This window comes from Labrus bergylta, chromosome 1 (genome assembly GCF_963930695.1).
Source record: "Labrus bergylta chromosome 1, fLabBer1.1, whole genome shotgun sequence".
NCBI lineage: Eukaryota > Metazoa > Chordata > Actinopteri > Labriformes > Labridae > Labrus > Labrus bergylta.
This window is the reverse complement of record NC_089195.1, coordinates 6,231,675-6,303,763: the sequence shown is the minus strand read 5'-3', so window position 1 is coordinate 6,303,763 and position 72,089 is coordinate 6,231,675. Positions and strand designations below refer to the sequence as shown.

At 39.3% G+C, this 72,089-nt stretch overlaps 3 protein-coding genes and 1 long non-coding RNA gene across 10 annotated transcripts in view; all 4 read left to right on the top strand.

Moving 5' to 3' along the window:
• The window catches only part of LOC114920515 (uncharacterized), a 10,155-nt gene extending 239 nt beyond the window's left edge, over positions 1 to 9,916 (top strand). The window contains exons 2-5 of one of the 6 annotated variants that reach the window (XR_010665128.1): positions 304 to 398; positions 3,432 to 3,547; positions 4,272 to 4,768; positions 5,417 to 9,916. This is a non-coding gene — a long non-coding RNA (uncharacterized lncRNA). Of the gene's footprint in view, positions 1 to 303; positions 399 to 3,431; positions 3,548 to 4,271 lie in introns of all 6 variants that reach the window. The other 5 variants (XR_010665133.1, XR_010665134.1, XR_010665142.1 and 2 more) reach the window with 5 other exon arrangements.
• Positions 9,917 to 18,935: 9,019 nt separating this feature from the next.
• On the top strand, positions 18,936 to 26,467 carry commd1 (copper metabolism (Murr1) domain containing 1). The gene is made up of 3 exons (XM_020639581.3): positions 18,936 to 19,126; positions 20,917 to 21,207; positions 24,889 to 26,467. Exons 1-3 carry the CDS (start codon positions 18,953 to 18,955, stop codon positions 24,994 to 24,996), a joined length of 573 nt encoding a protein of 190 aa, XP_020495237.2. The 5' UTR covers positions 18,936 to 18,952; the 3' UTR covers positions 24,997 to 26,467.
• Positions 26,468 to 27,715: 1,248 nt separating this feature from the next.
• b3gnt2a (UDP-GlcNAc:betaGal beta-1,3-N-acetylglucosaminyltransferase 2a) lies at positions 27,716 to 38,161 on the top strand. Its single transcript, XM_020639592.3, has 3 exons — positions 27,716 to 27,957; positions 34,807 to 34,937; positions 36,699 to 38,161. Exon 3 carries the CDS (start codon positions 36,719 to 36,721, stop codon positions 37,919 to 37,921), a length of 1,203 nt encoding a protein of 400 aa, XP_020495248.1. The 5' UTR covers positions 27,716 to 27,957; positions 34,807 to 34,937; positions 36,699 to 36,718; the 3' UTR covers positions 37,922 to 38,161.
• A 1,269-nt stretch (positions 38,162 to 39,430) lies between these two features.
• zgc:66455 (uncharacterized protein LOC393502 homolog) lies at positions 39,431 to 48,467 on the top strand. 2 transcript variants are annotated; one of them, XM_020639649.3, is made up of 10 exons: positions 39,431 to 43,465; positions 43,573 to 43,603; positions 44,404 to 45,014; positions 45,238 to 45,640; positions 45,831 to 45,872; positions 46,122 to 46,222; positions 46,302 to 46,363; positions 46,566 to 46,729; positions 47,028 to 47,183; positions 47,951 to 48,467. In XM_020639649.3, exons 1-10 carry the CDS (start codon positions 43,385 to 43,387, stop codon positions 48,319 to 48,321), a joined length of 2,022 nt encoding a protein of 673 aa, XP_020495305.2. In that variant the 5' UTR covers positions 39,431 to 43,384; the 3' UTR covers positions 48,322 to 48,467. The 2 variants fall into 2 exon arrangements, with proteins under 2 accessions (XP_020495305.2, XP_020495306.2); XM_020639650.3 differs by having other exon boundaries at positions 48,012 to 48,303.
• The last annotated feature ends 23,622 nt before the right edge of the window (positions 48,468 to 72,089 follow it).

The window sequence follows — 72,089 nt, the reverse complement described above, 5'->3', positions numbered from 1 at the left end:
TTGTTCAATTTTGAACATTTCCATATAAAAATTATATATTAAAATGCCATATTATCCCCTATAAGGGATGAGATGCTGTGTTTGTTAATTAATTAAAAATGTATAGAGTTCTCATTGGGTAGTTGCTTGACATGGGTCAAGTTCATTGGATCAAATCCATCCAAAGACTTGTTCTTCAAGATTTATAAAGTAAACATTACATTCAATTGGTTTTAGAGGGGAGTAACTAACTCAACAATGGTGAAGAAATGGATGATGTTATCGAGTGTCTTGACTTTTTTTAACGTGTTTTTTCTGTGTCAGTTGCTGTTGGAATCAATTGAAACTGCTGACTGAAGCAAGCTGACCACAGCTGCTGACCACAGCTGCCGTCCCCAATGCGGTCGAAAGCTACAAAGGTAAACCTACTTTGGAATGTAACATTTTAACATGTGAAATATATATTTTTCCGAAAGGTTTGATGTTATTGTATATTCCATTATAAGGGTTTAAATGACCAGCGACCAAGTTATAGATCTGTACTGGGTCTAGTCAGAGGGATCATGTCAGTCCTATTTAAGCCATCCTTCACTGTATTCCAAATGGCTTTAGGATTGATTTTAAGATGGTTTTGTTGTGGGTGCCACATTTGAAACCCATTCGCCTGAATAGGCGTATTATGTATTATTCTGTCTTTTCTGTGTTGTTTGTTTTTGTTTCATTAATGGCTTTTATGTGTTGTTACTTTACTTTGGTCAGCTGCTCCTGTTTAAATGTGGTTTAAAATTAACTTGACTCGAATTAATAACTGAAAATGTTTATCTAATTCATCCACAGCAAAGGTAGCATTACGTTTATTACAAGACTACGCCAAAACAATCACTGTCGAAAGATTTAATTGTTCGACAATGACATTTGTTTTTATGAGCTTTTACTGTAACTAATAGAATTTGACTGTATGCCACAGCTGAGTTGAGGATGCTTGCTGTCACCAGTATCACAATCAGAATCAGATTCAGATTTATTGGCCAAGAATGCTTACACACACAAGGAATTTAACTTTGGTGAACTGTGTTCTCTTATGTACAGGTACAACATTAAATATAAACAATAAACATAATAAGATGGGGCGCTGGTGGCGCAATGGTTAGTGCGCACGCCCCATGTATGGAGGCATCCCACCTGTGGCTTCTTTCCCGCATGTCGTTCCCCACTCACTCTCCCTGATTTCCGACTCTATCCCCTGTCCTGTCGCTCTATTAAAGGTACAAAAAGCCCCAAAATAAATCTTTAAAAAAAAACAAAAAAAACAAACAATAAACATAATAAGAAAAGACTAATATTTACATTACTAAATATAAAACAGTGCAGTGGTGAATAGTGCAAAAGATGCTAAAGTAACATGATAATAAGAAAAATGCAGTTATGTGACAGATGGGTCAATTAAGATGTCAATTACAGTATTTACATAAATAAGTGTGAGTATATTGATCATTTAAATTAAATAATATATATATATATATACATATATGTATATATACATACATATATGTATATTCACAGTGACGGTTGGATTAGAGTCATTTCACCGCGACAGGTCTGACACTCTGTGACTGATCAGCGTTTATCAGAGTGACAGCCTGGGGGAAGAAACTGTTCATATGATGGGTTGTTTCTGCATCGATGTTCTGTAACGCCTGCCAGAAGGGAGGAGTTTGAAAAGTTTGTGTCTGGGGTGTGAGGAGTCTGCAGTGATACTACCTGCCTGTTTCCTGTCCTGGGACTGGTATAAGTCCTGGATGGGGGGCAGGTTGACACCGATGATTTTTTCTCCTGAAGTCCACTGTCATCTCCACAGTCTTGAGCAGGTTCAGCTCCAGATGGTTCTGACTGCACCAGAGAGCCAGCTGTTCCACCGCCCGTCTGTAAGCAGACTCATCTCCATCCTCGAGGAGACCGATGACGGTGGTGTTGTCTGCAAATTTCAGGAGTTTCACAGAAGGTCCCCTGAGGTGCAGTCATTGGTGTAGAGGGAGAAGAGCAGTGTGGAGAGAACACACCCTTGGGGGGCACCAGTGCTGATTGTCCAGGTGCTGGATGTGATGCTCCCCAGCCTGACCTGCTGTCTCCTGTCACTCCGGAAGTTGGTAATCCACTGACAGGTGGAGGCCGGCACTGTGAGCTGGGTGAGTTTCTGGTGCAGGATGTCTGGGATGATGGTGTTGAAAGCTGAGCTGAAGTCCACAAACAGGATCTTAGCATAGGTCCTTGGGGAGTTGAGGTGATGCAGGATGTAGTTCAGACGCATGTTGACTGCATCATCCACCGACCTGTTGGCCTGGTAGGCAAACTGCAGGGGATCCAGCAGGGGGCCTGTGATGTCCTTCAGGTGGCTCAAAACCAGTCTCTCAAAGGACTTCATGACCACAGACGTCAGTGCGACGGGTATGTAGTCATTGAGTCCTGTGATGGCGGGTCTCTTTGGGACTGGGATGATGGTGGAGCTTCTGAAGCATGAGGGCACTTCACACAGCTCCAGTGATGTGTTGAAGATCTGCGTGAAGATGGGGGCCAGCTGCTCAGCACAGACTCTCAGGCAGGATAGGGACACACCATCTGGTCCTGGAGCCTTCCTGATCCTTTTTATTCACCGCGGGAGTTCTCCTCCTTTGTTCTGGTGGGCTGGATTAAAAAAAAACTAGGTTAGGAGGGAAACACATTTTTGCCAACATAATAATAAAATGCACTAGCAACTCACCACTGACTCATTATAATTCATTTTTTAAATATAGTTACTAAGTATTGTAATCGTATGATGTCATTCATTGTTTGTACAAATTACTTTCTTTCCCTTTTTTAAAGTTTTATATCTTTTATTTCATATGTCCGAAATAAACTTCAAACTAAACTAACTAACTAAACTAACTAATTGAATTAGTGATAATGATTTTTAAAGCATAGCGGGTTTTGCACAAAAAACTAAAACAAGTTACAGGACTTTTTAAAATCACATTTGCAAAAAAATGGCTTCCATAGTTTACTAATCGTTGGAAGCTCTAACATGAACTGCCAAAAGTTACATTCAAAACAGACAGAAGAGCCAATTTTGTGGGGTGACTTTCAGGAAATGTTTGTCAATGTTGACAATACATTTTTTACTAAATTTGTAGGGGTATAAAACAAAAGTCTAAATAATCAGTACTAACTTAACATCAAAGCATAAACCATCACCATCTGATTTGGACAATTTATATAACATGTAAAAGTAAAAATAAAGCCAAACCCAAAATTATTTAAATATCACATGTTCATTGATGATAATCCCTGCTGCAGAATATATTTGCATTTACATTTTAAGACTGTCTAATGCTTGCATATTTCCCCGTTTGAATCTCTGTTTAATAATTTTCATCAAAGAAACTATTTTAATCTCTGCTAAACTCTGTGTGCAGATGGCTGGCCTATACTGGATGGCAGGGATGCTGGCCTTTTTCCTGTCCACTCAAAACAGCATGGCTGCTTTGAGCCCTGACAGGCTGGCAACACTTGTAAAGGGAATCGGAAGAGAGTGAGTCAAAAATATTTTCCTATGGATATGTTCAGACCACCACTTAGTCAAGGGCAAAAACATGATTAGGGGCAGCAACGTAGGGAGCTATTGCTATGGGGTAAAGAAAGCAGATTTAATACTAACAGTGCACTCCTTTGTGAATCAGTTGGAATCCCTGAGATAGAGACAAGTGAATTATAGCTGACGTTGTAACTGCTATATCAATCAACCAACCAATCAATCATTATTTGTATAGCACCAATCTGTAAGTGTTATCGGAAGATGATTTATATGGGGTATTATTTAGTCAGGATTTCTCCTTTGTATTCCTTGCGTTCCTGTTGTCCACACTTCCATGCCGCCGTTGTCAATGGCAATCCTAATTCTCCCTTTTTCCCAACCCCTACTTTTTCAGTATTCTTGACTGGGAAGTGAGCCTTTTTAAGGGATAGCCAAACATCTTCAATCTTCAAAAGAAATGGGATAACTTACCATACTACTAAAACGGAGGGGTGGGAGGTATTTCCCCTACACAATTATTTGTTTTCTGTTATATTAAGGGTACCTAAATTGTTATTTTTCCCATGTAAGAAAGTTTAGAACTACTGAGGCCTATGCAAGGCAAACACAGAAAAATGCTCCTGGTGGTTCACAAAGTTTACTGCCCAAAACATATAAAACAGCATAAAGAATAGTACATTATGTGGCAAAATATGCTTAAACGTATGCTTTTTTTTTAAAGGTACAGAACAGACAGCAGCTCTTCTCTGGCTGTGAGGATCCCTCTCGTCAACAAACAGAACACAACAAACATCCTTCAGGAAGTGTTGGACGGTGATCCTCCTCATAATGTGAAAAATACAGTCGATAAGGATAAGGTCTACATAGGCAAGAGGGCTGTTGCAGCCAGAGTTCTGAAACACAGAGGATATGACAGGGTCAAAAGAACATGGAGACATAGAACGGGTTGTGGAAGATGCAGAGGATATGGCAGAGTCACAGGAACATGGAGACATAGAAAGGGTAGCAGGGTCAAGGTAGGCAGGAGATACAGAGGATATGGCAGCGTCAGAGGAAAATGGAGACATAGAAAGGGTAGCAGGGTCAAGGTAGGCAGGAGATACAGAGGATATGTTAGAGTCAGAGGAACATGGAGACATAGAAAGAGTTGTGGGGTCAAGGTAGGTTGGAGATACAGAGGACATGGCCGGGTCAAAGGAACATGGAGACATAGAACGGGTAGCAGGGTCAAGGTAGGCAGGAGATACAGAGGATATGTTAGAGTCAGAGGAACATGGAGACATAGAAAGGGTTGTGGGCTCAGGGGAGGTTGGAGATACAGAGGATATGGCAGGGTCAGAGGAAATTGGAAACATAGAACGGGTTGTGGGGTCAAGGTAGGCAGGAGATACAGAGGATATGTTAGAGTCAGAGGAACATGGAGACATAGAAAGGGTTGTGGGGTCAAGGTAGGTTGGAGATACAGAGGATATGGCACGGTCAGAGGAAAATGGAGACATAGAACAGGTAGCGGAGTCAGGGGAGGTTGGAGATACAGAGGATATGGCAGAGTCAGAGGAACATGGAGACATAGAAAGGGTAGCGGAGTCAGGGGAGGTTGGAGATACAGAGGATATGGCAGAGTCAGAGGAACATGGAGACATAGAAAGGGTTGTGGGCTCAGGGGAGGTTGGAGATACAGAGGACATGGCAGAATCAGAGGAACATGGAGACATAGAAAGGGTAGCGGAGTCAGGGGAGGTTGGAGATACAGAGGATATGGCAGAGTCAGAGGAACATGGAGACATAGAAAGGGTTGTGGGCTCAGGGGAGGTTGGAGATACAGAGGATATGGCACGGTCAGAGGAAAATGGAGACATAGAACAGGTAGCGGGGTCAAGGTAGGTTGGAGATACAGAGGACATGGCAGCGTCAGAGGAACTTGGAGACATAGAAAGGGTAGCAGGGTCAAGGTAGGCAGGAGATACAGAGGATATGTTAGAGTCAGAGGAACATGGAGACATAGAAAGAGTTGTGGGGTCAAGGTAGGCAGGAGATACAGAGGATATGTTAGAGTCAGAGGAACATGGAGACATAGAAAGAGTTGTGGGGCCAAGGTAGGTTGGAGATACAGAGGACATGGCCGGGTCAAAGGAACATGGAGACATAGAACGGGTAGCGGGGTCAAGGTAGGTTGGAGATACAGAGGACATGGCAGCGTCAGAGGAACTTGGAGACATAGAAAGGGTTGTGGGCTCAGGGGAGGTTGGAGATACAGAGGATATGGCACGGTCAGAGGAAAATGGAGACATAGAACGGGTAGTGGGGTCAAGGTAGGCAGGAGATACAGAGGATATGTTAGAGTCAGAGGAACATGGAGACATAGAAAGAGTTGTGGGGCCAAGGTAGGTTGGAGATACAGAGGACATGGCCGGGTCAAAGGAACATGGAGACATAGAACGGGTAGCGGGGTCAAGGTAGGTTGGAGATACAGAGGACATGGCAGCGTCAGAGGAACTTGGAGACATAGAAAGGGTAGCAGGGTCAAGGTAGGCAGGAGATACAGAGGATATGTTAGAGTCAGAGGAACATGGAGACATAGAAAGGGTTGTGGGCTCAGGGGAGGTTGGAGATACAGAGGATATGGCACGGTCAGAGGAAAATGGAGACATAGAACGGGTAGTGGGGTCAAGGTAGGCAGGAGATACAGAGGATATGTTAGAGTCAGAGGAACATGGAGACATAGAAAGAGTTGTGGGGCCAAGGTAGGTTGGAGATACAGAGGACATGGCCGGGTCAAAGGAACATGGAGACATAGAACGGGTAGCGGGGTCAAGGTAGGTTGGAGATACAGAGGACATGGCAGCGTCAGAGGAACTTGGAGACATAGAAAGGGTAGCAGGGTCAAGGTAGGCAGGAGATACAGAGGATATGTTAGAGTCAGAGGAACATGGAGACATAGAAAGAGTTGTGGGGTCAAGGTAGGCAGGAGATACGGAGGATATGTTAGAGTCAGAGGAACATGGAGACATAGAAAGAGTTGTGGGGCCAAGGTAGGTTGGAGATACAGAGGACATGGCCGGGTCAAAGGAACATGGAGACATAGAACGGGTAGCGGGGTCAAGGTAGGTTGGAGATGCAGAGGACATGGCAGCGTCAGAGGAACTTGGAGACATAGAAAGGGTAGCAGGGTCAAGGTAGGCAGGAGATACAGAGGATATGTTAGAGTCAGAGGAACATGGAGACATAGAAAGAGTTGTGGGGTCAAGGTAGGCAGGAGATACGGAGGATATGGCACGGTCAGAGGAAAATGGAGACATAGAACGGGTAGTGGGCTCAGGGGAGGTTGGAGATACAGAGGATATGGCACGGTCAGAGGAAAATGGAGACATAGAACGGGTAGTGGGGTCAAGGTAGGCAGGAGATACAGAGGATATGTTAGAGTCAGAGGAACATGGAGACATAGAAAGAGTTGTGGGGCCAAGGTAGGTTGGAGATACAGAGGACATGGCCGGGTCAAAGGAACATGGAGACATAGAACGGGTAGCGGGGTCAAGGTAGGTTGGAGATACAGAGGACATGGCAGCGTCAGAGGAACTTGGAGACATAGAAAGGGTAGCAGGGTCAAGGTAGGCAGGAGATACAGAGGATATGTTAGAGTCAGAGGAACATGGAGACATAGAAAGAGTTGTGGGGTCAAGGTAGGCAGGAGATACGGAGGATATGTTAGAGTCAGAGGAACATGGAGACATAGAAAGAGTTGTGGGGCCAAGGTAGGTTGGAGATACAGAGGACATGGCCGGGTCAAAGGAACATGGAGACATAGAACGGGTAGCGGGGTCAAGGTAGGTTGGAGATGCAGAGGACATGGCAGCGTCAGAGGAACTTGGAGACATAGAAAGGGTAGCAGGGTCAAGGTAGGCAGGAGATACAGAGGATATGTTAGAGTCAGAGGAACATGGAGACATAGAAAGAGTTGTGGGGTCAAGGTAGGCAGGAGATACGGAGGATATGTTAGAGTCAGAGGAACATGGAGACATAGAACGGGTAGTGGGGTCAAGGTAGGCAGGAGATACAGAGGATATGTTAGAGTCAGAGGAACATGGAGACATAGAAAGGGTAGTGGGGTCAAGGTAGGCAGGAGATACAGAGGATATGTTAGAGTCAGAGGAACATGGAGACATAGAAAGGGTTGTGGGCTCAGGGGAGGTTGGAGATACAGAGGATATGGCACGGTCAGAGGAAAATGGAGACAAAGAACGGGTAGTGGGGTCAAGGTAGGCAGGAGATACAGAGGACATGGCAGCGTCAGAGGAAAATGGAGACATAGAAAGGGTAGCAGGGTCAAGGTAGGCAGGAGATACAGAGGATATGTTAGAGTCAGAGGAACATGGAGACATAGAAAGAGTTGTGGGCTCAGGGGAGGTTGGAGATGCAGAGGACATGGCAGCGTCAGAGGAACTTGGAGACATAGAACGGGTAGCGGGGTCAAGGTAGGCAGGAGATACAGAGGATATGTTAGAGTCAGAGGAACATGGAGACATAGAAAGGGTTGTGGGGCCAAGGTAGGTTGGAGATACAGAGGACATGGCCGGGTCAAAGGAACATGGAGACATAGAACGGGTAGCGGGGTCAAGGTAGGTTGGAGATACAGAGGACATGGCAGCGTCAGAGGAAAATGGAGACATAGAAAGGGTAGCAGGGTCAAGGTAGGCAGGAGATACAGAGGATATGTTAGAGTCAGAGGAACATGGAGACATAGAAAGAGTTGTGGGCTCAGGGGAGGTTGGAGATACAGAGGATATGGCACGGTCAGAGGAAAATGGAGACATAGAACGGGTAGTGGGGTCAAGGTAGGCAGGAGATACAGAGGATATGTTAGAGTCAGAGGAACATGGAGACATAAAACGGGTAGTGGGGTCAAGGTAGGTTGGAGATACAGAGGACATGGCAGCGTCAGAGGAACTTGGAGACATAGAACGGGTAGCGGGGTCAAGGTAGGCAGGAGATGCAGAGGATATGTTAGAGTCAGAGGAACATGGAGACATAGAAAGGGTTGTGGGGTCAGGGGAGGTTGGAGATACAGAGGACATGGCAGAGTCAGAGGAACATGGAGACATAGAAAGGGTTGTGGGGTCAGGGGAGGTTGGAGATACAGAGGACATGGCAGAGTCAGAGGAACATGGAGCCATAGAAAGGGTTGTGGGGTCAGGGGAGGTTGGAGATACAGAGGATATGGCACGGTCAGAGGAAAATGGAGACATAGAACGGGTTGTGGGGTCAAGGTAGGCAGGAGATACAGAGGATATGTTAGAGTCAGAGGAACATGGAGACATCGAAAGGGTTGTGGGCTCAAGGTAGGTTGGAGATACAGAGGACATGGCACGGTCAGAGGAAAATGGAGACATAGAACAGGTAGCGGAGTCAGGGTAGGTTGGAGATACAGAGGATATGGCAGAGTCAGAGGAACATGGAGACATAGAAATGGTTGTGGGCTCAGGGGAGGTTGGAGATACAGAGGATATGGCACGGTCAGAGGAAAATGGAGACATAGAACAGGTAGCGGGGTCAAGGTAGGTTGGAGATGCAGAGGACATGGCAGCGTCAGAGGAACTTGGAGACACAGAATGGGTAGCAGGGTCAAGGTAGGCAGGAGATACAGAGGATATGTTAGAGTCAGAGGAACATGGAGACATAGAAAGGGTTGTGGGTTTAGGGGAGGTTGGAGATACAGAGGACATGGTAGAGTTAGAGGAACAGGGAGACAATGAATGACATAGACAGACAGAAAGAGACAGACTGCATTTGCTTGTTAATAAGTCATAGTCCCTTTTTTGCAGTTTACGTAAGTGCCGTAAGTAGTTAACTCCCCTGCCGGCTCTTTAGAACTGCCTTGCCTCTGTAACCCCTCTGTTTCTTCCTCCGAAGAAGGTACAGAGGAGGGATGACTTTGTCCCCCCATTAAGCCCCCTTGACATTCAGATTGAAGGTGATACGTCCAGGGGCATAAATATGGCAGCTTGAGATGGCAGTCTGAATATGACTTAAGAATGTTTATCCATGCTTTGGATCATCAGGGTTTTTTGTTTAAACTTAATTACCTTTAATTTAGTAGTTGTAAATATATTTCATTTAAGATGGCTTAAAGGCAACACCTATATGACAGGAATATTTCTTAAGCACTTACATGCTCTAGTGGGATTGTAAAAACTGATTTTATGTCAAAACAAATTTCAAGAAACAGCATTTTGCTATATTTCTTCAGAAGAAAAAAATTTGCTCAGCTCATCTTCAGTATTTTTGTTATCTTACTATATGCTTTTGTTAAACATTACCCATTCGAAAACTGCTCTGTTATTTTCTGATTAAAGCTTGGCTTGGCATTGATTCTGGTGTGTCAGTAAATCATTTGTTCACCTCTCACTTAAAGCTCTGCCTTATTCTTTATTCACAAGATAGAAAGTGGCAGAAAGATGGTGCCACTCTTCATGCATGTGCATTTCATAAAACAATGGAAAATAAAAATACACTATGCAACATCACAGTCAATTATCAATACTATGACACAGTGCACTGAATACCAAAATACTGCAGATATACTGCAATGTAGGATGGCCAACATAGGCAAATAATTGGCAACAGCTGAAATGTAAAAAACAACTATGAGAAAACACATGCAAAAGTTAATATCAAATGCATCTTTGGGAAATGAAAAACATGCCTGAAAAATGGTTATACACGCAGACTATGCAAATAGACAAACTAGGAGATATAAAGTAAGACTGACCTGGACAATAGAATGTATAAAACATGGATGTGTCAGTGATGTCACCAATTGGTTGTTGGACTGACATTTTTTGTAGCCAATGAAATTCTCAAACCATATGGCTGCTTCAATCATTACTTCGGGGTGATTTCTTCATGCAGACATGTAGGAGATTGTTTTAAAGTACGAGTGGTTTTCAGAACTGCATATAAGTAATAATAAGGTGTTATTTACACCAAGATAGGCTATGAGAGCCATGAATTATTTGGAGAAAACGGGCAAATCTATGTAAAATTAGACATTAAGTACTCCCATATAGTTGGAATGGAAAGATCCTTGTGCTGGAGACTTGCAGTTGACTGAGGCTCTGACGAACAAAAATTCACTATATGGGGTCACCCCTATCATAATGAGGCATCAGTATTAATTTCAGTAAGTTTCATAACCAGCTTAAAATTCCCCTCAGGAACATTAATAATATTGTAAAAAAAGTTGATGTGATTTTTAACGCTTACTAAGTTGACTCGAAAGGTTTCCTGCTGACAATAACTGTTTACTTGAATGTGAACCTTACAGGTTAAACTGAGACTAATGGATAGTGATAAAGATGTGTTGTGTGGTGATCAGATAAAACAAATTGAACCAATGATTCAAGTTAAGTTTCAAACAGCCAAATGTGATTCTTGATTAGGGTTGGAAAATGTCCATCCAAAATACCCTTCCAAGGCAGGCCAGCAGTTACATGATAGCACAATTGGTCCAGTCAATGTTTAACTACCTAAATCCAACTGCACAATGTTTTTATTCAGTGCTTCCTTCTAGATATAATCTCTAAGACAAGTCCAAATAAGGGCATGGAGCCTCTGGGGGTTTGCCCATGGCTCTGCTCTTAAAAATACCACTTCCTTCGAAATGCATTTGTAGCACTTTTCACTCGGAACAAAACACAGACCACAGCATCTGTAAGACGTCTTTCTCCATCAAAGCAGGTAGGATTTCTACTTGATTTAGTACATACCATAATAAAAAAAACAAGGTGGGGTTTTTCATTCATTTTAATTTAACACATCAAGCAAAATATCATCATGGGCAGAAAGATTGAGTAAATAAGTTGCATTGCATTTATATATATGGCTTAATTTATCAGTTTAAAGTTATGGCATGTGGATTTTGAAATAGCACTTAGCACATAAAATACTCCAATTTCTAGATGACATAAAGTTTTTTGTTGGACACAAGTATTGTATGAATAGCAGATAGAAATTACCTCTTGTCTTTGCCCCAAAAGTGTTTTTGTTTTTTTGCTATACAGAAGTCAAATTTTTTCCCGACTTCTTCAAGTTTTTTAAAAATCTTTTCAACTGAAACAAATGTGAATAAGCCACATTGGAGTAAAACTCTATGCAACAGAAGCCACTGTGGCTGCAGGCATCAAGCAGGATAATGACACTGGGAATGTCCCTAAATTTCCCAAAATTGACATCACACTGCTTTGAAGATGTCCTCTTTCGGCAATAACTATGCCTCCAGGTTAGATACGGTGTGTTTGCTTCTTGAGCTCATTTGCTAAAGTTTACCAAGTCCAGATGTGTCCTTCTTTTCATGTGGCTAAATTGTTGAAATGCTCTGTTTGATAGAACTTATTTACCATTACAAAAGAAAAAAAGTACATAGTTTTATTATTAAAAAAATGTAAAATTTAAGGTAATAAGAGACTCTGCAATACGGTGAAGACAATTAGGGCAATCAAAATGGAGAGAAACCAGACAAAAGGAGGAAGACAAGAAACACTGGGGACAAGACCTACAGGAAAAGCAGGAAACACAAAAGACACACAGAGAACTCAAGAATGTAACATTATTTATTGTGTGTCCGGTGCAAATGAATCTTCTCTACCAATGATCTGTCTATCTGTGATCTTTATTCTTGCAAGAAGGAGCAAACAAAACAGAGTACTACAGCAGTCTGGGAAAAGATCGAAGACGGCAAAGGGAAAACACACTTTTATACATTGTATCAAAAGGGAGGGGTGGAGATAGACAAACTCTGTTGTAGGGCAGATTAAGAGTTTGGCGCTAAACAAAGTCTAGGCAGTTTATGTTATTTTTTTTCAAAGAAAAGCAGAAGGTCACGTATAGGCCTCTGGTAAACAGGATATGTGTGGGCCAGGTGCGATTTGAACAGCGTTCTTTTAGCAAATGTCAAGCAATTATATCAGCATCACATCAGCAAAATTCATTTTCCATTACACAACACATACAGGACATAAAGAAACACGAGGAGAAGAAATAAAACAGGAAACTCTAAAGACGTAACAAGGTAAATGCACAGTAGCAATACACACAGGGAGAAACATGGATACAAATGACAAAATGAAATAGGAAGCACTAGAAATGTGTATGTGAGATTTACACAGGGATTAAATCAAGAGAAGGGATTAATGCAAAATAAAACAGGAAATTAATTCTAAACACTGAAATTAACAAAATATAAAACTAAACAAGAAAAAATCGTGACAATTTTATATATAACTGCAACCTTCAGTCCTTAGTGATGTTTTTCCAATGTTTTTAATGTTTCCTCAATATTTGTGTAAACCTAATATTAAATGTAGAAAAACTATAGGTGGCTGTACATGTAGCACATGGTATGTGGTGGAGAACCCTTAACAATGACATGCAGCAGTGAATAAACCTGTTTATTATCCTTTATGTTTGTTAAAAACAGATGGCTTTTCTCTCCTGGATGGCTGTAACGCTGGCTTTGTTGCTGCCTGTCGAAACCAGTTTGGCTGCAGTGGATCAAAACGAACTTGCAGACATTGTAGGGGAGATCATAAACAGGTGAATACTGTCTATGGATACATATTGGATGTCAGAATTTTATCACCATTCTCATGATAAAGACATTACAGGTTGACCAACTTAGTTCTCTCTCTCTCTCTCTCTCTCTCTCTCTCTCTCTCTCTCTCTCTCTCTCTCTAATATTTATATTAACTGAAGCATCTCACATTTTAAGCTTTATCACAAAGTACATTTTTGCAGTGACACTGATTCTTTGAGTTAAACAAGGCTGATATAGTTACATTTTAATAAAAATAAATATATAAGAATCAAACAAATTACCATAAGTTAAGAAGCCCACTTTACAGTTAAGATGTGTTACTACAACATCTGTGCATTATATTGTTATATTGGCTAACAAACATGTGACAGATGGTCAAGTTTTTTCTCAATTTCTCCATTAAGGAATCCGGGTGTTATTGCAACTGATGTAAAATATATAAAATCCAAGAAAGTAAAGATTGCCTGATTGAGGTACCTTCAGCTGTCTAATGGCTTTAATACATCTATGCTTCTGTCATAGTAGGCACGCAGAAGAGGACTGATCCATAGTAAAGTTGCCTTTGTATTCAGATTTCAATCTTTTCACAATATATCGTATAATGAAGAGACTAAACTGGAATTCAAATAAATACATTTGAATATATATAAAGTTGTTTTGTGTTAATTATCTCTATATGGTATAGTTTGTCCTTCCATCTATGAATCCCTCTAAACTGGATCAAATGATCAAACATAGCAATAACACATTGTGTTTTTTTTTTATTCAGGTTCAAACCAAGCTACAATGGTCGAAATGGTAACATGTAAGTAAAAGAAAAAAAAGTAAGTTAATCATAAAGCATTTCAGAATAAAAGCTTTGCTGTTTATTATAGCCAAGAAATGAAGCAAAAAGACAAGACAACAAAAAAATAAAGCACCACAGACCTACAAAGCACATTTTAATTTCCACATCACTCATTTCAGTGAAGCTATTCGATGCTTCCTGTGCCACGGTCCTTGTCCTTTGTCCTTGACAAACTCCCTGATTAGGGTGACTATACATCCTGATTTGACCTGGATCGTCGGGTTTTCATCTCAGTGTATCGAGTCAACACAAATATGCATAATAGAATATGACCCAGTTTTGAACAGTCACTCTCCTGGTTTTATCCAACCAAAATAACACACCATGCTTGCAACACTGATTTGTCTGTATATGTCAGTCAATCTTGCGGCCAAGGCTGTTGCTTATTTAACCAATATAAAAACGCACACACCAGACGCCGGTCAGCGCTGTGTCTGGACTGACATTGGCCATTAATGCCCTGGCAAGAAGGATTTAAGATGGGGTGCAAGCGGTGGTGAGGTCTCCCAATCCAAGCGTCCTACAGCATAGTAGCAGGGGAATGTAGAAGGAGGAGACTATGCAGAGGAGAACACTTGAGGAGATGAGCTGGGGGAGAGACACGCAACCCGCACAAGAGGAAAATCCCCACAAAAAATGTAATGTTCACTGTTAGGTGGGGGTTATTTCTGTATGAGATGGACAATTATGAAATCATGAAACAGACTGTGGATCATCTTAGATTTATTCAGCCATGGTCAGATAACACAGAAACACAACACACATGGCTGACAAAGTGCAGACCATCGCTGACCCATGCTGACCAAGATCTCACAATCATTGACAATCATTGGCAAAGTGGCCATCATGGGCAAAATGGCAAAATGGCAAAATGGCAAAGTCTTCATCACACAGTGTGGCTTATATTCTGCTAGAAGGTACAGCCCACAAATTCCTTTCCATTTGGGTACATCACTATAAAACAATAAAGATGACATGACACTGATTTGTATACGTATCAGATGTAGACTCTCTGTCTAGCAAACAGTTGCTAACAACATACAGTTGGCTCCTATCCATTTATAGATCTGCTACTACTTAGGTGCTTCAACCATATAAGGTTACAGCTTCACAGACCCAAAAGTAGAATTACTGTGAGGTGGTTGACACAATTTAAAGATATGTCCACAAAATTATCAAGATGAATGAATCCATGAAAATACGTACTAACATTCACGAAAAGAGGGAAATAGGAAGACAAATATCAATGTTGATTTTCTTTAGGCTTCAACTAGCATAATAAATGACTCTGTCCAATGTTGCAATGTGGACACAGCCCATAGACATCATGACAACAGTTGAATACACATCCACATCCTCACATGCAAACATCGCTGAAGATGCTTGCAGAGTCACATTTGCACAAAATCTGCTCACATAATTGTAATGTTGTCTAAGATGTTGTCTGTATGTCTTAAAGGCAGAATGTGCAACATTTTACACATAAATACAGCAGAAATCAAGTATATCCTCTGTAAATGTCTCTCTGAGTCATGACTATACAATGAGTATACAATGTGCTATTGTAACGTCGTTTATATCATGTCTACATGGACGGAAGGGCCTAGAGAAAAGAAGAATACCCCGTTGTGTAGAAATAAAAAGTCTGAAGTGAGATGAATAAACTGAGAATGTTTTGTTTTGTGACAAAACAAGTTTTCATTTAGTTGAATTTTGTGGACATAATATGCAGTTGAAAAGAATAGAATCGAAATATGTTTTGCAATATAATGTATTGCAATTCTCAGCATAGCAAAATGTTTAAAATCGCAATAATATCGCATCGTGACTCAAATATTTGATAATATCGTATCATGGGGCCTATGGTGATTCCCACCCTTAACAGTTGCACTCAGACACCTTCAGTGGGCGCCAAAGCACACTGAACCAAATTCCTTCATATTGCTGCTTTAATGAAATTAGATACAAGAGGGTGTCAGGCTTCATTCTGTTTAAAGTCTCAGTATTTTCTGGGCTTAAGAGTCCAACTTTTGTTTACGACAGAGCTTATTTTCCTCCATAATCCAACTTTATATACAAAAAAACAACCTTTTGCTTTTTATCATCTGAAACAGGGTGATGCTAACATCTGGGGTGGCTTACAAAAATGCATCATCCGTGCAACACACCGCTTTATGGATTTACTGTTTATAATAACACCTGGTTTTGTGTGTGTATCTGCTTTCTTTGACAGGAGATATCCCATGTTCAGTGTGGCTGTAAGCATCCCATACAACCAAGAAATAAAAAAGTACGATATCCGTAAAGTGACGGACACTGGTAATGATGTGCGGGAAACAATTCTCAATTGTAAAGTCTACAACAGCTTGAGGGTGGTCGCAGCCACAGTTCTGAGATGGCCCAACGTTCTGGATCAGTGTCCTAATGAAACTGTGCAGTGGCCTGATGTTCTGAATAAATGTGGCAATCTGACTTGGTTTCAAGTAAATGAAACGTGCAATGGTACAGTTCGATTTGGTAGAGCTGATCATGCGGAGTACCGAATTCTTCAGCACTTCATCGACTTCCAAAGTCTGAACAAAGATGATTTGTTAGTTTTCTATGTTCTTGCTTCACCATGTGATAAACAATGCACAAACAAATTGAGTCCTAGGAGCATTCTTCGAAGTATTAAGGTGATTCAGAAATGGAAAAACTATGCTTTTGTGTTTTCAGATGTGTTCAAACCTCGTAGTGGGGACGAAATACCTGAGGAGGACCGTAGACAAGCCCTTGAGCGGCTTGGTAGGTCAATTGGTCTGGAAAACATATTTCGCTGTACACGACAAGGTACAATGCAATGTACGAGCTGCTCTCGTGATAATACAGTGGCACCCTATTGTTTTTCATATGAATTCAGACGAGTTCAGGGAAGCAGAGGAGGTGGCAAGGTCAGTAGAAGGCATGAATGGGGGAAAATGTAAAATAGTGACAAAGATGACCGTGTAACCTTCTCACAAAGTGGCAATGAGGTCAGTAATACAGATGATGAGGATAATAAAGGAGAAGGCCAGGGGGGCAGTTACAGCCGAGCAGACTTGGTTTATCCTTGCACATCCCAAGAACATTTTAATTTCATCTTTTTGAATTCATTTTGACCTTATTTTGATCTGGCAGTGTGCTTCAGCTTTGAATGCAGGTTCATGTTTCACAGGCATAACCAAGACCTAAACAATGATTTGCTATGCTTCATTTATTTTTGACAATACGCAGATAAATATGATGTTAACAGCCAAGGCAAAGAACTGAATAAAGTTTTTTCAGAGTTTTCGATTTTGACTGTATGCATTCACATGTAATGGCTTTTTAAACAGTGTACTATATGGGAGGGTTTAATTATTATCAAATCATTTTATCCAATTATTTTATGACTTTAATCATTACTTTTTTTATATGATCTGCCTTTTTTTATTTAATTGTTTCTTTTTACATGTGTTATAGAGGAGTATGAATGTATTTACATAATAAGTTTTGTGTAATCCTTATTTTAGGAGTTATGTGCTAGTGCGAACAAGGCTGTAGATTAAGATTTCTGGACTCAAATTGATCAAAATAAAGATTAACATGGATGTTTGAGGCACTTTAAACTCTGAATTTGCTGTACAAGGGTAATTGTAACAGAACTCCTTTAGAGCATCACCGGATGCTTCTACTAGTGTTTAAAACTTGGCTTTGCATTTGATTCTGATCCGTCAGTGTGTTGGTCTTCTGGGAGCTCCTTCATATAGCCAAAGACTCCACAGTCTTCACATGGACAAGCAATCTACTTTTAATTTCACCTTTTTCATTGTAATCACTTTGCTGCTTCGGCACATAACCTTAACCCAAAATAAAAACATTGAAGACTATTGTGTTAAATTTTTTTTGTTAAAAACAGTTTTAAAGGGTCAGGTGTACCGGGGCAGGAGGGTGATAGCTGCAGCACAGCCAGGGGTATTGTCACATCTTCTAGACAACATAGAACCCTTCATTAAAAGCAGTCAGGGTAACTTCCTCAGCATTAACTCTGAAAAATCCCAGAGTGGACCAACAATTCTGAATCCTTCCAACAACTTGACGTTTCTAATAATACACCATCAAATCAGGAAGCAGATGAGGAAATCAGTCCAGTCCCAGCAGCAGGTACAGACACGGGTGAACAAATCGATTTTTTTCCTCAACTGTTTATAGGTTCTTGTTTTAAATTACACATATATTTTTATCCCTGCATGGGTTATGTACATTTCTTGTATAAGTCTATTTTTAATTGCACAGTTTAAGTTTGATTCATCTAGGGGGATTCATTAAATCTTTTTTTCAGGTTGATATATATGTATGGGAGGGGGGCGTCAGTTTTGTGGTTTAATTTGTAACAAATGTTTCATGTCATGTACGTCTGTGTAACCTGCTACTGGATGCTTTGAATTTCCCTCGGGATCAATAAAGTATCTATCTATCTATCTATCTATCCATCTATCTATCTATCTATCTATCTATCTATCTATCTATCTATCTATCTATCTATCTATCTATCTATCTATCCATCTATCTATCTATCTATTGAATAGGAAAAATGTTTTCCCTTTGAATTTCTCTTTGGAAACTATCATCAAGTTTTTGTGTGAAAATGCTAGTATTACTAACCATAATAAAACCTAATAAAATTCAAGTTGCTTTTCTAGGCTAGGCTACATGTAAAATAGGGTTTTTATATGTCCTGCTTTATTCTGAAGCCATGATTTCAATCATACCTCCTAAGAAGTCATTGCAGTTTTAGTGACACAGCAATTTAGTATGGAGAAATATTTACAGTCATTGAGAAAAACAGGAAAAATCAGCAATAAAACGATTCCACCAGGATAAAACTACAATTCCCAGGGTACCGTTTCAGACCGAACTTCACGTGATATGCTCCATGCGCTTCACGTGACCCTAGTCAGAAGAAACAATGGCGGATGTTGAAGCTTCAAAATCTCTGAGCGGACTGTTGAATGGAATAGCTCAAAACGTTTATTACAACAACAGTGAGATCACAGAGGAGCTGCTGAAGAATGAACTATTCCCCGAGATGGTGCAGGAGGAGTTCAAGGCGTTACACGAGAAAATGAAAGCCCTCCTTAAGGTAACAGAACAACTTCAGAGCACAAGTGTTAGCCTTAGGTTTTTTAAATGAAACACTTGCGTTAACAGTGAAACGATATTATTGAAGGTGCAGACACAAATATATGATTATAACATTTCAACATTTCACATTGACTCTGGGGTTTAACATTTAGCAGAAGCTAAAGCCAGTGTCTTATTGTGAGAGAGCAACAACAACAACAACAACAACAACAACTGTAAAATCCAGTCTATTAGAAACAATCAGTAAGCAAATAACATTTTATCAAATACAGCAAGTTTGGATTCATTAATGAAAGGACAACTACATTAGCTGACAGTTAAATGCATCTAAAACTGAGCAAAGAAAGGTGTAACAAGGAAGTTACAGGGCAAGGGAAATGTTTTTTTTTTCAGTAAAGATTAGGGTTGTGCAAAGGTAAAGCTGTGGTAATGACCACAAAAAAGACCTGCCTAACAGAATAGATGTTGTAAAACTAACAATGAGTCTCACAACAAGTCAGCTTAAATAAACAGTTTGTCCGGATGTTTTAAAAGTAGGAGTTTATTCTGCATTGTTAAAGTTCTCAGGTGATGGTTGATCACTAACTTTTGTGTTTTGGGTATACATCCATAAGACTGTCCCTAATTTAAACAATTGTTCAGACTGATATTTTTTGAGTTGGACTGTTGCTGTGTGTCTCACCTCTTGTCAGCAGGGGGCAGCAGAGACGCACACCTGTTATCACTGTAGTTCCACTATTTATATCGTTGCTGCGCTCTGTGGCCTGCACAGAGATCAAGATTCAATCAGGCATTTACATTTATTTACAATGCAACTTCTAAACACATAGGCATTTCAGTCCTTTAAATCTTAATAAAGTTGAAGACGTAACAAGTTGGATAATCCTTTATTTATCCCACAATGGGGAAATGTACATTGTTACAGCAGCAAAGATTGCAAACAAAAAGTGAACACAGTACAATTTAAATAAAAAAATAAAAATTAAGAATGTACTAAAAAATAGATCAGCTATTTGACAAAAGTGTAGTCCGAACATCAGCAGATCAACAATAGAACTGCCTTAAGTGCATACAAACACAATATCCATTTGAAATCTACATAAAAAGCCAAAATTATGTGCAAATTATTATGAATATTTAAAAAAAAGGTAATAACTGAGAAAAACTTTACTCCATTGAAGATTGTCATTTCGGTTTCAGGCAAAAGTCACAAGGGTAGCTAGTTTTTGATTTTCACCTAGAACACAACTCAAAAGTAAAAGGATGTCTGATGTTTATAATTTGTATACAAATACTTTTTCCCTAACTTGTTGATAACTAACAGTTCACTCGTATAGACATGTTGCAGACTGAAATTATATAAAACATTATTTGTGATTTTTTTCTAATATAGAACAATTTCTTTGAGGTCTCAGTTTTCACTCCAACTCATTATGTTTGACACATACAGTATAGCCCCACTAGAACTACCATCAGTAATTATATTGTCTTCCAAAATGAAAAAAAAACACAATGCACACTATTTTGTTTAAAGTAAAAGTATGTTTAAAGATGGCTATTGAATTGCTAAAGGCTTGAACAATGCATGGTAAAAAAAACAAGCTGAGTAACAACTAAGATATAGCAGAAAAACTTTTTCTGGTGCAACTTTTTTAAGGTGCAGCCCTCAGCACACATTATCCTAAAATAAATACCACATAATGTGGCAACCATGGGTTTGCAAGACTTGCAGATATCCTACTTTGTGGTGCGCATTCTTAGCTGATCCTCCTCTCTTTCATCACTTAGTCAATTGCAACCGCCGACATGGACCACGCCCAGCTAGAGGCCTTTCTCACAGCGCAGACTAAGAGGCAGGGTGGTGGCGGGGTGACTGCTGAACAGGCTGCAGCCCTCTCTCGCTTCTGGAAATGTCAGCGTGTCCGGGTGAGGGAGAGTTTGGTGGCTCAGAGCCGCTGGGAGCCCGGCCTCAGGGGCCTCTCTTGGAGGGTGGACCTCCAGACTGCAGCCAGTCGGGGGGACGCACTGCACAGCGGGCCGGTTGCTCTGATGGAGCTGGAGCTGGGCAGACCCGGAGAGGTGAGACCAACAGCCAGTGTTTTGTCTGACAATCATTCAGATTCATAGGCTCACACATCAAATGATGTCATCAGTACAACCCAGTCATCAAATGCAGCATTTAGAGTGACCATCATCCTTTAAAACACACATGGGCATTAAGACATTTTACAATAAATCCCCATTTTTGTAAACTTTGGCAGAGAATTTCACCTCTTGGTTTGCGTCCATCTATAGTGTTTTAATAGTGGTTCACTCAGACTGACAATGCTATGGTTCGTCTCGTTACTAGTGATAATCTGGACCTGCAAAAACTTGATAATGAACCACATTCAGACAGATTCTTAAGGGGAATTCAAGTGATTGTAAACCTAAATACTTTATATATTCTTGTTCCTATAATGCAAGATGCAGGTCACCAAATATAAACACAAACAAAAAGTCATTGACTGAAATTCATTTAAAATCTCTCTGATTGGGACACATTTTCCTCATTTGCCAGGTGTCAGAATAGTTTCAAATATGTTTGAAGTCATTTGACCCTACTTTTTAACTTTATTGATTATTTTCTTCTTTAAATACTCTGGAGTTTCCCAGGCATTGTTTAAGGCAACAATCTAAGCCAGTGTCCAATTCTGGGTTTAAAATGAGCTCCTGTCATCCACCAAGTAAATGAATTATTTATTATATATAATATAAAACTGTCAGTAGATAATATGTAATGGGATTACAACATTTTAAAGTAAATAAATGATATTATTCTCATTATAAATAATATTTACACTAACTTGAAAACTCCATATTTTGAATTATAAATCAAGGATGTGAGCTACTAGCCAACTAAACGATTAAACGTCATCACCCATGTAAGCGAGCACTTAAAATAAGAGTCAGTAAAATCATCGATGATTGCAACCCTGCTGTATACTAATGTAAATGAAATAAAGGGAATCTTCCTGATGGAAGACGTGTATACTGTTTTAACTCTGTTGATAGCACTGACATTATTTTGGTGGTTGGTAAAGATTTCAGTGTGTTAGAAGGTCTGGGACCGGATTACTGGCCTGTTTTGGTAAGCTCCTGTCCCACGAGAAGGCTAAATTTAGTCAATCTGGGTCCTGGACTCAATAAAGTTTCAGAGCCAGTGGATACCAGTGCTGAGAGGGTGACCTTGATTTCACAATCAAATCTATTTGTGCAGAAAAGGAAACCCAACTGAGGTCACGGTTTTAAATTTGTAACCACCATGAAATAATTTGTTCAGGTACTGTAACAAAGTCTTCATGGACATGTTGGGGATGGAATATACTGTATTTAGTCCATGTTGTTTTCATTTCATCTTGCACATGAAAATAATAGCAATCATTAGATGACACTAGGCATTGTATAGAGTCACTATACCTCAACTAGATGTCACATCATGCACCTAGTTGGGATTCTGAAGAATAACAAACAGTGGAGCAGATCTGATTGATGAGGTAATGTTAGCTGGGTTAGCATTACAACTAGCCCGCCGACAGGAAGGCATGTCCTTCTTCACCATTACTTTAAACTTTCACAAGTTAACCAGAGCTAACCATCACCAAGAACCACTATTCATCACCAGTGAGTGTCCAACAATACATTCACAACCAGTGAGGACAGTATGACAACAGCCTTCCTAGGAGTTCACTCCATGTTTATTATCTACCTGGTTGACTCTTTGATGCTCAAGGGATCGCTCGTACCAGTTGATGGCAGTGTTTAAGTCATCAAATGCATTCTTTGCACCAGCAAGGACAAAAATGAAACAATGATTTTTTTTATCATGTTTGGTTTCATTTGAATTTGGGAGTTAAGAAAAAAAAGACTTATTTAAAAATGTGTTACTTGAAAAGACAGAGTTTTATCAAAACCTTCAACCAATCCATCAAAATGAAGGAAGCCACACGAAGCGCTTGAACTCCTCTTGCCCCCTCAATCCATGTTTCACCCTCCTCCCCTCTGGCTGCAGAAACAGAAAAACATGTTGGATTGTTGGGCAGCAACAACAGAGTGGGCGACTCTCTTTACAGGCCCACAACACCTTGGAAGAGCCACCCAACATAGACCCCATCTACATGTATGAGTGGTCTAAGAAAACCTTATAATGTCCCAAAGGACTGGTTCAAAAAACAGATTTGGTATCAATAGCTCAGTTCTTTATTTCAACACACTGAACGAGTGCCAGTTTGTTTTAAATTGAAATCGTCCATTTTGATTTTATTGAGCCTCAGAGTTTTTCACTGACAGTTGGACGTTTTGTATCTGTCCGTCAGGAGGTTTAAGGTCTGCCTCAGCTCTGTTCTTAGCTTGGTCAAAAGTTACATAGAGATAGTGTTTCCAACATAGCTTTCGCACATTGGGCTTCATATCACCTCCTCAGAACCCAGTGGGTGACATCACTGAGACTACTGTCCATGTTTTATACAGACTATGGATTGAGTGAGAACACTGTTATTTTGAACTGAGCAGTTCTTGATCATTTGTTGTTGCATTAATCCTGTCAATGTGGAAAGTACACCAATATACTTAATATTGTGCAGTCTGGACACTGCTTTCACAGACAATAGTTTAAGAACTGGATGATGGGAGGTGGATACGTGGATTATATTTTCTGACTATGCTGGGGAAGATTGATTGGTCTAGAACTGGTTAAACTCTAATCTGAATGTTTATGTAGAGCTAAATGTTATCATTTCATTTTCTAGGGTAAATGATTGAAAGATTGCATTTCATTGATTGGTTTGTAAAATGCTATGGACCCAGATGGACCAAGTATTATTTTTTCGTTGTTATCCGATACAACATTATGGATTTTGTGTGCAGATAGATATTTTGAGTATGCTGACCACAAGCAGAACCTCCGTATGAAGCTTAGAGGTGAGCTTAATGATTGTTATATAACTTGCTTGATAGCTTTCAGAGAAAAATGGTGGCAGTTTGAATATAGTCAATGGAAACTCTGCAAGCAATCATCACTCTGTGTCAGGGGGCGTCAGGGGTGTCATGCAAGTCAAAATGGGAAGAATGATACCTTTTTCTGCATTCTGAAACATATATTATCAAATGCATATAGGTTCTTATTTAGCTATCAGAGGAAAACTTCAAACAAATCATGCAAAATCCCCCATACCCTAATTACATCATAATTTTACTATCGCTACTACTTTTCCCAAATTTCTTCCTTGTCCCTGCTAAACCAACAGAATTATTGTTGTAGTTTATCTTTATCAGGTGCAAAATGATTTCTAACTTTCTACATTTCATGTTTACATGATAGCCATTCAGCCACTCTATGAGTACCTGCTGTTGTGAACCAATCTCATGCAGGTGGAATCCAACTACAAGGAAATGTACAGGGATATTATACAAAAAATAAAGTTTTCAAATAATATTAAGATAAGAAAGAAAATCCTGTCGGACTTTGAATAGGCATGACATGCCTGCTGTGTGTTGTCCATTTTTTTAAATAGACATAAATAAGTTTTATGTGATTTGTAATAAACACAATGCAGGTAAGTTACGGGAGTTCATGCCGCTGATTCAAACTAGAGCGAGGCTTATCAAAAACACAAAACCTGAAAAAACTACTTAACAGTACAATGTAATTTAGTTCAAAGTAATTCTTACTAACATACTTAAGTATCTCCTTATCCCCCCCCCCCCCCCCCCCTCTGTCAGGACTCAGAGTTTGTGTGTCTGGAGTTCGACGAGGCCAAAGTGAACCAGGTACTGAAGAAGATGGCCAACATCCAGAAGAGCATAGACAGCGTGGTTCAGCGCTCATAAAAAACGGAGTGACATTTTATCCCAGTCAGCAGAGAGACAGTGAGGTGTGATTCTGACTGAGAGACAACTCAGGTATTACCTGCAACATGAGGGGTGTTTCCTCTCTGATTCCTGTTTGTCCTGTTTAACAGCCTTGTTCAGAAGTGGGACATGTTCAGATCTGTATCACTCCAGAACTGATCCAACAGACTCAGACTGAAGATATAGTTTATATTTCAACATGTTCCAGATGTTCTAGAAGGTCTGGGCTGCTCCTCAGATGTTATATCTGGGGATCCTTTACAGTCTCTCTCTGATAGGATTAATGTTCCTCTCTGTCCACAGCAGCAAAAATACATTACTGGTGTTGTAGGAGAGCATGGGTGCGGCAAAGTCACAACGATTGGAAATGAAGTTGGAGATGGGATTTTTGAATCAAAACAAAACACAAACAGTCTTATGTTTCAGTGTAAACCAGCGAGGATGGTACAACTCTTAACTTTTTACCATCAGACTAAAAATAAATTCAATTATTGGGGGGTGTATATAATGCAAAGGATTCAGGGAATTTAAGAATTACAATTAATTGAACTGTGTTATTTTTCTGTATAAATCGAAAAGTTGTTTTGATCTATAAAACGTCAAAAAGGTCATATCTTCTTTTGTCAGTAGGAACTCCAAAAATATTGAGTTTAATTAGATATAAAATCAAGAAAAGATTATACGTCTTTCATTGTTCACTTTTGAATAAAAATGACTTCCATTTTTAACCAATGAAGAAATAGTTGGTATTTTTTGCATGAGTAAGCTAACTGCAGCTAATGTAATTGTACCCCACAATATATCTGTAACATACGAAAACAAAAAGGTGAACTGATTAAGGCAGAGCTAGACAAATAACTCCCATCTACTTTAAAGTAAAATCAGCTCTGTAGAGACCCTCTCTTTAATGCCGTCAGAGCCTCTCAGTGAAAAATCATTCATTTGAACAATACTGCCAGCGTTGTGGCCTTTAGATTAAAACTTGACTAGCGCACAATTCAGTGAATGAATATTAATTTAAGAAAACGTTGTTGGTTTGGGTCTGTGTTCAGAGAGGAGGCTACATTCATTCAGAGCTGGACAAGATGATGAGCTTCCTGGTTCAGGTGACAAATCTTCCTCTGGTGATGCAGGATTACAACCCATCACAAGCGTATGCCTGCACATGATTGTGATCTCATGTATTGTATACAGCATTCCTTTACAAACAAATCTGTGCCAATTAAGATCTAAAGCAATGGTGAGATTGAGGCAAACTGCAAAATTTAGAGGTTTGCCTTGATTTTTTTTTATCCCAAATTGTATTTTTCATGATTCTCTGTTTTTATTAAATACTGTAAAAAAGTTAATACAACCATAAATGCAACAATAACTAAATGTCTGGAAACCCCCTCATGTATAAACAGGATTATTCAGACCTTTGAGAGAATAAATGAAGGGTTTGGGCATCTTTCTGTCTGTTCTGAAGTTTAACTGAGTTTAAACAACTGTGAGGTGGACAAAATCACTGCACAATGTACGTAAATATCTCTTTGTCTTTGTCATGAATCAACCTTATGACATCAATAGACTTTGATCGCATGTCACAACATCATTTCTGATCACGGTTTAAGTCCGCCTGAGACATCAGTTAACAATTATCAGGCGTGTTGAGGCCCAGCCAGGGTGGGGACGTTATCATACACCTGGGATAAAACCGTCTCCACATAGGAACAAGTAGCACTGAGTTAATCTTTGTCTTGATTGTAAACTAAGCCCACAATTTGTTTGGCTGCTAGAATAACTATTATTATTAAGATAACTGAAGCATGACAATGAGCTTTAGTGTTGAATTCTGATTTATTCTCAAAGTCCATGTGTCTGACAAAATCATCAATAAAACACTGAAAACTCAAAAGCCAAACAATAACACCAACAAGCTAAAAGAATGAAGGTCAAGTAGAACAGCAATCCCCATGTTTTGTTTTTTTTTAAGTTTGAACTACTTTCACAGTAATAAATGAACTTGCAAAAGACAGGAGTTGTTGCTCTGCCACTGTGTCAATTTGTTAGTTTTTAGTGTTATTGTGAGTGAAAAATATTGTGTTCCATCAAAAATACAAAAAAGATAGAAGTGTTTGTCCATTTGATTAAAAAAAATATATGCTATTATGGGTGCTATTGCTATTAAACTCAAACAAAGAGCAAACATATGCAAAGTCCCTAAAGTTAATTTGAATAATTGTATTCTAAAGAAAATACATTAAATGTTTATTTTCCTTAGAGAAGCTGTTGACATCACATCTCGTCTGGTCTGGTCATACAGTTTGGCACTGACATCATTTGAATTTCATCTGTGACATACATCATTTGTTTAACCTCTCCTGGACAAGAAAGGATGCAAATTTTATAGGTGTCTTCTTTGGCTTCCCTTGTGAAACCATGAGGCTAAGTCTAGCTTTCTTAAACAAGATCTATGGCTATAAATGACTTAAAGTTTTTCACTATATTTTTTATAATTTCTCATTTCAACCATAAAAACACATTAGGAAGATGTAGTGTTTATGCAAAACTGTATGCATATGGGTTGCTGTATAGATCAGAGCAGAGATATATTACATTTTGATGGTGGAGAGAAGAGAGATGGTGTTCATGGGACTAAAATAACACAGTTGAGACTTTTAGAAGCCCCCATTCAACCTGAGGGCGGAGTCACTGCGCGCGCATCACAGGAGAGACGCACACTTGAACAGTTGGGACCTTTCTCCACAACGTGAATACAGGATGTCACTTAGGTGATTTTCGGATTGATGAGGACTGGGGTTTATACAGTTTATACCTAAATGAAATCGCGCGCAGATGTACAGAAAATAGGTCACTCGGAGCAGACGGAAGGTGTTGTTGTAGTTCAGGTGAAGCAACTTGATTTCACAAGGACGGCTGGAGGGGCTGAACTGAGAGGTGAGTGTGCAGCAAAATGACCTGACTCGGCTTTAACGACACACCATGTATTTTTATTGGCATTTAATTTGGACTCATCAGACTCTTCAGCAAAACAAAAGTAAACTAAACCAAAAGTAGATTAACACAGTTTGACTCTGACGCCTGTTGGTAGGAGACAGAAAAAAAACTTGACATGTCGGAAGAATAGAACCTTTATTCATAAGTTTATTAAAAACATTGATAAAAGTTCTTCAACTTTAGGTATTGAGTATAAGATTCAGATTCAGAGTTTTTATTGTCCCACAAGGGGAAATTTACGTTGCAACAGGAGCACACAAGAGACAAGAAAAGACAAGAAACATAAGGACAACATCACCATAAAACATAAACCAAAACAAATTTGAAGAATCAGACAACACAACAAGATATAAAAACAACGCAATATAATCAGAATGGAAATTCAAGTTATTAAAGTGCAAAGTGGAGGTGTGCAAATGTGCAATTCAAGTGCAAAAAGAGCAACAAATACCTAATTGTTGTTTAACATATTAATTGCACTTGGTAAAAATGAGACCTGGAGTCTTTTAGTCTTCCTCACTGGAGCTCTAAAACGACGTCATGCGGGTAAAAGGTCAAACTCACTGTGAAGTGGGTGATCTGGGATCACAAGCATGGCCCTAGCTTTCCGCGTTGAAATTAATGATGTGTAGTTCGTGAACGATTCGTTCAAAACGAAGAAATCATCTGGGTGAACGAACTGAACTGAATCACTTACTGAAAAGAGTTGTTCATTTCTCAACTTAAGTTGCGCTCCCCTCTCTCCCATCTCATGTCTCTCTCTCTCTCTCGAGACCGAAAGAGTCGCTCAAAGCCCGCCCTCCCTCCTCAGTCAGTACTGTGTGTGTGTGTGTGTGTGTGTGTGTGTGTGTGTGTGTGTGTGTGTGTGTGTGTGTGTGTGTGTGTGTGTGTGTGTGTGTGTGTGTGTGTGTGTGTGTGTGTGTGGGGGGGGGGCTGGCGTCGGCGTCTCGCTTGTTCTCGTTCAGTCAGTGTTTCGTTCACTGAAGGAACTGAGAGGAAGAGAGTGACTCGGAGGCGGAGCTCACTATTCTCAGTACGATCGCGAGCAGAACTAAATGTTCGGCCGTGTTTCAGCTTATTAAATTCTGATTCACAGACAGAGCTGCGGAGAAGTACTGAACGATTCGGTGAATGAATCACTTTACTGAACTGATTCTACTGATTCAGTACACTGAAAAGAACTGCTTTTCCCATCACTAATTCAAATTGTCCCTCCTATCTCCTTTCACTATCCACTTTACCTTAGCCCCAGAAGCATTTAAGTGGAGGCCATGATAAGAGCCGTTCGAATTCTCTAAAAGTTAAGGGAAGGTGGGTCAATGCTTCCTTTATAACCTCCTTTAGCATAGGATACACTGGACCATCCTTTATGAAAGGAGATGAGATATGACGCCCCACAATTCCTTGCGGCCGCAACATTTAAAGCGAGTCGTGCATCCGACCGTTCACGGAAATGAACGATGATCGTAAAGTGACACAGGTCATGTAAAGGATAAAAAGATAAGAGACATTTTTATCAGATCATGTTTTAGTCAACGTATTTCATTCACTTAAGAATGCTTTGTGCAGTTGTACATTTGTATTCTTAAAACATTATGTGTAGGTTATATCTTGCATTAATGTGACAATTGATTTCATACAGTCATATTTATTTTGATTTCTGATTGGACAGGAAGGTGATGGTTTCACTTTTGTTACTTGTAGCCTGGTGGTCTATATTTCTTTTATTTCAAGCCCAACCTTGTGGTAATTAGGATTATTTCACCGGTAAGAAGCCACAGAAAAAGTTTTTCAGATTTTTTAGATTGTCAGAGCAACGAGATCGCCTTTCCCTAAGTCCTTTATGAATTCTCCTAACATCCTTCCTTAACCTCATGACGTTTTCCCCGGGGTTAAGGTAAAGTGGATAGTGAAAGGAGATAGGAGGGACAATTCGAACGCACCCAATGTCAAAAGCCCAACCTGACACCTCCCTGAGATTCTACTGCTTGTTTTTACAAGTCTCCCAAGTCTATTGTTGTTTGACAAGTTCAGGCTTCCATACCATGCAGCAATGCAAAAATGTAAAACAGATTCAATAAAAACTTTTATAAAACAGAGTCATCATCTCCGTAGAAACATTAAAAAGAGTTCATCTTTCTTAAGAAAAACAGTCTTTGTTGAACCTTCATGGAGGTAGCGTCAACATGATTTTCAAAACATAACCTATTGTCCAGAACAACACCCAGATATTTGTAGCTTTCCACAATGTCAGCTGATTTGATACCAGTTGGTATTTGGCTTGGTGGGGACTTTCTAAAATCAATGATCATGTCTTTAGTTTTTGTCACGTTTAAGTGGAGAAAAGATTCGTCACACCAAGCCACAAAGTCATCCACAACTGGCCCATGACCCTGCTCTACCACGTAACTATCGAAGGAACAACTAAGAATAATATCCACGTCTTGCATCACAAGTGACATCTACAGTAATTCTAATTCATTAGATCCAGGATTTGAAGAAGTTTGCATATTTTTGATGAATGTCAAAATACCACACTTTAAAAATATTTCATGTCAAATTCTTCAAAAACTTAAGTCAAGTACTAATTATTATTAAAATGTAACTGTATTTCCAGTTCCAATTGCAGATTGGCCCTTTAAATTGATTTTAAATGTGTGTAAATTAGTTTATAGACCTGCAGCTTGTTAGGGTGGAGCACACATTGTTTTATTTATAGTAATTCTGTAGATAAAAATGTAAGTTAAGTTAAAGTAATTGCACCGGAGAAAACATTGAGAGATTAAATAGTTGCTTAAATAATAATCTTCTCAATCAGGATATTTGTGTAAATACAAGTTGGTCAATAGTTGGCATAAGAAAAAATAACTCTGCTTATAAATCAAAAAGAAAAATGCAGCAATGTTAAGCTTTTATAGCATTTATACAGAAAGAAATTCCGTTTTTGTCTTGTCAATCAAGTTTAACCCACATGCTCAAACATAAATCAGAAGATCACACATTGTAAATAAAAAATATTTTGTAATGACAGAAATAATTGATCTTTTACTTAATTGAAGTACACAATAGTTTCTTTTATATTTGCTAATTTTGTCCTGTACATGGGTGGGCCTTTTTTATGTATTTTTTCTAAAGTCAAATGTATCACTCACCAGTGATGTGTCTGAACGTGCTAGATGAGTGATGAGTTTTTATTTTTGGTGAAGGGTGAACTGAACAAGTCAATTTGAAGTACGTATAACAAGAAGGTGAGAGTATAGCTCATTCTGGAGACAGTGAAGGACAGTTCACTTACTTACTTATCGAGAGTAGTCGAGCACTGTGTCCCGGAGTCTGACATGCGGCATCTGTCACGCAGCCAACTTGGCCCCGGTATGCCTTTCAAAGTAAAAGATGTGTCAGTTTATTTTATGATTACACTTCCTGCGTTTTCAGGACAGCTCCTGAGTGAATGAACACTTTCAAATCTCTTTAGCTCTTTCTTGAGGTCCCTGATAAATTTCCTTTAAAACAAAAATAGGCCATATGCTTTGTTAATATTAAATAAAAAAGAACTGGGTTGCGACAGTATTTACTTTCTCATTCTCTCCCGCCCTTTCTGCCTCTGCCTCTGCCTCTAACTCCCTCTCTCTTTCTTCTTCTCCCTCAGCATTCAGGTTTTTGTTTTTTTCTGCACCTGTATGTTAAGTCCTTGTTTGTATTGTAAATCAGATGTGTTTACAAAAGCCCAACCCCCAAAACAGGTAGAATAACTGAAACCACCTCTGTGTAGGTAAGGCAAACAGCCTCTTGAGTGAGATGATTATTATGTATATTTTCTTTTATAGAACTGATCACTATGATATTTATTTAACCATTACATTTTCAGAGTTTTTAGTTTATGGCTTTCATTTGGGGTGAAAGCATTGAACAATGTCTGCAAGAAGGGATGATAATAAAGAAAGCTATACTAGCTGAGTGCAGAAAAAACAAATAGACGAGTAAACTAGTTCTTTTCTTGGACTGTGAACTTCGTTCAAACATTCAAATTGTGAACTGAAATGAGAACTAGTTCATCTTTATCTATAAATAAATTGAACTTTGAGCTAGCTGACTCACTGTGAATATTTTCTGTGCAAAATGAAAACATTACTGTTTTTTCAGCGTGCTGTTAATCACCTTGTCTGACTCACTGAGACAGAGATTACAAGCATTAAAAGGTCACTTTGCTCATTTCAAGGTTGTCATGAAATGTCACATTTTGTGCAAATCAAACATTGAACATGGCTGTTCACAATAGGAGGCGCTATGACCAACACCAAGTGATACATGCGTTGATGCATTTTAAGTTTGAGAGAAACTTCTTCTTTCCACTAGGTGGAACTATGAATTAGAAAAAAATGCAGTGAGTATGACAGAATATGCTGAACTGTTCATGCTGGCACTGTCATTATCTTTCAAATTTGGAGCAAAAAACTTACTGTATACAAGAGTAAGCATCGCCTCTGCCAGGACTGTCATCAAAATCTGGAGAAGAAATTACATTTTATGAGAGTTAATACTGTCTACTCCAAGAGAATGCATTATGCCTAATGTAGTTAAATATTGGCGTGTAAATGTGTTCGAGGGCAGACCGTCATCATACATATGACATTTTGAGCAGATCAAACCTTTTTTAATGGGGGTTAACAACTACTTCCTGTTTCTAGTTGAGACATCAAATCTTTCCGCATCAGCACAGAGACATCCTTCAATGAAACCTCTCGGTCTTACGGCGAACATGTTGAAGTTCTTAGGTTTCTAAACACATCTGAGTACAGTATGTTCAACAGAGTAAGAGGAGTACATGAAATTGTCATTTCTAGGGGGCGCTATGACTATTGCAAAATATTTGCATGTTGTGGACAAGCCAGGACTGTTGTAGTACATGTAAAGTTTGAAGAAGATAGAATGTTATATTTGAGGGTTACAGTTAGTTTGGGTCACACAACAAATTGGCAAAAATATATCTAACACAGCGAATTGGAAAAACAAAATCAAACCTTGACCCCCAGCCGGGGCCACGCCTTTTATAAATGACTCAAACCTTTAATAAGATGTCAACAATACAAAATTGGGAACACTCAGATGAAACCCCAAGGAGGAGTTTGTTCAAATACAGAGCCTGTAAATCTATAGGCATTATTTTGAAAACCAAATCAAAATTGCAGACTTCCTGTTGGGTTTACAGTTTGGGTCAAAAATATTTTTTTTTTAGGTGTAGTCATGATGAATATGCTTTCTTCAATTCTCAAGTCTAGGATGAATGTGCTGTGGGGCTGAATGTTTTCAGTCTTGTAGGGGGCGCCACTGAGCCATTAATAATAGAGACGCAGCAGCTAGCACAAATGTAATTAAAAAGGAATCAGTGAGCACAATACTTTTCCTTGAATGTGATAATCTCTGCAGGCTGTAAAAGAAAGCAGGTTTAAAGATGGAATTAGAGAAAAACATTCTGCTCAAACTCTTTTCTGAACTTTTGAAAGAAGCTTTCAGACTTATTCAACAGCATGTTGAGTTTAAATGAGTGATCTTCTCTCAGCATAATCTGAAATACTTGATGTGGTTTAAGTACTTCTGAGTATAATGACGCAGGTGTGGGGAAAAAAACAAATTGACCTTAATACTGTAGCAACGTACACCTGGAACTGGATATTCAACACTTTGGCAAACACAGACACTAATGTTTGCTCAGGTTGTTTGTCTTTTATTCAAGAACAAGACATCCAATAACTAATAGCCTATTTTGGATTAAAGGATTATTTGAAGTTTTATTTTTTTTATTTTACAGAGAACAAACACTTTTTCTATTGAAGCTCAAATGTGTTGTAGTTGAAAAATGTTTACCCTTTAATGTGCATTGTGTGAAATTCTCTAAGCTGTTGGGCTCTCTAGCCTCTTCATGAAAAAGCCTGCTTAAAACTGCAGAGCAACTGTTGTCACGTTTATTTACTGTGTGTCCAAAGTTTATCCCCCTTATCTATAAACAGAATCACTTACTGTCTGACAACATCAGATAGCCCCGCTCTGCCTCCTATATGTCCTGCTGACGAATACATGACCTAACAGGACCTGTTCTAAAAGCCATAAACCCTCTGTTTTTCTGAATATAGGGTCAGGCTCAATGACAGACAGACAGACAGTAGGCCTGCTCAATATGCAATGTTAGGTAAAATTGTTCAATTATGATAGGAAGCATAGTAAATAAAAAAGGATTTAAGTTATAGCTCACTTTTATTTCTATCTGCTGTTCTTCAATTTGCTACCATATGTCCCTCCTGAATCCAGAGCAAATCAAGAATGTATTTATTGTTGCCACTAAATTGACAAAACTAAATCTGAGGCTAGCTGATAGCTTTCTTAAGCTTTATCTGACTGCACCAAAATGGTGTGAAAGCATAGCTTTTATGCCCGCAGGCCTCCATGAAATGAGTCAGTGAACCAGTTTGGCCACCCCAGTCAAAAAAAAAGTCTGGCTCCCCCCACTGCTTTTATGATGTGTTTATTGCAAATGCTTATATTGCAATAACAATGAAATGATAATTGTGCAGCCCTAACAGACAGCAAATGCCTTTAAATGACATTTTGCATTATGCATCAGTCTCTCATAAACAGGATGCATGAATTCATCATTTACATCTGCTAACCCTGTTGAAGTCTCAATCAACAAATACACAAAATGTTTAGCTCACTAAAAACCTGACTAATTGCAGCTCTTGTTTAATTGATTTGGTTCTTTTTTGGTGAAATTGTCTATTTGTTAAACTCCAGATGGCTGAGGCAGAATCAACATCCTGGTTCTTCTTGGAGACGTCCTTCTCCTGCTCTCGGCTCCTCTATGAGGCCTAGTGAGGTCTGGGAGTCTACCAGACCAAACTGACCAATCATCGCACCTGTCACAGGTAACACATGAGTGAAAACACATGAAAAGGAGGCCGAATAAGAAATAAAACACTTATCACGCATTCATTGACTAAGGGAAGACATATTAGAAAGACTGAAACAAACTACACCCTTTAAAATTAGAATGTCTTTCTAAACAGTTTCAGTTAAGTTATGGGTAAAACACTTTTGAAAGTTTATCCAGAAATAATTCTGACATCACACATTTGTTTCATGGATTACTTTTATCAAGCTTCCAGTTAGGCTTTGTGGCTGTAGTGACCATACTTTAAAAAGAGGGTTCAAGAGAGGAGGGAGGGGTTAACAAAGGCAAAGATATTAAAGCTATACAGTCAGTAGCCAAGGCTATGTCATTAACTAGCTAAATAAATGGCTAAAAATGGTTTCAACAGAATGTGATTACAATTCAGTTCATTGGGGGGGAGCTAACACCAATCCTGACTCAATGCATTGGCTGCCACAAATACATCAATGACAAGCCAGGTATTGTGAACACAGAAACAGATACCTGCTAATTAGTTACACATACATACAATAATACTAGAATTTGACTGATTGTAAAAACTGTATCTCAGACTTCTTGGACAGTCTGTTGGTACAATAAACCGCACAACAAGACAAATAATGTCTTTGATATTTACATGAAAAAATGTCTGAGCGGCTGCAACAACAACAAACACAGCCCAGAGGTTCAGTTCAGTGACTGATTAGCTTGTATGATGCCTGCCAGACTAACTTTGAGCCTTATTAATAATTAATGTAATTTTAACAGATGAGTTATACAAAAATGTATCTTGTATATTTATCATGAATAGATAAATGAGCTATAGTTAGCAAAATTGTTTTTTTTGTGCCAGGCTGTAAACATGTTTATTTCTGCTGTAAAGTTGGACATTTTACAATGAGGCTCTATTGGGATTGACGCACTTTGGGAAACAGCCTCTAGTGGACACTCAAGGAACTTCACTTTCTGGCACTTCTAGTTTTGTTAAACTAATTTTCAAAACTAAAAGTTGCCACTTGGTCTTTGATTGGAAAAAGACCCCCCTAAATGTTTTACAATTATACGATTCTACAATTCACTTAGCAGACGCATTTATCCAAAGCGACATACATCAGAGTTTTGGTTTTAATAGTTGCTACTAGCACCAAAGGTACAATCATCACCATGAGGTACAACTGAGACAGCCGTTTGGTTAACAAATTACCTGCCAAACAACCCCTCAGTACACATTTTCATTCATCTGTTTATGGCAACATTCTCTTCTCAACCTTCAGTGAAGCCAAGTGAACATTTCTAATTTTCATCTCTGTATCATCAACCTGATGTTGTCAAGTCTGTGTGCATATTCAATAAACAATGTTGTCATTGTTTATTGGATATGCACTGCTGCCAGTAAACTAGTGTCATGTGCACGGCTAAATTGGAAATGTGTGATTCCCATCTGATGAAGAGAAGGAGGAGGGGATGAGGAGGAATGTTCACGACCCATTTCTGCAGGATTAGAGATTTAAAAAAAAATGCAGCCTGTCTGAGCTCTGAAACTGGGAAAAAAGAAGGAAATCAAGCTTTCTCGTGCACGTCTTTAATAGATTCTTGAAGTCCTAATCTTGCTAAAGGCCTCAGGGTTCAACTAGCTGTCTTAATGCTTCTAAATGTCTCTTTATATCCCCGCTAAGTTGTAAGTTGAGGTTTTGATTCTGCATTATTAGGCCTATGTCTTTACTAGTGATTTTCTTTACCTGTGGTCCCTCTGTAGGTGCAGAGGGAGTGGCTAATATGCCTGTGTTCCGAAGAAAAGTGAGCGTGCTCTGTGTGACGATAACCCTCAATGTCTTCCTATGCCTCCTGGTTGTCCTCTCGTGGAACCCCAAGCGTGACAGAAGTGAGAAGATCCGTATCCCATCAAAGAAGTTTTGGCGCCAGCAGGTTCTGAGCAAATCCTTCTGGAACCGGGAGCAGCAGCGCCTGGACTTTTTTTACAACCCCGTCCTGAACTCTGTGCTTTCTGGAGGTGACTCTCTTGTCGAGCTGCCTGATTGGCTAAATGATACAGGGCCACTCGATCCTTGTGAGCCAGATCCCAGAGTCCCCGCGCAAATCTCGGACTACAACTCCCTGCCGCAGCGCTTCCAGGATTTTCTATTGCACATGCGCTGCAGGACATACCCCATGCTGATTAATCAACCACATTTGTGCGATGAGAAACCCTTCCTGCTTCTCGTTGTGAAGTCTCTGATCCCGCACTTTGACCGACGGCAGGCGATCAGAGAAACATGGGGCCGGGCGGGCGTCGTAGCCAACCAGACTGTGGCTACCATCTTCCTGCTAGGCAACACTTTATCTTCTGACAACTTCCCAGACCTCCTTGGGATGCTGAACCATGAGGCAGCTCTCCACAAAGACCTCCTCCAGTGGGACTACAGAGACACCTTCTTCAACCTCACAGTAAAGGAGGTCCTCTTCCTGGAGTGGTTCAGTCAAAACTGTCCCCATGCCCAGTTCATCCTCAAGGGGGACGATGACGTATTTGTGAACACATTACGGATTATTGAGCTCCTGCAGAACATTTCACAGAGCAGAGCTAAGGATCTTTTCATTGGGGATGTAATCAGTAACGCAGGTCCACATAGGAACCGGAAATTAAAGTATTTTATACCAGAGAGCGTGTTTGCGGGGCAATATCCGCCCTACGCAGGAGGAGGAGGTTATCTATACACCGGAGAGTTAGCGCTTCAGCTTTACAATGTGTCTCAGCAGGTCGTATTATATCCCATAGATGATGTCTACACTGGGATGTGTCTGAAGAAGCTTGGTTTGGTTCCTGAGAAGCACTCAGGCTTCAGGACGTTTGGCATTGAGAAGAAGTACAGAGACAACCCGTGCGCGTACCGGAGCCTGATGCTGGTTCACAGCCTGACGCCTCAGGAGATGCTGAGGATATGGCATTGGATTATCCATCCTGAGCTGCACTGCCAGTGAACACCTGAATTCACATTTTATATAGGTCAAATATAGGGCTTTTCCTGACTCCAAATACATTTTGATGCAAACCAGATTTAGCTGTCAATCAACAAAAGATTAATGTTTTTTCTATAGACTTCCAATATCCAGATTGTACTGCCCTTTCTGCACGTTCCAACGTACAGGATTTGACAGCCAGATAACACTCAAACAAAAGTCCTCCAATAAAAACACAAGGCTTGTCTTTTCTTGATTTTACTTGAGTTCCTTTCGTTCTGTTTTTTGTAAAACTGCAATATTACAAAGAGAATAACAATATTTCAGTACAGATAACAAGTATACATTTACTTGTGATAAGCATTGCTATCTAAATTCAAGCAAGCACAGAAATGCATAAAAATGCTAATTCAACACAAAGCTACATGCTATCATAAACATGAGGAAAAGAGTTAGCTACTACATTTAGCATTAGCTAATAAGAGCACATGTAAAACAAAAACAACTTAAAAGTTTCTGACCTTAAAAACCTGCAAACTGTGTCACTGAAGAGGATGACGGATTTGAGTCATTGGAGGTCAGGTTAAAAGAAAAGAGGTTTAGTGTGAGCTTGTCTTCCAGACTCACCTGCCAAAGACTGTAGAAGAAACACAGATTGTAAACAGGAAACTGCTTTATTCAGTGTTTTTTTCCTCTTTTGATTCACTGGTTAAAAAGTACATTATGAACACTGGAGGATATTCTGAGATTTGCTTTGTAAAGTTTAAAGTCTGTCCTGCATTTGACTTAATATTTTGACCTCCAAGTGTTAGTATTTTAAAGTAATTAAATGACTTTATAAACTATTTTTTTTATTTTTTCTCTTCCTCTTTCTGTATTATATTTATGGAATAGAAAACATTAGATGAATACGAGCTCTGAAACCGGAGTTTTAAAGGGTTGTTGAGGTCATCCTGCGCCCTATATCTGCACATTTTGTTGTAATACTGACTAATATGTGCTGACATTTAAGAAGTGTTAGCTTTTTGAAACCAATAACAACAGTTACATGGCTCTTTTAATAGCCAATAGCATACATTGATAAAAATGGGAATTGCACTGACTGGGTAGTGTGTTGTGTTATGGTGTGACACTAATATTGTGTTTAACAGAACTTACCATTTAAAAAATGCCGGTCCACAAAAACACAAAAAAATGTCACCATTTGAAGCAGCTGTTTACAAACAACACCAATGTTCGGATGTAAATTAACACTTTTTTTCTTAAATAGAGTTTGTTGGCTCTAAAGAGAGTTCAGTTAAAGTTGTTTCTGGTTTAAAAAACAAAAAGGTCAAGCTATATGCAGGGATCCTTTCTGTTATGTTCATATAAACTTTTAATAAAAGTCTAACCTTGTTTTTGCACTTTGCACTTTGATAAGCATTTAATCACATGTGGTGTAGTGGTGCCTAATACTCTTAACTTACCACCGATTGTTTTATTTTTTTCAGCCCGTCCAGCAAAGGATAAACCCACTGTGCTACAAACCGTACAAACCTTTAGGGAGTAAGGATCAATATGAAATTGACATCCATCACAGAAGAGGTGTAGATTTGCAGAGATTTTGCAACAGTACTGGCCCAAAGTAAGGGTGAGACAGCTACACAAGAATGCTCTTAATTCTTATCAGCATCGGATATAACGAGTAACATGACACATCAGTTTTGCAATCTGTTACTCTTCAAATGTATTCACTGTTCATTTTATTGTCACAAGAAACAAACAACAAAGAAATGACATTCCTGACACATTTGCACTTTTTCATTTTGAATCCTCCGGTTGTGTCAGTGAGTTTGTGAGTTTTACATTCCACCTGAGCTGCTCAGCTAACCAGATAGCAGGAAGCATTTGTAGTATTCGTATTGATGTGATATAAGCTATAGCCCGTTACTACTGTCATACAGGCAGCTGTGCCCTAATCTGCCTTTTCCCATTTAAATGTCACAAATGTGCAGCCTTTTAGCTAGACAGAGAGACTCAGCAAGAGTTGGGCCTCTTAACTCCATTGCTCACTTGTCTTGAACTTAGGGCCGCTTTTCAAACACACAACAAGCACAAAGTTTGTTTTTTTAAACAGTAAATCATCATAATGAGGAAGGAAAGCTATTTTAAAGTGGTGCTGCCAGCTTGATTTATTCTCCTCACTCTGCCTGTGATTGGCTTACCCTGATATAAAGGGGTGAATAACTTTACCTATAGCTAACGGAAGCTCACCACTCATTAGTTAACTAGTCTACTCTTTCCTAGTACTGGAGCTATATAAAATTACTCCGCTAACACCCTTTTGAGAAGGGAAGACTTATATAAACGCTTAGCCCTAGGATTAACTGTCTTACATTAATTTCTAGAATTATTAGATTCAAGTATAATCCTTGATTTAGTGTGAGGTGTGAAGTTAAAGTCAGTAGATGTGTGTCGTGGTGTGCCTGCTTATACTTACCTCCCGAGGTCCACACGGCGTCCTTAAGAGAGGCTCGAGCCCTTGTGGTGTGGGTGGCTTTTTTCAGAGAAAAATTGCCTACTTAAGTGGACAACTAACCTCTATAAAAGAGTCAGTCGAAAATCTTTTCAAAAGGATTCAGAAAATGTATTGAAAAAACTTCAAAAGGTAAAAATCTGACAAAGTCTTTTTAAAATTCAAATCAGTAAATGTAAAAATATAGAAATGTAAAATCAAAAGTTTAAACCCGAGTGTGTGGACACTTGAGGTTTTTCAAAGGTTTTGGTCTCAGAGACTAAGTCCCAAAAAGTCAGAATGAGGTGAAGCCTTTAGCAAGAGCAACAAAAAAAAAATGAATTTCCCCTCGCGGGATCAATAAAGTATAAATTATTAATATTATTAAAGCCTGCTGATCAGCTTCTCCGCATTCTTTTTATAGCCAAACTGTGTCTTTGTTCGGGACCTTGAAAAACCTCAGCAATGCCGATTCACAGAAGCGTTATACACTCACAGGTGATCACAAAATCATTTGTGGGTTTTGCTCAAGTTATGGTGCACTCTCCCTGACCTCACAGGTGCACAGGCCTTATCAAATATAGGGTTATATCACTACAGGTACAGGGTTATATAATGAATGCATGCATGATTAATGGTATATGTAAAAGCAATGAAAGCAGTTATGATTACATGATATATGGATTAATAATAAATGGATTAAAGGGTAATAAAAGAAAAAAACACAAATATAGTTAAAACTAATTCAGCAATTGCATAATTAGTGTGAATGCTGAAAGCATTCACACTAATTGTTACACTATTGTTATTCTACTGCAAAAAAAATTATTATTATTCTACTTCCGTGCGTTTTTTGGCCCGCTTCTCCTCGAGAGCGTTTGTGCTACGTCCACCATTCAAGTATCAAACTATCCGGCTTCTTCGGGACATGATGGCTATGACTTTTGTAGTTTCTACTACTTTTATTTACTACTACTAAGTTATTTAAGTTTTTGTCCAAAATTTGGCCCCATTGAAATGAATGGGGAAATTTTCAACTTTTTCACGTTTTTACACTTTTTACATAACTCTGGCTGTGTTCTGCCTAGAGACTCCATTTTTGCTTTAAAATGTTCACACACTTGTCCTCTATTCATATCACTTTCACTTGTCTTGCTACCTTTTATACTTTTCAAACTGTACCTCCAACTGTTGGGTGAAGTTTTGAACTTTTCTCACGTTTTAGAGTGAGTGACATCATCAGTAGAGTGCGACAAAGTTCTGAAATAGTTTCAAAATCTCCCGAACAAATTGCTCTCCTGACCACAATCTTCGCCCCACACACATAAATTTACCCTCAAAATGTAGGAAAACTTGTCCTCTCTGACATATTGAGTTCTCAGGACATTTGGAGAAAGGCTTTTTCCACTGTGAGCTTCAAAGCGGCAGGCGGTCCAGAGAAATCTCCATCTGGGCTAATGTTAAACTTAGGCCTGACTCCACTGACCACACCTCTTGGGACTAACTTTTCAAATCGCTGTGGTTTCCACATTTCTTGGACCCCAGACATGAAAATCACATCGACGCGTTCGGCCATTTGTCCTCTTGCTCACAAAATCATCGTTTAGCCCCCAACTCTTAATTTAAGCCCTTGAAATGAGCACCCAATAGGGAGACATGTTCCCCTTTTTTCTCATTGTCTCCCTCTGTGTGATTGCCCTGATTGTCCTCACCTGTGGCTCGTTAGTCTCAGCTGTGTCTCATTCCCCTGTGTATTTTTAGTCTCTGTGTTTCTTCCCTACTTTTACTCCTAATCTTCTACTTCTCCTACTTTTTCTTCATCATCTTCTGCTGATTCTTCTTCATTCAGCAGTGTTTTGCAAAACATTTCAGCCGTCAGCATTCACACGCATTTTCCGCAGGTAAATGCAATTTCTAGTTCTTTCTGATCTTTCAACAATGCGCATCAGACTTAGAGGTTGGTACAAATGGAGACTGAGTGATAATAATTGGATATACTGTATGCTGTATTCTTGTGTATTCTTCCACAACACCACATGAAGCAGTACCTTCAATTTCAATTCATTTGAAGTTTACAATGCTGTACTCTCCTTTTATATCCACCAGCTGAAAACACAGATATTAGGATAACCTCTTATCTAAATTAATACTCTCACTGTGTAAACAGACATCCAGCTCCCGATGATCCAACAGTTTCTGTGCAGAGCGTCAGAACACAGGAGTGGATTTTCTCCTTTAAAAAATTGCATTAAACTAACTGTTCATGAGTTGTCTTTGTTTTCTTTTGTTTTTTCTTTTTTAAGCTAAGTTGTGGCTGAAACCGGGCAGTTATCAGGTTTCTTTTGTATGTGTGTGGGCATATTATATATGTATATTTAAATGAGCTTTCATTTGAGCATGGCTCACATGAAACAGATTCAGGTTCTTTCGGTTCTTTTGCTCAGCATAAAAAAAAATACTTTTTTTGGTTTTCATAAATTAAGTTTTGATAAAAATTAACTAAGTTATATTCTAGGGTTGCTTCTTATGTTATTAATGGCACTTAAATGAGAAATATTTTTTTATTATGCAACATCCATCAGATTTTCATTATAAACAGACCTTTTCTAGATTAACAGAGATGTTGATGTAGATGTGTAGAAATGACCTGTTGTTGATATTCTTTGTCTCATTTGTTCTTTTTTACAACAATATTCAATACAGGTAAAAAGTTAAATGTGGGGTTTAAGCTAAACAATGTACTATTAAAATATTGTAAACTTAATTAAGATGGTTAAATGAAGAGACAAAATTTAAGATACAACAGTGACCTCTGATGGACAAACCTGATACTTACAGCCAGTGAAAAGAAACTCAATCAGTTCATTAATGAAGTTCAGCTGCTCACACAGAAAACGAAAACACAGTTTATGTGAAGCTGTGAGGATTAACTGGACTTAAGGTCTTTAACACAATTATAATACTTAAAAACACAACGTTTTGGCAGTAAAATGCAACAAAGGAAAAACTATGGCTTTAAAATTCAGCTGCTCATATTCCTGCTGATATTTTGGAAACACTGTAATTCCCAGGTAAGAATTTACAGAACAACAAAATGAGCCGGCTTTGCATTGATGATGTTGTTGAGTTATAAAAGTGGTTTGACAGTAATTCTGTGATTTCATTGTTGTGTTTGTAGATGCACAGTGAAGAAGACAACACGTCTCCAGGTGAGCGTCATGCCTTGTCTTATTTAAATGTGAACGTGACTCCTCTTGTCTCTTTGACAGTCAGGGTCAGGATGATAGAACCTAAATGACAAGTTTAGGACAGATGAGGCTGATTTTGAATATCCAGGGAACATATTCACTATACTGAGCTTTATTGTAAAAATATTACAAGCATTCATTCAAACCACTTACATGTTGAAATCAAGTGAATCTGTGCTTTGACTTATATGGTTAACATGAGTAGATGTTCAATGTTTCCCCTGGTTAACGTTTAAAAGTTATGCATTAAATTCCCTTTCTGTTGATTCTAGTTAGATTCCAGACCAATGCATAAGTGCCTTAAACATGCATACTTTATAGTGGACAGCAGGGGGCGACCTACCTGTTCCAGTCTAAATAAACAAGATATAATTAGCAACAACAACAAAAAAATCAATGTGTGGTTTTAAAATCATAGTTAGTCATGTGGTTATTCTTGTTATAGTCTGTGGTGTGTTTTTTCTTTTTTAAATAATGTTGAGCAAAATTGGATGGGGTGTTTTTTTTTTTTTACCCCAGTGTAAAATGTTGCTCTTTCCTTCGAAATTGTCCATGATTATTTCTAGTTTTTTTTTTTTTAAACCCATCCCTGCATGTGTTTTTTTTTTTTTTTCTGTACTGTGCTGAAATGAAACTGACTGACTGGAGAGTTGTAAAGTAACACAAATGTTAGAGATCTTTTGAGAAAAAGTTGGTATGACAATACTAAAAGTGTTTTTATTTACAAAGCTGTAAAGGGTTTGTCACTGTTTCCTCCTCAGAGGGCCCTGAAGCTGAAGGTGGTGCGTTCTTCGCCCTGCGGAGCTGCCACCAGATGCTGCAAGGCTACAGCGGCGAGTTCTTCTCCCCAGACTACCTCTGCTCCAACCCGCCTCTGTGGTGCAACTGGACCATTAAGGTGGATCCTGGGAAGAGGATCCATCTGCACCTGGAGGACCTGACCCCCGATGACACCTGCCACCTCAAACAGGACCAGGTCCACGTGGATGAGCCCGTCGGACTCTTTCCAGGTCACAAAGTCCTGCAGAAGTGTTGGAAGGAAGCCAAGTTCACGTCATTCTCAAACACTCTGTATGTGGTCCTGCTGATTGGGGGTCGACCCGGCTCACCCTACAGGGGCTTCACCGGACGCTACCAGGCGTTTGGACCACCGGTGTTTTACGACCCGCTGCAGGAGTTCACGCTGAGAAACAGGAAGTTAGAACCGTCTGCCGGAGCCAATGAATTTGAAATGAACCGAGAACATGTGGAGTCGGATTCACAAGATTATTCTCAAAGAGTAAATCCAGATCAGATTTATGATTATTATGATCAACATGCAGACATGACGCCTGAGCTGCCCTGGGAGGAAAAGGAGCAGACAGACAATGAGGTGGGAAATATGTATTGACAAATACCAATACAATTTAAAGGTTGCAGCAGTTGGCATATGACCCAATACTCACTTGGATTTTTTATTTATTTAATCATAAATCAATCTCCAATTAACTTTTCTTTTTTAGCTTTTGCTGAATCTATGGTTTAGCATTTTCTTTTTGTCTGCTATAAATATGTCAGAGTATTTTTTTTAAAATGGTCTTTTTCTTTTATTTCAGCCTTTATCATTTACTCAGGTGGATGAACATCAGCAGCGGGCCTTGGTGAACTACAGCCACATACATCCGATCACAGCCGGGCCTACAGTGCTGACATCCACACAGGAGAGCTCAAGATCAGGACGAGGTGCTGACTCTTCAGACCAGTCTGAACCGGCTGAGTCTTCACAGCACAACCAAATCAGTCAGCCCACCCGAACACCAACAACGATACAGATGAATATTGAGACAGATTCAAAACAGCCAGAAGAAGCTGCAGTGTCCGAGGAGGAGAACAGGAAGGTGGTCAGTGTGGCCTTGGACCAGCCCCCTCCTCCCTCTGAGGGACCAGAACCAGAGGAGCCTGAGCCCACTCACCGTCACCCAAACATGGTGGAGCAGCTGTCCGACCACAGAGGAAACTGTGAGTACATCAAAAATATTTATGAGGTTTGTATTAGTTTGGAAACCCAAGCCATTTCTCTGCTTGGTTTATTTCTTTTTGGGACATTACACATTGGTCAACATCGGTGTACCCCAAAGCCTTTGTCAACATAGAAAGCAGATTTACGAATAGTCTTTAATGTGTTTGTCTTTGTGTTTCTGTCCTGTAGACAACAGTAGAAATCACTCTGAAATAGCACATCTTCCTGGTGGTGAGTCTTTTTTGACTGTTTGCACTTAACAAGACCTTTCAATATGCCCAGAATAAACTTCAATCCCAAAAGTCTGTGGTATGCAAATGAAACACACATTTCACTAATGGTAATAATTAAATGTAAATACATGGGTTGTTAAAGTATTTTAAAATGTCCCTGTTAATATATTTCTATAGGCTTGTAATGTTGATCACACGGCAGTTTTCAGTGTATAGCTGTTGATTCTTCGTATTGGTACTCTGACAGATCACCTGTTTGAGGTGGCTGTTGAAGTACATTTTCAGCAGGACTTGGAGGAGTCTTCGGAGAAGCTGTCCATGTCCCTCCAGCAACCAATAAAGGCTCTGGTAGGGGGATGAAAATACATCAAAGGTGCTGCATTCAATGGATCAAGTTTTAAGCTGGATATTATTTTTTTTTGCGTAGGTCATCAAGAAGCTGGAGGCTCTGCACTCACTGCTGTCTGTCTCTTTTAAAAGAGTAAAAAGGTGGGTGCCCAATGTTCCTCTTTCCTTCAGTAGTTACCTCTCACTTAAGATGTGATGAGAGATGCAAGAAAAGAGAAATCATGAATAAATGTTTTTGTGAAAAAAGTTTCCCATCCCGCTTAAATTTGACCTGAAGCAGCGTTAGTTTTTCTCCTAAATGTTAGTTTTGAAATTCAAATATATTACATCTGTGTATGTGCAGGATAAGTGTTGGGGCGCTGTGCATCCTCTGGCTGCAGATCAGACAGAGACCAGGGGATCTTCAGCTGCGCAGGGCAGTCGACTCTCTGCAGCAACTCACCACCACACCCATCAACATCAGAGGGAGAGCAGAGATTGGAGTCATCATGTCCATGTCGATTGCAGGTATGCAGATTTTACTCCATTGAACGAGAACGATTGTATAATTAAGAAACATCGACCCAAACAAAAGGACTGTCTGAATCCAGCTTAATCCTTAAATCTTAAACAATATAGCATACACATGCATTTAAATTGAAATGTCAGTTTAATATATACACATGCATTTACATGTAAATGTAAGTGTATGAATGCATTGCATTTCTAGGCGAGGGCTCAGAAAGCTGGATCACTGTAAGATACCGTAGAAATTTCTGTATACAAATATGTGGTCTCTCTGTATTTCTTTCAACATGTGTTTCAGATGTAAATGAGTGTGGGACTCAGCTGGTCATGTGTGACGTTAATGCAGACTGTAAGAACCACTTTGGTACATATGAATGCCGCTGCAGGTCCGGCTTTAGGGATGCATCCCGCGTTGGAACAGGAGGATCTGTCTGTGCAGATGTGAAGGAAGCAGGTACGGGTGCTCAGTCATTTTGTAACCTGGGCCTTATTTTTTGGGTTTTCTGGGGTCAAAATAACAAAAAGGCACAAGTTTTGAATTTACCCAAATAGAGTCAGTCAGTGTCAGTGAAACACACTGTAATGACTACAACTGAATCTTCGTTGGTTAATTTGACCAATGAAAATACGTAATATGTTTGTGTTATTGACTTAAGTGTTTTAAAATGTTAACACGATATATGTCTGACACACAATAACCGCCAAAACATAACCAATAAAGGCAGATGCAGACCAGTAAACTTATGTTTTGCAATGTAAAATGACTGTTTTTGTAAATGGAGTCTGGTGGCCTTTTTTCTGTAGGGATCCTATGTTAATAGTATAAGACATTAAAAATAATCAGAGCCTGTGAAAGTTGATGGACTTTGATTAGATGTGATTTCCTCACAGGATTGTGTTGCATCCAATACAGACGTTTGCCATTCAGCAGGCTTAAGTAATTTACTGCAGCAAGTCCAAAACGTTTTGTACCTGTTGGTCAGTTGAACCCTAAATTTGTAAAAAGGGGGCCTTGGTTTAAAAATACCGTGGTAACCTTTTAAATGTCTCATCAGAGTAGCTGGAGCAGTTTTTGTTTTGTTCACTCTGCTCCTCAGACAGCCGCAGCTTTTTGATTGATTGTGATGAATTAAAAAAGCAACCATTGTGTTTAATTTAAACCTGAACAACATAAAACATCCCAATGTAAACGTCTTCTCATACCCTGTTGTGTTTGTGCAGGTTGCAGCTCAGGTCTGTCCTCTGAGACTAAAGTTGTCTACGTGCTCTCCTTCCTGCTCAGCTGCCTCATCCTGTTGCTGTTGGGGGCGGCCGGCACGCTCTACCACCGTCACCACCAGGGGGCTTTTCTTATCCGTTGCCACAGCAACATCTCTCATCATGACCCCAACAACAACAACAACAACCATCACCGTCATGAAGGTGACCCTGACCTGACACCTCTGCCTCCTCCCCCGCCTGCCTGGAGCTTCAGGGAGGGTTGGCCTCAAGTGAAGGAGTGCCTCCCCCCTGTTGACCTGCCGCTCCTGCGGTTCAGCCCACTGCTGCAGCCGGACGGCTACACAGAGCCGCAGGAGGGCAAGAAGATGTGAACAGATTTTGGCCTCGGAGCTGTGGTTCTTGACAGTACCTAAACTCGACACATTAAAATCTTTTTATTTTGTTTAATTTCTGTTTGCTCTGATACTGTTGGCTACTGTTTGTTATCTTGTTGAATAAAAATCACAACATAACAGCATTTCCTGACTGTCTTAGATATTTTGTCTAAGGGACTATGAGGGTGTTTTCTAAGCCTACCGAGAATCGCAAAGTTTTGTGTCACGGCACTAAAATTGAACAAGTTTTAATTGAGACAGTGAAATGCTTTTATATAGGCCTGGCTGCTGTTCCTTGGCTTTAAATGAAGTATTGCCAAATCGATATTGTCACCACTAAACACAAACATACGTATTGGTTGTTTATGGGACAGCTCATTACAACCAATGTTACACCTATAGTACCTAGTTGGAAAAATGACGCCATTGTGGAAGTGAATCTCCATTAGGACCCACATCTAAATGCCAATGTTCCCAGTAGAAATAGGCACGTTTACAGCATGGTACAAAAACTGTTTAGGTATCAATAGCTTATTTCTTCATTTTCATTGTATTAAGGCTAAGAGTTTTTCCTGGTTCAACCTCATGCTGTAACTCAAGAGAAATGGAAAGAAATAGGTTTTCTTTTTGTATTTTACTGTTTGAATTTTCTGCGTTAGTAAAGCAACATTTAAATTCAGGAATTTAAGCGTCTGTGTGGCTCAAGGACACTCCAGCAGAGATCTAGGTCTGTTGAAGACCTGTGACCTCTCAGATCCAGGAAAGCCACCCTGTGTGGCTGTGTGCAGGGAGTGACATGTAGTCTGTGCTGGCCCACCTAGTCCAAACCTCTTAAATAGGCTTACAGCAGCTAATCCAGGCGGTGTGCTGTCACATGGGAGTCTGCTGACCTGACTCTGCTTTATGAAACGCTGCTCATTTTCCAAGCTAAATTAACAAGGCCTTTCTTAGGTTTGGAACAGCATAATGTCTAACTTTTGATACGAGTCAGTGTAACACATATATTAAAGGAGTCTATAATGGTATCTATATCTGTAGGTGGGCACAACAATGTTAGTTATGAACTAGAGGAACTAGAGGATAATAAAATGATTGAATAATAATATCTCCAATAAATTATTAAAATAAATATTTGTTTCAGGTAAATAAGTTTTGTATTTAAAAACAAAACACACAACAGATAGCTTTGAAAAAGGCAAACCAATTTTATGATAAACAGTCTCAGCACATGTTACAATTTCAAAAGCTTGAACATCTGCTTATTTCTTTCTTTTCCTCTAATATCCCACTTCACACTTTCTCATTTTTAGGGAGAGAAATGAGCTGAAGTTTGTCCTGTTAAGATTTTGAAACATAGTTCAAACTGTCTTAGACAATCCTTATGCCAGTAGAAAGGTTTCATGTTGACCCAAGAGGGAACAATGTTGGTACATTGTTGGTCAGCGAATGATTGTGTACACGATCTGGCATGCACCGTCTCTGGAGCGTGCAAGCAGCGCCACTCTGCTCCAAATACAGGTGTTTATTTTGAAGGAGCCCGCTGCATTAAGCTGAACAGAGCAGATCGACCTGGACAGTGGCCCTTTCCGAGAAGCCACAGTTCAGTAAGGAGTGCAGACTTTTCAGTGGGCACTTTTTGGGTCCACCTCAGTATACTGAACATTTCAGCATGGATACTAACTTTCTGGTTTTGTGCAGTATAGTTTGGATGCATCCTTTCAGGAATTGAATTGTATTTTAACACCCACAATGCTGTGGGAAATGAAATGTAAAACATCACTTCAAATGCGCCTCCAAATAAAAAAAAAAAACAAGGATGGGGAAAAAAAATAACGAGGATGGATGCGGCTGGTTTAGGTAACGCGACTTTCAAATGTTAAGTTCTTAAATTGTTTACATGCAATGTGAAGTTTTGTATTATTTATTGAGCCATTGTGCATATCACATCTGAGCTGAAGTGTCAATAACATTAGGCAAATATCGGCCTACTGTGCGCGCCTACTAAACAGTAGGTCCTAACAGTATACAGCACAGATAGATCTCATTCTGAGATGATGAACGCCATGGTTGAGCTTTGTTACGTCCTTTGATAAACCAATGAGTGATGTCGCTCCCAATAAGTTGAGAGTAATGACTCAGTTGAGTGGAAACGCATAGACACGTCCCAGTAATAAAATGATTTTCATACTGCATCAGAGTGCCTCAGACTTTCAGTTTAGAGTGCCTTTCCACACTATGAACTTTTACATCAGGACAGTCAACTCTCTAATATAGAGAACAAACCGAATGACCTATTTTTGTAGGCTAACCCAGAAGTAGCATCGTCATGGGGTCTATTGAGGATTTGCCTATATTGACGTTTCTACTGTTATGCATTAGATGATCTCCGATAAGCCAATCAGCGGTTTTGACAAGCTAGTGAAACCGTAGCTTAATAAATTGTTTATTAAAAGTTACCGGCGTTTGTGTCTGGCGTGATGACGTTTAAATGTCCCCGACAACTAGTAGTCACATTTAGCCACTTGTTAGCAAACCGCCTTGGACACGTAAAAACTTCAAACTTCACTAGGGGGTATAACCTAACGTAGTTTATGTCGTCTAACAAAACGTGAACATCTCTTCTGCTTGTGTCAACCACAGACCTTATTTCAGGCTTCTAACCACAAACTCGTTCAAAATCCCCATTGACTTTGGCGCTCAAATGCTAACTTTTAGGACTTTAGGGTTTTAGGACTCATTCCTGTGGCGCCCTATTAGCTAGTTGAGAGTAATGTTGAAGTATGGATGAACGTTAATAATCAATATTTGGAATATTTATCTTAGAAAAACTCCTCACTTTTTCAAGTTAAAAATGGGAAAATATGTGCACTTTTAGTGAAATACAAAATTGGCCAAACCAACAGACGGCGTCAAGATGGCTTTGTCCATTTTATACAGAGGCTATGAATGAAAGACAATTTTCTGAATGGCATCAGCTGTTTAATCCTTCAAGTAGCTACATTGAATATATAGTCTGTTTTCAGCTGGAAAAATTAGCATCCCAACTCATTTAATAGATGGTTTGAATTAAAGAAAAAGAAAAGAAAATGACTGAATAAAACAAAACCAATAATGGTGATAGTGGTGGGGTCAAGGCTCAGCTTCCTCCCTCTGCAGGCTGCCTAAGGTCAAAGAGGTCGCTCCTCCTCTTCCTCTGATGCTCCCCATGTCACCATCCATGCTGAGCTTCACCTGCTGGGCAGCATTCTCTTCCCATAATTCTCTCTCCCACCTAGCTCCTGTTACTGTAGTCACCAATATAGGCAGGTGTGTGTGTGTGTGCATATCTGTGGTTTACTTTTTTGCACTAGAAGTCCTATGATGATGGACCAACTCTTAAAAGCATAGAATAAAAAACAGCTTAAATCATAAATATTATAATGAGCTTATTACTGTAATGTGTCATCTTTGTTCTTCTTAAAATTGATTATTTGTCTCTTTTCAAAAGTCTTTTGGTATAATAACCAAACATCTTTTTTTAATTAAACCATTTAAAGAAAAAAAAAACATCCTTGTTTCAAGAACTAAACATTTAACATAGTTTTAGATCTATGAAGAAGAACTTTCTGCAACCAAAATCTACTGTTACTGCAGTAAATTTGCTTTTCGAATCACATGGATTTACAAAAAATCAGGAAAAAGAAGTTAGGATCCTCTTTATTTGTGTAATTAAAGTATTGTCTTTAACAAGTTTCAATTGACTGTTAGAGTAAATGACAAACATTTAATGAGACCTTTAATATTTCAAATCAGCGTAATTTTCCCACCAATTATTCCAGTAGATTTTCATTCCTCCCAGAGGATGGCCCTGATCATGTTAATCAGAGCCTGGTAAACTTATAAACACATTTCAACATCACTCAGAAGATATATCTTAATCAAAAAGACAGATTTCATAAAAAAATAATCCCATATATGCTCTTGATCAATATTGCAAAAGGAGGAATATTTTTTATATAAATCATATTTTTCCAGATAAAATAGTTCTTCGGAGTCCTCGATAAAGACTGCCCACTGGGAAGCTCCCTTAAGAGCTTTCTGCAACAACATGCGGAGGTCCACGTTTTGGTCCAAGATGTGCATTTGTTGTTTGCCTTAAGGTTCACCATCTCTCTAACAGTACCCTGCACATACATGTATAATCTGTAGGGAGGGGAACCCCTGTGGAATAATATTTTGCTAAGCTATTGCAATTATTTTAATGTTAATGAACAGGATCCTTGCTTAGCTTTTGATGTTGAATTTACTTAAATGTCCCCCTAACAGGTAAGTTATCAGTAAGCAGGTCAACCTGCAGGTCAATATTCTAACTTAACACACTTGAAGGTCTACAGGTTCTCATGCAATCACAATACGTGCAGTTCAGATCAATCAGATAGATGATCAGCTTAATTGAACAAGTGTGGGGTCTTACTGTTCCTTAGAATTATAAATATGTTCCTTTGGTCCACAATTCCTAATCTTTGTCTAATTTCACCCATACAATACATTTTACATTATAAGAGGCTTTTCTTGAAAATGTAAGGTTTTGCTTCAGAGGATTGAGGACTGTTGTGGTGTTGAACTTTACAGAGATCTGATGGTTGTTGTGAGTCACCTTCAGTCTGTCCTTCAGGTCTCTTTGTCCTGTTGTCTCAATGTGAGGCAGCAGCAATGTGTGTCTCGCTGTGTGCAGTCCAAGGCCACCAGGCTCTGCATGTTTCAGACCACAGATGAAGAAAAGCAGCGATCTGCTCTGTTAGAGCCTCAGCAGACCTGTCTCCAGAGTCAGAGCCTAATGAGCCTCTGCTGAACTGCAGCAGCAGGGTAGGTGGTCTTTAGAGGTCTGTTCAAGGTTTACTATGTTTGCCACTCATCAGGAACAAACAATAAGTCTCACAGATGAATATGGAACGATGAAGTAGTAATCTAGATAATAAAATGTTCATGCTGTGGGTGAGAAGCTAACATGCCGGTGTAATGCTGCACTATATTGTGTTCTCAGGGTGGCAATTGTGTACATTTAGGAAAGTGATCAAAAACTGTCAGTTCACATTTCAAAGGGACAGTAGGTCATATTTCAAGATAAAAAACATGATAAAATTAACTTTTGATGAATTGTTGTCTAGTGAGCATTGCATTCAGCTTGGAATTTACAAATATCCTATTGTATCATGTAACACTATCTAACGATTATGTGTTATAGGAAGTGGTTTACTGTTATCATGGGGACGTTTGGTCAATTGAGGTTCTTGTTAAATCTTATTGGCTTAGGATTTAAGAGAATAAACACCCATAATCAGCTGATCACACGGGGAGAAAAAGGGAGAGGGAGCTATATGAATAAATGATGGCTAATGAATGAAAGAAGACAGGAAGATGCTGAGCTTCATTTAATGGAGAATTTTATTTCGTTTATCTCAGTAAGAATGTCATGGCTGTTCACTGGTAGGTCAGTATGTGTGTGTTCTGTATGTTGTTATTTCTGCACTCACATTTCACCAGTTCTGACAAACAGCTGAAGAAATGCTGACCTTGCATCTACCACCAGGATGAGCGGTTCTGTAATCCGATCAGAATTAAATAACTGGGGGCGCTGACGGCCTGGCAGTATGGAGGCTATAGTCATCTAAGCAGCGGATCCTAGAACAAGTCTGACCTGCGGCTCCATTCCTGCATTCCTAATCTTTCTCCCTGATGTCCCATTCTATCCACTGACCTGTCTGAATAAAGGCAAGCTCAAAAATAAATCAAGAATTAAAAAATCGAATTGTTTAAAAACTGATCTGTGTTCTTAATTACCGATCTCAGTGTCTAATAACTGATAGTGGTGTTATGGGTTTAATTTTATCAGAGGAATCAGATTTAGGATTTCCTCTTGTGTTGCAATTGACTCCTCTACAATTTATTTTACTATTAGCCAAGTGTGTGAAGTGTGATTGGGTGCTGAGCTGCAGGTCTGTAGAGGAGCTGCTGCTGCTGGGCCTGATAAGAAGACAGTCAGGGATCTAGCTCTCTCACACACACAAACACACACACACACACACACACACACACACACACACACACACACACACATACACACACACGCACACACACACACACACACGCACACACACACACACACACACACACACACACACACACACACACACACACACACACACACACACACACACACACACACACATACAGAGGCGTTCAAAGCCAAACCTGCAACAAATAAGTCAACTAAGCGTTGTTACTCTTCTGTACTTAAACTCATTATTTAATTTTTTTAGATGAAGGTAGGCAGGTAAAAACACAAGCAGACAAATACTCCAACTTTTATTTTAATCAAGATTTTTAGTTAGTCAGTGCTAATTTATTTGTTTGTAATTGGCAAAAGTATTCCCTCCATTTCTGTGCTTTCAGTCTATCTTTAACCTCGGCCCTGCAGGTTCCTCATAACTAATACAAAGTAATATTTTTGGATCTTGTTCAGAAAAATAAGTAAAATCCTAAACTTTCTCTTATTTTGAAACCTGTGCTGATTTTGACATATTTTGGGGTCTATTTGTTTAATAGATTAAAAAAAGTTTTGGAAATCTTTTTTTTTTTTTTAAGTCTGCTGCCATGAAACAGGCTGTAATGGCTGCAACATGGTCTAAAATTGACTAGACCTTTGTCATATTTTATTGTTGTTGAATACTTAAATTACCTACATTTTTTCAACAGTTATCACAGCCAGAGAAATCTTGTATTTTATAGTCGTTACGGTATGTGACTTGCTGCGGTGGCTGCCATGACAGACCGAGGCGCATGATAAACATATCGGATGTTATGTTAAAGACTGATACATAAGGAAGCAGAGATGCTTCGAAAAGCTGTCATACTGTGCTGCTGGGGTAAAAAACATCATGTTAATACTTGGATGCATTAGCTCGTTGTTAAACATTTTCTATCTCTCAGGTCTGTTTCAACCATTCATCTTGACTACGGTCACCTTGGACCCCGACCATCGGAGTGAGGAGTGAGGAGTGAGGAGTGAGGAGTGAGGAGTGAGGAGTGAGGAGTGGTAGAGAAAATCACTCCCATGATTCCCTTCCAGCCTCGACATCATCTTTTGTTATTATTTTAATTGAGAGCCCCATGGTGGCTAAATATACATACTGTGCTTAAGATGAGTATTAAGATTTAATGAATATTCAGTTGATCCTTTCAGTTATAGATATCAAAGTCTTGCTCCTCCAAAAAAGGTTATACGATAACTTGAATTTGTTTAAATTTAAGATTGAAGCAGTAGATCAGCTTCAGGGAGGCTCCTCACTCCAGATTCAACTTTAGAGACAGGAAGGCATTTCGAGAGGACAATACAAAGTCCTTCTTCGTCTGCCCTCCGCCTTAACATCCCATCAACCCCCCCTCCTTTTCACCCTCCTGTGTGCTCTTAACAGATGCTGATCAATAAGGAGACATCTGTTCAACAGAGACCCCAACACTGCCTGTGGGCAGAACAGACAACATCCCACTCCATCCCCTAAAATAACATTTAAAACTCACCATTTCTCTGTGCTTTTTGTTTTCCTGTTTTTTTATCTTATACAACTTCAGTTTCCTCCCGTAGTTAAACACAATAAGTGTCGTGATGAAGAGCCTAAACTGAGCACAAACAATGAATATTTCTCTCATTCAGTGGATAAGTGTGTCAGGGAGTGTGAAACTGCTAGTTACTGCTACAGTGTGTAAACTTGCTTTTGGTTTCATCACAGTTAGAAAATAGACTGCGCACTTAAAGCCAGACATGATGTAAGGAATTATAAACATATTCAGTCCTATACTCTTCATCACATAAAGCATTTTACCAGAAGCCGAATTACCACACGGAGACAGTGCCAAAAAAACACACACACAAAAAACAGAGCTGCATTGAGGAGGGTTCTCCTACAGGGGGCAGTGTGGAGCCTCAGCCCCTCTCCGCCTCTCTCCTAGGGCTTTAATCATTCGTCAGGCACAATAAGAGAAGCATTTATAGTCATATCCTTGTAATAAAGGAGCTGTCTCTTTGTCCCTTTTCATTCAACACATTGTCACAACCCAGAGGCTTAATCCTGCAAACTGACGGACAGTTGCATCCTGGGAAAAGAGCCGCTTGCCATTGTTTGAGTGAGTCAAATCTGTTAAGCCCTAATTCTTTTGTGGGCATTTGCATACTCGGAAGTATTCTTTTACTGAAGGGCCAAATCCTTCTTGTGTGTGATGTGAGGCATTTTTAGTATCATTTGTGTTATATCTACATGCACTATTAGCTCTGCATAATACCCACATATAATGCAGCTGCATAATCTCTCAGATAAGAAGGGTTTTTTTTAAGTGTAGCTTTAAAAACGGGATGAAATGCTGCAATTTCAAGCAGATTCAAAAGGCTCAAATGTCATCAGAAATGTCAAGAGCCTCTGCAGAGACAGGATACCGAGACGCTTTTATTTTTATCATTTCATCACCCGTCTGATTTCTCAAATTTTGCTCGCAGTTGAAAGGTCCGGCTCAGCTCGGAATGGTTGGGTGTAATGGGTCTGGTGTAATGAGAAAGACAGCTACCTTTGACTCACCTGGCCTCTCTCTTCCGCTATTATTTCCTGCCTCTTAATGTTTCTTTTTCCTCTCATCTCTCCCTCCCCTCTGATTATAGCAGGTTTCTCTCCTCTCTATCTTCTGTCAGAGTTTCTCCGTCTCACTGATAAACTGTTATCGGTGTGAGGCGTCATGAGACCTGTGGTTCACTCGTTCTCATCCTCTGCAGGCCAATCCTCTGTCTCTGTCTGGAGTCCTTTCTGCAAACATTCTGATAAGATTGTTGCGGTGAGATGGCAGGAGGAGAATCGTGGTGTGATGGTCCTTTTTCTGTTAAAGCAAAAAAGTGACAAATCTTCACTTTTCCTAAAACAGCTACCTGATGTTTACCTAACACATTACATTGCATGGCCCTCATTATACAAAACCATTATTTTTACATGTACTTCTATATGGTAAGAAAACTGGACCGGTCTGGACTTTACAATCTATTAGTCTTTAGCCCAGTTTCCACCAAGCGGTCCGGTTCAGATGGTACGGTACCCGTTGATTGATGTTTCCACCGTCAAAAGTTGGGAATATGTACCAAAATAAGGGATCCATACCGTCCTACTTCTTTGGTACCCTTCTGTTGGGGTGCCAAGGGTACCGATCCGACCCTAAAGAGTCCCTTGTTTACTTGTTCCCCTGTTCTTCTTGAATATTTAACTTAAATAACAGCGGGCTACACTGTGTTGGGCTACTATGATGTCACACTGTTACATAGCTAACGCGGCTATCTCCATCTGGATTACAATCCGGTTTACCAAATATGAGTACGGTTGGCTGTGGAAACGCAAGCTAGTTCAGGGTTTACTGTACCGAACTGTACTGAAACAAACTGCTTGGTGGAAACAATTTGCTAGTTGGACTAAAAACAAAGGCAGCAGACAGTAAAGGAAGTCTTTGCCATCTCTCCCAGAGGCAGTATCATAAGATAAAAGCTGATTGGTTACGAGGTTGACATTGATGTTTTATCTCTGAACACATCAAATGGAGTGATGGCCAATATGTCGAGGCTTCCGTGTGGTCAGCAGGTATTCAGAGAAGTGATTCAGGATTTCTAAGCTCAGAATGTTCCTTCCATGCGTTTGACCTTGTTTACAGTCACACTGGAACTGATGAGACAAGTTAAGAGTTTCAGTTGAGAGAGGAAACCTGTGAGTCAAGGGTGAAGAATTGGATAGGGACGGTAAGGTGATGTCAAACTTGGCCTACTTAAGGACAGCTAACCCTAAAATATTTAAAAATCTTTAACAAACCAGAATTAATCTTTAGAATTGAAAGCCAAGTAGTGAGAAGACACCAACAGTCTGTGTTCATTCAGAGAGTCTTTGTTTTTCTTATGAAGATGTTTCAGGTTGTTGCACCATCACTCCAAAGTCACTGAGAGAGAGACGAAGCCGCTCTGCATCTGTTCTCTGCTGCTGTTTGTCTGTTTGTTTTCTTCTCTCCTCCTGTGTGTTTAAGAGTCAATTTCTGCCAGGGAGGGAGGAAGGGATGTATGAAAAGAGCCATGGCACGAACAGAAAACAAGCCCTCAGAGACGAAGACGAGGACGAGGAGGAGGAGGAAACACGGCCCAGGAATAAGCTGCGATTAAACCAAAAAACAATCAAACTGCAGAGATGAGAGGAAGAAAAGAGAGAAAACACAGACACACACACAACAATGAAAGCAAATAAAACAGGCAAACAGGGAATGCAGTGTCTGTGTGTATTTGTGTGCGTGTGTGTGAACTGTGATGATACTAGTGAGGGTGAATTACTCCCAATGCCAGCTCTGGATGTCTGGCATCAAAGTGATATAAATGAGTGTTGTTTGAAAAAAAAAAAAAGGAATTGTCTCGTTGTCTAAATGAAACCACGTGACATCACTGTAAGCGTCAGAAAGCAGCTGTGTGGTTTAAGCATCATATTAAATACACATTTATCCTATCTTCTCATTTAGGTCAAGAAATGGGAATATTACACTAGAGCAAGGTTTTAGATGTTTTCATATTTGAGGCTTAAAACAGATATAATTTCAAGTAGGTTGTACCTCAACTCTACTGAGCCTTCCTCTCAGTTTACTGATTCTACATTCAATGTTAAACACAATTTGAGTCATGGCATCTGTTCTGATGGCGGTAGCTTTTTGAGGAACATCCAGCAGCTACTGGGAGCTGCCAGTGGAATGGCTGTTATTGGTGACAAACAGATTAAAATAGGCGGTAGACAGATATCTACATGCAAGAGCCGCCATCCACACAGATCAACTATTTATACTTCATCAAAACCTGCTTGAAGCTGTGTCACAAAATCTGCCTGATCACTAGAAATGTGAGGTTTCCTTGTTGGTTGATACCAATGAAGTAAGCTAGAGTGAAGCTAGCAACTAAGTAGTTGAGCAGCACATGTGAATGCAAAACTACAACTTTCTCAAAGTTCCTCTAGCTCGAACTGAACTTGGAAAAATTGCACTCTCTTATGATGCCCCAAATTCATGGAACATCTTCCAGCAAACTCAAACTTAGATTTCTTGCCACTTTGTTTCAAATTGTAAGAGTTTTAAATGATCTCAATTGTTTTGTAATTGCTTATAAGTGTTTTTGTTTTTTTCTTGTTTTTAATATGCTTATAATCTTAATTGGAAATGAAGGAAACCTCAATGTCCTGGGGGGGGGCCCTTGAGCACCAGCATGAAACCAAAACAACTCGCGCTGCATTGTTGTGTTAGCATGCTAATGCTAGCAATCTTTATTATGCTCGTATCTTCACAGTGCATGTAAATTTACCCGAAATGACCGTGATCTAGAAACGCTTACGTGACATTCAATTAAGCAGTGATTACAGTATGTTATTCTTCTTTTCTCTAGTCCCTCAATTACACGAGGGGAGGAGTCAGCCGGCCGTCCCGACGATGTAAACAAAGTGAAGATAGGACTCTGAAAACTCTGAAAGCATCACAGACAGTGGGACTCGGGTGTTACACCCATTGTAGACAGTCATGACTCACAGAGTTATTTTCAGAGGATATACTTGATTTATATTATATTTAAGTGTGAAAAATCGCATATAAAGCCTTTAATAGAGAGATAAGACAGTGGACAGAGCTGGAAATCAGGGAGAGAGCGAGAGAGTAAGGAATGACATGAGGGAAAGGAGCCACAGGTTGGATTTGAACCTGGGCCACCCGCTTTGAGGACTACATACATGGGGTGCATGCACTAACCACTGCGCCACCAGCGCCCTGCTCAATGTCCTTATGAGAATAAACAAAGGTTTGATTTGAAATTAATTGAATGCAAACAACCCAATTTTTCACACAGACTTTACCTGGATTTTTTTTACTGACAGCCCTCTAGTAAAATTTCTGCATGAAGTGGGAGTAAGCTGAGTGCATAGTCAGGGAGGCCTGATCTTCAAGAAATGTTTATGAACCAAGAAATGATGGCGTTTATTTTGTAGACATATCTGGAGGGTAGAATTTTTGATATTAACACACGCTTGCTTCTCAAGTTGCAAGGTGGACGAAATAATGCAGCGCATGGAAAAGGAAGACTTGGTTGGAAGTTGTTTATCGTTGACCACTGGCTACACTAGAATTTCCAAGAAGATTGAATCTGTCCTCAGATGATAGAGGATGATTGCTGATACGTTCCGAGTTTGATGCTTTCTTAGAAATATTCCACAAGCTATCCACGAGCTTCGGACATTACAATGGCTAAGACTTTGTTAAAGTTGTGCAAAGGTTGCAGTTTGGTTTTTTTAAGTAGCCAGGGTCACTTAATGTTCAATATTTTTAATATATTACCTTAAAATTAGCTAATGTATTTTTGAAGGCCAAACTAGAGCAAAGCAAAGAGCCACCATTTATCTAAATCTATAGCTCATGAATAAATTTGTCTGGTTTTTCTCAAGCACTGTGTCGTCTCTCGTGTCCCTCATCCGTCCCTGCTGAGGTGCAGCTCTGAGTCCTCGTCTCTCTGTCTGGTTTTTGTGTTCTGGTTCAGCGGCTCTCTGACGTTCTGATGCCGTGGCTTTTATGACACATGAGGACTTTTGAGTGGCCTCTGTGTGGAGGCAGTGGACCTGCTCCTCTTAATTAGCACTTTGTCTCTGCTCACAGTGACCTTTCCTCTGCTGCTCTTTTGATAAATTGACTCCCACTTCTCTGCTGTGTGTTTCTGGGATTTACATGACTGCTCCCGTGGGGCTGCAGTTCTTTGTGTAGTCATGGCTTCAACTGATGTTTTTGCACACAAGTATAGGGGCCTTTGCCTTACCTTTCTTTCTTTACATAATTTCTAAAAAAGTGTGCTTTTGAAAGGGTAATAAAGTGTGCCTTGGCAGAGAGCTTATTGACACTCTGATTAATAAAGCATTTGCATCAATTTTTCGAAGCTCAGAATCAGTTTATACAGTTTATACTTAAACAGAAGAAGTCAGTTTGAAAAAGGATGGTGCAGTATTTTTTTTAAGACTGTTTGGCTGTCCATTTCCTTAAAAGTAAAAAATGTCAACATAAAAATTGCCATTGGGGAAAACTGCTCATTTGCACTAAAACTAAACTGTTGGCAGAAAAAATACTTCAAAAAATTCTAAAAAAGAAAAATAGTGTTGGGCTCAGAAAGTGGGATAAAGGGAGATGCAGAAAGAGAGAGACGGATAGGGACAAACAGAGCAACAACAACAACAACAACATGAACAACAATGCATAAGATAGATATATAGCTATGTGTCAGTAATAATGGTGAAAGTATGTGTGGTATTAGCAGTGACAGGCAGCTAAGTACGATAAACAGACTGATCAGTCTTATATTAAATACTGTAATGATGGTGAAACGGGGAGGATTGATTATATTTTAAATGTAGAGGTTAAAGTCGAGCAGCTCTAAGATTCTCTTTAATGTTTATTTTAATGATAATAGATGTAAGGCTGACATTAATAGTTGTAACCGTTGGAGTCATTTTTTGTGAACAGTGAACCCAACAATTAAATTTTCAACTCACAAACAACATGTGAGCATAATTCACTCTGAAGACAGTGAAGGACTGCTAACTTCTGAGGTAGTTGTGTAGCACTTTTGGAAGTCTAAGCGCAATTTTTCTTATTCCGGTGCTAAGATTTTGAGCGAGCTTTGTGCACTTTCACAACACTGGCTATTGGAGAATCAGAGATGATCTTTTGCATGAATAAAGTCAAAGAAGATTAAAGCAGCAGAGACCTTTCAATGTCGGCCCGAGGAGAGAAACAGTGCATCCTCCTATGAACGTGGGTTGAGTGTCAATGTGTGCCGCTGCCTTGCTGTGTGTGTTTCAGTGTGTGCGGGGTTTGCATGGAGGCTGCAGGAAAACAACAGGAAACACATCTTTAGGAAACAGTTTAAAAATCTCTCATGAATATTGTTTCCAATGATAAATGTTGAGTTACTGTCAAAGTCATCATTTTTATTGGTAGTTATTATAACTTAGCTTCATATTCTTATCAGATTTATATGAAACACCTATGAAATCCATACCTTACGAGGCGTAAACACAGAATCAATTTGTTTAAGTTTAAAATCTGTCCATCACTGCAGGATTACAAGGATTAAGATAAGCTGTGCTGAGCTCCCCAGGATTAATGGAATCCTGTCTTGTCATCATTACCTGTACAGTACCTGTTAAAATCATCTGGATTTGGGCAATTTACACATTTAAGGAGTGAATGGTGTGTTGAAAAAGAAAAAAAAAATGTGGGTATTATTTCAGAAGAGTTCAGTGGTTTGAAGAGCAAAACACAGCTTTATCACAACACATTTGAGGAAGGTACATATTAACATACACTTTTCAAATGCTCCAGATTTTATTACAAACAATAATGCATTCATATAAAACAATAAATAAACTTGGGTAACCATTAGTTGGGTAACATTGGTAGCGGTAGTAGCCGGTACCTGTAGTTGGTGCATCAAGCTTACAGAACTACCCTAATAGCTCTGGAAGGTCTTGGTAGTTACCAGAACTACTGTGGTAGCTCTGTGTTGGTAGCTACCATATATCAGCCGTGCAGTGCAATCCTTTATTATTGCATGCCCCACTTAGCTAATGGCAGAATCAGGCCAAAACTCTGAACTGAAAGAAAGGAATCAAAATCTAAAAATAGAGTTGAATGTGAAAATAAGACAGGAATCTGTACAAATAATGCTTGAAACTGAAGAAAAAAGTTTGGCTCTAAAAACATGAAATCTGAAAATGGAAAAGAAAGATTTGAAATATCAAATTTTACAAGAAAGTGAGAAATACTAATAAATTATTAAGTCAAAAATAATTACAAATTAACAAACAATGTTGCCTGATTTAGGCTCCATAATTAGGTTGATTCTCTAACCCTCATTTTTTAAAGATTTATTTTTTGGGGCTTTTTGTCCCTTTAATGGAGAGACAGGACAGTGGATAGAGTTGGAAACCAGGGAGAGAGAGTGGGGAATGACATGCGGGTGGGAGGCCACAGGTGGGATGTGAACCTGGGCCGCCTGCTTGAGACGACAGCCTCAATACAGGGCGCGTGCCCTGACCGTTGCGCCACCAGCGCACCCCCTAACCCTTATTTTGATGCAGATGCAGAGCTGCAGCTAAACCATGCATGCATTATGAGCTAAACACTGAAGCTTCCATGTCTGTAACATGGTAACCAGCATGCGCTTGTTGATTAAATGAAAATGTAATATCAGAGGAGTGGACTAGTCTAAAATTAAGAAAATACTCATCCAGATTCAGCAAATTTTCTTAAAATGGCTAAACACCGTCAAAATCTGTGTATCACGTGAAGCCTATCTAATGCTATTTGAAACATTTCATCACAATCTTCAATAAAGATACAGACTGCTATTTTTGAATGCAGCTGAGATGTGTTGCACTTTGGGATATGCATTACTCTGCAAGAAAATAATAACAAATTGCTTTGCCTATAGTGTGGTTAACATTAGCAGTGCTAGCACCACTATTGTGCTGAAAGTGGCTAAGCATTACTCTGGTTATATGCTAGTTTAACCTCATACAACCTACATACAAATTTATCTCCATTTTCTAGATCACAATACTGTCAGACATGAGATGTAAACCAGTATGGTGGTTTACATCATGTGCAGTAGAGCAAGAAGAGCAAACCAACAACATTTAACCTACATTGTCAGCTAAAATAAAAAAATATATATATTAATAATGAGTGTGCTAACTAGCAAGAGTAAGGGATATACTATGTATCTTGCAGATTAACCTAGTTTAGTCAAGTTCAGAATGCCAAGAACAAAATCAATCACATTGGAGTTAAATTAAATGAATCAATTTGATATAAATCAGGAGCATACTGCTTACTAAAAAACACACTTAACCTCTCCTTCTTTAACATATTTCAAATGAGCTCTCAGGTTCATACTCTAAAGATCGACTGCAGCCTGAGGAGGAACAACAATACACACAAATTAGTAAAAACATAGTTGTCTCTGGGACCCTCTCTGCAGACTGGGGGCCTTCACTGAAACTTTTTGCAAGATCACTTACCAGAAAAACAAAAGAGCGAAAGAAAACGTTGGAGTGGGCGGCCACAGCCCTGAGGATTATTCCTCTAGTGTTACATGGATTAGCAGCAGCCCAACCTTTGACTCCTGTTAGGGACGACTTGACTTCTGTCTCTGTTCACTGTGGGAAGGGGCCCTGTTCATTATTAGAGTATGCACCCATGATTCAGCCTCAGTCAGAGGGCGGAAAATAATCTATAGGTGTCCTCATGGAGTCTGTATGGGACCTATAGCAGACACAATAGCATACTGGAAGATACATCACTGGAAGGAGAACCTTTGGCCTACATAGTGTATGAATAAAACTTCTCTGAGTAACCTGTGGTGGCTTTTGAACTGGTCCTAACCAAGAACTAGCACATTATCCAAACAGCAGACTCTTCAACTTTGTTGTTTTGTAGTCAAGAAGACTGTTTTTTTCTAATGTTCTTTGGTAGACACAGGATATAATGCAGGGCTGCGAGCTGAGTTCCACTAGCTTGTTTCTTAGTGATTAGCTTGTGGTAAGGTTAAGAGTCCCTTCAAGATAAATTTCAAACTCTAAGACAAAAGGACACCGAGAATATTTGTTAAAACGTTGAATACAAAAGTTTCACACTTAAAATCTATTTTTCAATGCTCCTCCTTCGCAGGGCAGGACATCAGCAGGGGCTGCATGCTGAGCTGCAGCTACCTTGTTTTAAGGCGCTTCGCAAGTTTCTCTGAAAACTCTCTCCAAAACAACGGATGGATGATTTAAACCTGTGAGAACACTGATTGGAAATGTTAGTTTGAAGGTAAGAGTATTCTGCAACTGTCTTAACACACAGAGGTCATCAGGAGGGCGGCTAGCTTGTTTCTAGGATTTTTTTAAATTTATTTTTTTACTTTGTAACGAACAGTCAAATCAGCGGACGGAGACCTTTTAAAGCTTAAGGGTTGCTGATAATATAACATAAAACTGCATTAATCCTAAATTAAATTCTTGTCTCAGGGATAAATGACTTTGTAGGCAGATTTAGCTTTTGGACAGAGCCTGGCTAACTGTTTACCTCTGTTTCTAGTGTTTGTGCTAAGCTAGGCTAAGCTAACCCAATCCTGACGAAAGCTCTGTGATCAACACACAAACAATAAATGACAATCTTCTTGTTGCTACCACCCAAAACTGATTACAATATATTTTGAAAAAAAAGGATATATTTGTGCTTGAATTATCTTTCAACTACTTACTTTCACAAGATAAATGATTGAATTGGAAAATGTAAAATACAAGAACACAAGCTTAAATTATTTATTACATTATATTAATTAATACATTTTATTTGTCATTTGCATTATTTTTAGCTTAGTATTGTAATCTTTTGATTAGTTTTTAATGGTAATGGTTGTATCTCAAAAGCATTTCAAGTTTGTTGATTTTTGAGGACAGGTAGATGTTTTTGAAAGGTATATTGTCTTTAATATTCATATCTAATCCAAAAAAATAATCAAACAAAATAAGTTCTCATCACAGTTTTACTTTCTACCTGTTCATTTGCAGAAAGGCAGCAAATATCAATCATAAGTCTTTTCCTTCAGGTCTTTATCCTTTTTTTTAAATTCTTCTTTTCAGTTTGGAAGAGGCAAAACAGCTTCATGTGTCCAGACAACAGAAGTGGAGTAAAACTAACACACAGAAATGCTACTGAACTTGTATGGGTGTGTGTGTTCAGTTCTCATGTTAAGTCCCCGAAGATCTCCCAAATACCCATGCACATGTGTATAGAAACAATTTACAAAGCCCTGTGTAATCTTCCTTTTTACTGCCCTCTTAGATTCATCTGTCGGGGATTACTGTACCACTTCTTCTGTGGGGAATCTGCAGGAGGAGGAGGGACAGACAAAATGGCGGAAAAAGGAAAACAAATTGTAGCGTAATCTCTGCAGAGAAAGGACGGCAGAGTGAGGAAGTCCCCTGAACCCTCCATCTTTTTTGCGGGGCAAGAAAATCCCGTAATCCTCCATGTTTGATGTCTCAAAGCTAATGGCGTTTATTAGGACAGCCCAAAAGATGCTTTGTCCGCCTTGCGGCTGCTGTTGAGGTTTTGAATGACAGTGCACAGAGAGATCTGGTAACTTTAGCTTAATCTGGGCTTATCCGGCCCCGATGCATGCACAGGTGTGTGGCCCTTAAGCCCAGGGGAGGCCGGGCTCTCCTGTGCGAGCCAAAGATCAATGCTGCTGCAGGGGCCGAAGACATCTAGAGGAACACACACCTTTAACCTGGCAGGCTTTAGCCTCGTCATGAACCGCTTTGCCTTTTATCACATTTTAATTAGAGTGCAGTGTCTTTTTTATCTGCCTGCTCAGGTAGATTGAAACAACCTTTTCCTGCTGAATCAGTTTACATTTCATGAAGAGAGTAATGTAGGTTCAGTTGCATTTATTAATCTGGACGGTTTTTGTTTCAGCCAATGTACTTTAAGCCTTTTGTTATGTGCTACATGGTTGTCACTATACCAGATTTTTAAACTTGGATTTGACTCTAGTAAATATCAAACCATATCGATACCTGTTTCTAACACACATAGAAGTCCTAGCCATCGAATATTGGATTATTTCTTGTTTTAAATGGCTAAAAATTGCAGGCAAACTCCTTCATATAAATTATTACATTATTACAGTGGCAATGTTTGGTACAGAAATATTCCAATATCTTTGTGCATTGTTCTCTCTCTTTAGCTCACTGCAAAACATTTGTGATACTTTTTTATTCAATCAATCATCAAAGATTGACAACCTTACTGTACTGTGACCCTGTATTAGTTATTTATGTTACAATGCAGAGTTTATAGAAAGAAACAAAGCTTCCAGCTGCATTACCACATTTCTAAAAAAAAACACAGCCCTGGAGTAGTCCTGTATCACGTTAAGTATTTGTTCTGTGTAGCATCTTAGAATGGCCATTTTTGAACCATGGACTGTATACAAGAGCTGGGTTTAACCAATGTGATGCCATTAATGCTTTGGGTGTATTTATTAGCAAGTTGACCCATTCTTTGGAGACAGAAGTGACCATATTTAGCCAACTAGTTGGATAAACAATGCCACTTAAGAATACCAGTTGACAGGTCGCCATGGTGGCACCTTGTCAATGCCAGGTAGACCCATATTCTCCCCTTCTTTATGGTCTATTTGACGAAATGGGAACATCATTTATGAAATGAACATCATGCTGTATTAAAGAAGTCCTGAAACTAGATATTGAGATTTTCAACACAAATGAAAGACAGACCTGAGAAATGTGTATTTTTTACTTACTGTCGTCACTATTTTGCATCTAAATTGTCAATAAAGAAAAAAATGTATACATTTAGAGCTATAGATGTCAATGTACAGCAACACTGTTGTGTTAATTTACATTTTCATCACAAGTGTGGAACAGAGCTGGGCACGCTGCTTGTTAAATGTTAAATGTCACCATTAGCTTATACATTTGTAACTTGGATATTAATTTGAACATTTAACTTCTGTTAAATTTGGTTTCTGTTGAGGTGACCTCATTTGCTCCTGACTCTCTGAAGAGACGAGATTGCCGACCCTGTTATTCTTTTATTGCAACTGCCACATCTGTATCATGTGTTATACCTGTGTTTGGAGTGGAAAAAAAGAAAGTCCCGTGTCTAGGCTATCATTGGCTAAAGCCTATAGGTTCCTGATGGGTCACATGAGGTGTCATTGAAAAGTTCAGGGTGCATGAATTTGTACAGAGAAACCAACCAACCAATCTGTAGATCTTTATGGATGTAATGTGTTTGGATTAAATCTTTTACTGGATTTGGATCATTGAGGACCCTTGTTGATGCAACAGGACTATTTGTGTTGCAATATTATGACCGGAGGAGTACAGTAGAATAATTGTAATAGAAATGAATCACAAAGATGTGTTTGTTTGTCGGTGGTCTGACAGATGTGTAATAATAATAATAATAATAATAATAACTTTATTTATATAGCACCTTTTAAAAACACAGGTTTACAAAGTGCTTTGACAAACAGCAAGAACAAAGCAAACTAAACCAAACACAGAAAAACATTAACAACAGTAAGAATATAACAGATGCAAAATACCAAAAATAATTAAAAACAATTCAACAGAAAAGAACCCAAAGTGCACGATACACAACCAGACATATATAACCCAACCATCATAAGAACCATCATAAGAACCCAGGAACACAAGAACCCAACAACATGAGCTGAGACCAAGAGGACCAAAGATTTAAAAAGATGTAAGAAACTAAGAGATAAAAGCAAATAAAAAGCAATGAGAAGGTAAGCGCAGTAAAAGAAATAAAGTGGTTAAAGGATCAAAAAACCCAAAACTATAATAGATTGTAGATTTGTAGATGTGTAGATTGTGGCTGCTTTATTGGTTGGGCCTTGAAATGGTTTACATGGTCCGAATCACAAGAATCTGTAGCGCAGGTAATGTACACAGGACAGCAGTTGTTTACATGGCAGGGATAATGAGAAAACACACTTACAGCCTGTGGGTACATTTCTTATTAACTGTGCCCATAGGGTGGAACATGTGCTGTAAAGTTGGGACAGAAGAGTGACATACAGTGTAAGGGATCGTCACACCTAGCACATAGCACACATAGCCACAACAAATGCAGTGAAATAACACCCCATGACGCTGCCCCCTCGCGGCATGCCCATTAGCCACTTTTCAATTAAAGGCTTTATAGTATGCGATTTTTCATACTTGTATGTAATAGAAATCAAGTATATCCTCTGAAAATAACTCTGTGAGTCATGACTGTTTACATTGGGTGTAACACCCGAGTCCCACTGTCTGTGATGTTTTCAGAGTTATATTTTCAGTTTGTTGACATTGCCAGGACAGCGGCTGACTCCTCCCCTCGTGTATAAAAGTTGTTTAATTGAGGGACTAGAGAAAAAAAGAATAACATACTGTACTCACTGCTTAACTGTGTTTCTAGATCACGCTCATTTCAGGTAAATTTACATGCAGTGTGAAGATACCAGCATAATAAAGATTGCTAGCATTAGCATGCTAACACAACAATGCAGCGCGAGTTGTTTTGGTTTCATGCTGGTGCTCAAGGGCGACATCTGCTGGATCAAAAAATCACATATAAAGCCTTTAAGGTGCTGCTGCTTTTTGGGTGTTGCTGATTTTGTACATGAGCAAATAGTATTCTCTTAAGATAAAAATCCTCCTTCTGTCTCTTTACTATCAAAACGTTTCGCCCACTGTGAAACTTTGCTATGGAAAATGTAAGGAAAGGCACTACTGTATGTGATGTTTAAATTAATTAGTCTGACACCTACCCCTACTTTATGTTTACAGACATAAAAAATAACTATAGAAATAATCAAGTCTTGCCGACTTTCTCTTTTGGTCTTGTAGGTTGTAGATTTGTCAGTTTTAATTTAAGTCTGTTTCAAATAGCCAAAAACTCCTCACTTGACATTAAATTGTATTTTTTGGAGTCAGTTCAGCCTTGTTAGGTTTTAATATGACATTAACTACTCTTAATGAAAGATTAATAAAGGCAGTCCTCATTACTAGTCCATTAAAACTGATTCATACTCATTCATACTGTAATATACACAATGTGAACAAAACTGGTGGTAAGCCAAGTCTCTTTCTGACCGTAGAAGACTCAGCCACAGTATTTTTAAAGCTTAGAGCGGCTGAATATCAGTTCTTATCTCTGATCTTTCAACTCTTTTGATTTTTTTTTTTACTTCGTTTGCACCAATTTTGCTTTTCTGACCCACATATCGGAGCAGAATGACATTGCTGCTGCCTCTGACCAGCAGAGGCTCTGTGACCGAGGACTGCTGACTGTCTTATTGGATTTGGAAGCTGCTCCTTCAATAAAAAGAATGAATTTCCCATAATTCAATAACAGAAATCAAGGCCAGCAGCCCAGTGATCCATAAACACTACGATGATGAGGTCATCGCTCTCGGCACGCCGGCACATGATGCAATATTAGAGTGAAATCTACGCGAGTAAACAGACAAAATGTGTTTTATAGTGTCAGATTTAAATCAAGTGTTTTCCTAGGAATTGCATTTATTTAGGGAAGATAAGGAGGATCAATAACACAGTGGACTTTTGCTCTGCTTTGACCAAGGCCACCGACATCTTTTCCCATTTTCACACCTTCGGCCGCCCCTGTTATTTTCACAAAAACCCCTTATGATGCATCCAAACCCTGCATTTTTTTTAAATTGCTACCATCATCCCTCAAATAACATGCTTCATGCTTTTATTTTCCTGCAGAAGGTATTATGACCCCCCTCCCATGCCCCTGTAGGTCACACTCCCCATGGATTCATAAGAAACCCTGGTTTTATTTGTCCTCTCAACACGTTGAGCCGTTTGCATGGATTGAAAGGCCTCACATCACTTTCCGACCGGTAGAGGAACATAACAGCTTCATTAAAGTTCCACTGTTGATGTCTCACCTACCAGATTCGGTCTTCTGAGATTCATGACTGAAAGCTGCTTTGCACCTTTTTTGGGCAAATAGGACGATCATCACAGCCACAGTTTAAAAACATGTGTGTCAGGATGGCCAACAGGGGGCATCAGCATGTAGCTTAATGTGTGTTTGATGTTTCTGAAACAGCCAGAGCTGCTGCTTTAACCTTTATTTTACCAAGGAGACACTGAACAGAGTAGATCAGCGTCACTAAATTGTAACATGGAAACCAGCCTCCCTTCTTAGGCCAGAGATCAGTAAAAAAACAAAACAGACATAGACTCTATGACGTAAGATGACACACAAAAACAGCCAAAATACTGGAAATAAAACATATTGAAATATGATCAAACTGTTGTGAAAGGTATATTTAAATGGATCCAACCCCACAAACATGGCCAAGAGTTTAAATTTAGTGACTGAATTAGCTGAGGTGACACCTATAGCAGACAGCTAGCAGCTCCCACCTTTCATCAAAGAGGCTAAATCCTTGATTAGCCTGAATATAATTTAACATATTACCCCTTTTTACAGTTGTCATGAATAGAGAAATGGTCAAGAGATCAAAAGTGATTTTGTACAAGGTTGTAAACATGTTTATTTGTGATGTAAAGTTGGACATCATACCATGGGGCTCTATAGGAAGTGACTCTCTTCTTTGTGAGCTGCAGTTTTTGAGAGTGCTGAAGAAGGCTCCGCTCTGCAACCCTGTAGTTCACCACTTGGTTTCAAGACTATTTGTTTCTCTTTTTGTTCAAATATACTTTCAATACTTTCCCTGAGTGTATGATAGTGCAACACTTAGGGAATTACACAGTGATGTTCTATGTGGAACTTCCCAACTCACGTTCACATATAAGTGTGTGGCAGCGCAGTAAAAAAGAACATCAACTCATCGCTTGAACAAAAAAGCTGAGGGTTATTTAGCTCACTTGTTTTTGCACAGCAAAGTTGCCTGTGGCTGGCGTCTCCGTCTCCCTCCTGCTACAGTCCATTCAAATACTGCGCTCACTCAATGATGAGGAGTTCAGGTGTCTGCGTTAATACAGTAATTTGAGGGCAACACATCCATGCACGGATGGCCACAGCAGGAATAGATACAGAGTTGTGTTAATTTGTGGAGACAG

Excerpts from the sequence above, each read along its gene's own strand:
- commd1 (XM_020639581.3), top strand. The coding sequence starts at position 18,953 with ATGGCGGATGTTGAAGCTTCAAAATCTCTGAGCGGACTGTTGAATGGA. Across the intron at positions 19,127-20,916 it reads AAATGAAAGCCCTCCTTAAG|TCAATTGCAACCGCCGACAT; the intron begins GTAACAGAACAA and ends TTCATCACTTAG. Across the intron at positions 21,208-24,888 it reads AGCTGGGCAGACCCGGAGAG|GACTCAGAGTTTGTGTGTCT; the intron begins GTGAGACCAACA and ends CCCCTCTGTCAG.
- b3gnt2a (XM_020639592.3), top strand. The coding sequence starts at position 36,719 with ATGCCTGTGTTCCGAAGAAAAGTGAGCGTGCTCTGTGTGACGATAACC.
- zgc:66455 (XM_020639649.3), top strand. The coding sequence starts at position 43,385 with ATGCAACAAAGGAAAAACTATGGCTTTAAAATTCAGCTGCTCATATTC. Across the intron at positions 46,364-46,565 it reads TCTTTTAAAAGAGTAAAAAG|GATAAGTGTTGGGGCGCTGT; the intron begins GTGGGTGCCCAA and ends GTGTATGTGCAG. Across the intron at positions 47,184-47,950 it reads TGCAGATGTGAAGGAAGCAG|GTTGCAGCTCAGGTCTGTCC; the intron begins GTACGGGTGCTC and ends GTGTTTGTGCAG.